The sequence below is a fragment of the Oryx dammah genome, unplaced genomic scaffold (genome assembly GCF_014754425.2).
Source record: "Oryx dammah isolate SB20612 unplaced genomic scaffold, SCBI_Odam_1.1 HiC_scaffold_11077, whole genome shotgun sequence".
Lineage (NCBI taxonomy): Eukaryota > Metazoa > Chordata > Mammalia > Artiodactyla > Bovidae > Oryx > Oryx dammah.
The window spans coordinates 3,347,138-3,419,226 of NW_024080471.1; positions in this window are offsets into that span (position 1 = coordinate 3,347,138).

Below are 72,089 nucleotides of genomic sequence, written 5' to 3' on the forward strand. Positions count from 1 at the left end.
TTTCTATTTGTTGTCTATTAATTTTTTAAAAAATATTTATTTATTTGGCTGAGTCATGTCTTAGTTGGGCTTCTCTCAGCCCAGGTGGGCTTCTCTCTAGTTGCACTGTGTGAGTTCCCCAGTGGCATTTGGCATCTTAGTTCCTTGACCAGGAATTGAACCCACATCCCCTGCATTGGAAGGCAGTTTCTTAACCACTGGACCATCAGGGAAGTCTGTGTCTAACAATTTAAGATGGACTTTTGTAAATATTAATAATAAATTTGAAACAACAGTTTATCAACAACTTTGGGTTAATATTCTTGTTTCCTGAGAAAGGAACATAGAATTGACAGACTGAAATGGTGGTATGAACTGTGTAGGTCTCCTCTGGATCAATATGATCTAAAATACAGTTACATCTCTATTAAATTGAAAAACTGTATTTCCTGTGTGATCACATAAAGGCTTTAGTCACAATTACACAAAGTACAGAAGAGAAGCCATACCTCTAGATAAAACAGACCTTAAAGAAATGTGCTGCTTGTTCTTTTCTTGCCATTTTGAATGGGAGAAAAGTGTAGTTTCTATTATATATTATACTTTGCTCTGTAACAAATATCAGCAGATAAAGCAATGAAAGAAGGAAAGCTTTAGATGAATTGCAGGGAAAGGAGACTTCTTTTAATTCAATTCTCATATAATTAAAGAGATATTATAAAAGTGTGTAAGAGAAAAAAAGATCAGGTCAGAGTTCTTACTGAAATCCATATTCAAAACACCAAGAGTTATATAAAAATTATTTACCATTTACCTTATTTTTGATATTTTCCTTAGTACCTGCACATATACATTTGGTCTAGCATATGAGATGAATCCTGTAAGTCTGGCTAGCTGTCAAATAATAAGATTATTGTCAATAATGATAACCATAGGAACATAACAGTCTTCATACTCAGGATGGTCTGACCTATTCTATTAAGAAAGGACCTTTGAATTGATATTCTAGCAATGGAAATAGATTTGAGTCTGTGTAAATGTGTTCTGTTGCCAAATATTCTTTTAAACTGATGGTAAAAGTGTCAGTTTCTCTGTTTGCTCTGAGAGATCATAGCTGCAAGGTGCGTTCACAAGTGCTCTATTGACCCAACATTTACTGATTGTGTGAACCCCCAATTTATTCAATGTTACCAAATGAATGAATACTCAATCACTCAGTCATCAAAAAGATAACACACTTAGCCTTACTCAATTGCATTTTTTTCTACTTTGTTATCTTTGCTAATTTTTTTATTACTATACAACTGAAATCATTTTTTCTTTTTATCAGCTACTTTCCTTACTAATTTTCCTAAAAATATCTTGACTCCAAGCTCAAAGTGCACTGACATCACTCCTGGAGACAATTTTTGAAACAGCTGCAGTTTTATTATAAGAGAAAATTATCCCTAAGTCCTCAAGATATAAGTTTTGTCCTCAGAAGGCAAACTTCATGGAATTGTGATTTTTTTTTTTTTATCGGTTTTGTTTCAGCTTATAGTTGAGTTTTAAGTAGCTACAGAACTGGGTTTACACTTTGGGAAGGAGACATTGACTCTTCTAATTATTTGCAAACTGTTTTACTATAGACTGAATTTCAGTGCTTTGGTGAATAATTCATGTGCTTTTATTCTATGCTGTCAATCATATCATGTCTTTTTATTGAAACGGTATTCACTACTGATAGAGGATAGAAGCAGATTGGCCTAGAAAATACACTGACTGTACAAAAAGAAAAATGCTTATCCTGAAATGAGTGCAATTGTGAATGTTCATTTGCTTCAATTGCATATGAAGTTTAGCATGTCCCATATATTACCTTTCTCATTTTCTAATTCTTTTGCTCATCAAAAGGAAAATAATTTCATTACTCTCAAACACTCATTATTTGAAATCTCCCCATACTTGTTTCATTGTTCTACAGTTATTAAGCTATAATGAATTCTTGCATGGGAGGTATGTACCATTTATTCAATAAATGTTTATTAAATACTCTCTAAGCAAAATTACTGACATGCACATCTAGAAACCTTAAATCCTTAGAGATCTTTTAGTCAAAAATCCTTCATTGTTAAGGTGAATATTCTCAAGGTCAGTGGGGTGAAGTGCATTTTCTAGAGCCATAAAAGTAGCTCTCTAGTTTGACACACAAAAGCATGACAATAAATGCAAGGAGAGTATTGGGGTTAGCCTTTGACACAGCAAGGAGAATAGCAAGGAGAGATAAGAAAGCCTTCTTCAGTGATCGGTGCAAAGAAATAGGGGAAAACAATGGAATGGGAAAGACTAAAGATAAATAAATAAATAAAATAAAATCCTGTCAATGATACAGAAAAAGAAAAGAAAGAAAAGAAAATTAGAGATACCAAGGGAACGTTTCAGGCAAAGATGGGCTTGATAAAGGACAGAAATGGTCTGGACCTAACAGAAGCAGAAGATAAGAAGAGGTGGCAAGAATACACAGAAGAACTGCACAAAAAAGATCTTCACCACCCAGATAATCATGATGCTGTGATCACTCACCTAGAGCCAGATACCCTGGAACGTGAAATCAAGTGGGCCTTAGGAAGCATCACTACGAACAAAGCTAGTGGAGGTGATGGAATTCCAGTTGATCTATTTCAAATCCTAAAAGATGATGCTGTGAAAGTGCTGCACTCAATATGTCAGCAAATTTGGAAAACTCAGCAGCAGCCACAGGACTGGAAAAGGTCAGTTTTCATTCCAATCCCAAAGAAAGGCAATGCCAAAGAATGCTCAAACTACTGCATAGTTGCATGAATCTCACATGCTAGCAAGGTAATGCTCAAAATTCTCCAAGCCAGGCTTCAGCAATACTTGAACCATGCAATTCCAGATGTTCAAGCTGGCTTTAGAAAAGGCAGAGAAACCAGAGATCAAATTGCCAACATTCGCTGGATCATCTAACAAGCAAAAGAATTCCAGAGAAACATCTATTTCTGCTTTATTGACTATGCCAAAGCCTTTGACTGTGTGGATCACAATAAACTGTGGAAAATCCTGAAAGAGCTGGGAATACCAGACCACCTGACCTGCCTCTTGAGAAACCTGTATGCAGGTCAGGAAGCAACAGTTAGAACTGGACATAGAACAACAGACTGATTCCAAATAGGAAAAGGAGTATGTCAAGGCTGTATATTGTCACTCTGCTTATTTAACTTATATGCAGAGTACATCATGAGAAATGCTGGGCTGGATGAAGCACAAGCTGGAATCAAGATTACTGGGAGAAATATCAATAACCTCAGATATACAGATGATAACAACCTTATGGCAGAAAGCGAAGAACTGAAGAGCCTCTTTATGAAAGTGAAAGTGGAGAGTGAAAAAGTTGGCTTAAACCTCAACATTCAGAAAACTAAGATCACGGCATCTGGTCCCATTACTTCATGGCAAATAGATGGAGAAACAGTGGAAACGGTGGCTGACTTTATTTTGGGGGCTCTAAAATCACTGCAGGTGGTGATGGCAGCCATGAAATAAAAAGACGCTTACTCCTTGGAAGGAAAGTTATGACCAACCTAGGCAGCATATTAAAAAGCAGAGAAATTACTTTGCCAACAAGGTCCATCTAATCAAGGCTATGGTTTTTCCAGTGGTCATGTATGGATGTGAGAGTTGAACTATAGAGAAAGCTTAGTGATGTAGAATTGATCGTTTGAACCATGGTGTTGGGGAAGACTCTTCAGAGTCCCTTGGACAGCAAGCAGATCCAACCAGTCCATCCTAATGGAGATCAGTCCTGAATGTTCATTGGAAGGACTGATGTTGAAGTGGAAACTCCAATACTTTGGCCACCTGATGTGAAAAACTGACTCATTTGAAAAGACCCTGATGCTGGGAAAGATTGAAGGCAGGAGGAGAAGGGGACGACAGAGGATGAGATGGTTGGATGGCATCCCTGACTCAATGGACATGAGTTTGTGTAAACTCCGGGAGTTGGTGATGAACAGGGAGGCCTGGTGTGCTGCAGTCCATGGGGTCGCGAAGAGTCAGACACGACTGAGCGACTGAACTGAACTAACTGAACCTGACACATTTTCCCTTTTTTTCCTTTTGTTGTTTATTCAACCACACAGACCTGTAAAGCAATTACTTCCTGATGTTCTGCTCCAGTTAGCCCATCCTTTATTACCATCTATCATATCCATGTGATGATAACTTGAATTTGGTCTGTTTTACTGGTTACTATTACAACTTTCTGCTTATTTTTGATTACCTATACTAAATTCCCCAGTTGTGTGCTGATGTACCCTATAGAGCTTCATGGGAGTGGAGGGAGGAGCTTCACATTTTTGCTCAAGTTTGGCCTATATCTATTTCCTACCTATTTGTAAGGGCTCAGTTCATGCTTAGGTAAACTACGTATCTCTCTCACTCTTATAATATCTGATGGCATTTACTGTAAATATGTCTCATGCACTAAAAAGCAGGACTGTATCCAAAATACTTTTGGCTCAATCTATAGAAACATATCCATACTACTTTGGTAAAGTACAATTGCCATTTTGAGCTTGTTTTTTCTTCTGGATTATTGGAATAAAAAGACTTATTTTAAAAAGTAAGTGGTAGCCTTGAACAATATAACATTTTAAAACCATCTGAGACTACCTACATAGTAGGCAGAATGAAAGTCTTTGCTATCATTTGTATTATTACAGTCTTCTATCATTAATTTTATCTTTCTTTATATAACAGCATTATCTCCAAAGCTGACCCTAAAATTCTTATATATATATATATGTTTCTGTATTTTTGCTATTTAAAGTTGGGGGATTGGATATAAAGGACTTTCAATTAATATTTGGAATGAGAATAAAACACTGAATTTCTAATTTTGATATTTCAATTAAAAATTTTCACTTTTACTATCACTTACCTTATGAACTGCTTTAACTGAAGCATAATTTGATTTCCCAGCTAAGAAACTAATTTTATGAATATATTTATTCAGGAAAATTTTAATTACATCATTTTTATTTTCAGATGATTACAGTGACAGAGAATTCTTAGAGCCAATAATGACTGCATTTTAGCTGCAGTTCCGACATCAAATAGAGTCTTGGCAACAACGTCTGTGGCTTTGGATAACATTATATTAGCCGCTTGCCAACCCTGTAAGATGTACGTAGGCACTGTTGTGCCTCCTGCCCCCTCAGAAGAGGATGTGAGAATAATTATTACTATGCAGTACTGTATTCATCTTGAATGCCAAGAGGTCTGAGCCAATATCAAAAGTATGTGAGTTTCAGGCTGTTGCCTGCCAGGAATGTGCATCACATAATCTATTTCTAAACTGAAGAGTAGAACTGAGTAGGTGTTTGTTTTTTTAAACTTCTCAGTTTAGGAATTGATCGATATTAGGACCTAAACTATTGTATCTTAAATGTAGACTTCAGAATAAAAGTTAGTTCCCAGTCTAGTTTTTTCTTTTTTTCATGTCCATATCTCCACATTTTTGCATAAGTTCTTTAGGTGAGATTTACACATTCTTTTTCAACTTGAGTGCTGAAAGTACTAAAGTTTATAAAATACTGGAGAAATTATTCAAAACTGTTTTACTTGCTGCTTTTGTTATTCAGAAGTAAAGACAGTCCATTTCACTAGATGCTTATCTCATGTCTTCAATTCTAAACAAATTATATTTCAAGTATTTGACAAAAATAATTAGCTAGAGTGTGACACACTACTAAATAAAAACAACTTGTCATCTCTATATCTTGCAAACCAATTAGTCTGTTTTAAAAAATAGTATCATGTTTTATGATGTAAAAAGCAATAATATTTTTAACTTTGAAAATATATGCAAAAAGGGATAAGTGTAAGATCTCCTAGAGACCAGTGGCTAAGAGTCTGCACTCTCAATGCTGGGGGCCCAGGTTTAATCCCTGGTCAGGGAACCAGATTCAACATGCCACAACTAAGACCCAGAGAAGCCAAATAAATAAATATATATTCAAAAGAAAATGTAAGATTTCCTTCTCTCTTTCCTTCCTTCAATTCTTATAATAACCTGAAATATAGGTATTAAATCATTTCAATGACAATAATATTAAATTTCAGAAAGGTGGAGTGATAAGCTCAGGGTCTCAGAGCATATTACTGACAAAGTTGATGTTTCAATTTTATCTTGTGATAGTAGATTCAGTTCCTATACTGCCTCATAATTAATCAGTCTTGAAACTTCTTTGCCATTCTCTTGCTAATTACTCATACACTGTTTTTTTTAAAAATTATGTTAATCTGTTTTTAAAGCCATAATATGCTCCACAAATATGAGATGTGATCAAATGTGCTTACTTCTATTCTGTGCTACATGTGCGATGTAAGCCTGGGAGGTCAAGGCATTTTCTACTTCTCTATATATCTCCAAAGGAGGGTTAATAACTTCAACACATTTCAATCATCTGTTGAGAAAAAACACAGAACTTGGCACCCTCATAATTGTAACTGTATCATAAACTATTCTGCAATATGTACATTTTGGCTACAAACAAGTTAGTAAACTCTCATAGGGACTTTTACTCATAATTGAGTGCTGAGTTCAAATCCCAACTGCATTTGGAAGTCAGCTTCTCATCTTTAAGGTTTGTTATATCCTTTTACAAGTTTTTTTCTTTTAATGTTTATTTTTCCCCACAGTATAGGTCACATTATAACTTATGGTTTATTTTCTCAGACTGTAGAATTCTTGAAGCCAAGATCCAGTCTAGCTCATTTTCACCAGCAATAGCACTTAATGTAATATGGGTACATAGTAGGTATTCAATAGATAGTTATTGAACTAAGTAAACACACTTTTATATTATAACTTGTCTTTCAGGAAAGTAAATTCTAAGATCATTGATCTGATCGTCACGTAAGCTCCATTTGCTTAAAAAGCGTCCCATTATTATCTGAACTGTACTCTGTAATTAAAAACAATGATGTGATTGTTCCAAGAAAGTAAATGGACAAGGCTGGGCAATACTGCCCATCTCCCAGGTGTTGTGTGCTTTTTTGTGATAACCTCTGTCTCATTCTTTGTCCCATGGTCTATATGTCCTAAACAACACTATACTCTTTGAGTTTTCTTATTTATTGATGCCTTGTTCTCAATATTGGTCTTAAATACAAAAGAAATCTCTATTTTTATTGTTGCAGTTAGTTTTTTTTTTCAAAACCAAATATATCCTTGAAACATATATCTGGAATGTAAGCAAAAGGACCCTAATATAAAAATAATCTGTTCTACATTTAAATCAAGTTCAATATGAATAAGAAAGGAACATGGAGAGAAGATAAAAAAGAATTCCTCAACAACCCCCAAAGCTTCTTCAGCTCTATATTTACATGTGTGCTTATATGCATGTAGGCATACACACACACATTTTTAATCACACAATTATTAATTCCAAATATTTCAACTCCAATATTATCAACTGATTTTTTTTCTAAATCAAAGTTTATCATAAGAATTCTTAAGGAAGCGATTTTTATTATTCTACTTATTTATTCACCATATAGAACAGGTGGTCAAGGGAAAATGCATGAATTTACCCATTTTGTGTAACAAGACTAAAGCACCACTAAACTGTTGAGGAAGTCAGGTTGACAAAGACTTGATCTGTGAAATCTTGAAAATGTTGAATAATCTTACAATATTGGGGAGCTTCCTACTACCAACTGTATTGTGCCACTGGGTTTAAGCTTGGTCTTTGAGAGCAAAGGAATTTCAAACACCTCAGTTGAATTATATATCCCCCGTACATCCCATAGATTCATAGAGCTTGTAACAATGACTAATCAGTGAATATTTTCTGAGACTGCTTGCTTTTCTTAAAACTATACTCAATAACAATCTTTAATTTTTAAATTTAATCTTTTGGCTGTGCTGCACCAGGCACATGAAATCTTATTTCCCTGACCAGGGATCAAATCTGTACCCCGTATATTGGAAGCACAGAGTTTTAACCACTGGACTGCCAAGGAAGTCCCAACAACAAGCTTTAGAATAAGGCTGATTTAGAGTTAAGTCTTGGCTTTCAACTTCATCATTATGTAAATTTAAGTTGATGACTGACTCCCTCAAAACTTCATTGCTTTCAACCATAAATTTTGAATAATAGTAACAGTTCACTACTTTGCCAACAAAGGTCCATCTAGTCAAAGCTATGGTTTTTCCAGTAGTCATGTATGGATGTGAGAGTTGGACTATAAAGAAAGGTGAGCACCAAAGAATTGATGCTTTTGAACTTTGGTGTTGGAGAAGACTCTTGAGAGTCCCTTGGACTGCAAGGAGATCCAACCAGTCCATCCTAAAGGAGATCAGTCCTGAATATTCATTGGAAAGACTGATGTTAAAGCTGAAACTCCAATACTTTGGCCACCTAATGCAAAGAACTGACTCATTTGAAAAGACCCTGATACTGGGAAAGATTGAAGGTGGGAGAAGGGGACGACAGAGGATGAGATGGTTGGATGGCATCACCAACTCAATGAACATAAGTTTGAGTAAACTCCAGGAGCTGGTGATGGACAGGGAAGCCTGGCGTGCTGCAGTCCATGGGGTCCCAAAGTGTCAGACATGACTGAACAACTGAAATGAACTGAACAGTTCACTTTGTTTTGGAAAGAGTTGCTGCTAATGTATATGACCCATTCAACAAGTGACCTACAAATGATAGAAACAGAAGGCTTGAAATTTCTCCCAGGGCATCTTTAGAAAACTGGATCATGTTCAGTCACCTACATTAAACAATTAGTAAACCATGCAAGATAAACCATGCAAGATATGGGTGGCATCATTGACTCAATGGACCTGAGTTTGAGCAAGCTCCTGGGAGCCTGGCGTGCTGCAGTTCATGGGGTCACAAGGAGTTGAACACGACTGAGTGACTGAACAATAACAATATATTATATAGATGAATTCTAATGTGCAAATTCTAAGCTCTTAACCATAACAGTTATCTGTGATATGCTGATAATTACTTGAATAGGATTTCAAAAAAGAGTGAAAGGATCCTTCTGAGATATTTGAGAAGACTTCATGGAAGAAGTGTTTTGAAAATAAACATTAAGCCTGGAAAAAAGAGGAGAAAATTTCAGCAAGAGAACTACATAAGCAAAGTTACAAATAAAAAGGACAAACATGAGATTTTTTTTTTCCTCAAGCATTTAGAGAATTGGCTTTAGAAGTACAGAGAAACAAAGGAGATAGCAGAAAATATTTTGACAGATATGCTAGGGCCATATTACAAAGGGTATTGAATGTGAAAAAAAAAAAAACAACAGGAGTTAATTTTAACATCTCAAACAAAATGAATAAAATTTTTAGATGAGTGAAATACCATGATAAAAAAATTATATTAATGAAAATTAGAAAGAGGAGAATATAGTCATCTCTTTGAGACCGCACGGACTGTAGCCCATCAGGCTCTTCTGTCTGTTGAATTCTTCAGGCAGAAATACTAGAGTGGATTTCCATCCCCTTCTCCGGGGTATCTTTCCAACCCAGTGTTCGCACCTGGGTTTCCTGCGTTACAGGCAGATCCTATACCATTTGAGCCACTGGAGGCTCAATATAGCCATGGAGGGGACTCAGGAATAGAAGAAGTAATGATGGAGCTGACTGGGGGGAGAAAAGGAGGAGGGACAGGAAGTGCTTGATTTTATTCATATTTATTTGAAAAAGCAGTAGAACTTCTAAGTGAAAACAGCCAGTAGGAAGGACAAGAGATGCAGGTTTCAGTGGCATCTTAATGTTTTAGAATTAACAGTTATCTTACAGATAACTAATCATCATTGGCAAATGAAAAATTGAGAGCCAGAGAAGTTGAGAAATTAGTTTGTGAATTGAATTTGTAGATCTGTTCCAGTCTTGATCTAGTATCATTTCCATCATAATGACATCTTAGCAGTGAGAATGAATGGAGTCCTCAAAGAAGACTTAGATTGTCTAGAGAAGAACTCAGGAAGCTTAAATATGTGGAATGCAGTTGCAGAGAAAGAGAAAAGAGGGATATCAATCAGTAAGGAAAATCACAGGAGTGGTCAGAGATAGAAGGGAAATCATTATATCCTAGTTCGTCTGAATTGAGGGAGAAAAATATAAATGGTGTTCTGTTGATTCAGTATTTAAAGAGAAGGATGGCAAATAGAAGCTATTGTATTTGGCAATAGGAAAATTGGCAGACACCTGAGTAAATGAGATTATAAGTGAAGCAGGGAGAAATAAATTAGAGAGGAATTTTCAAGACGCTTGGGAAAAGGACAGCAGAATGACACTGGTTTATTTATTTCATAATAAAGGAAGTATAGACAAATTTGAAGACAGAGACAAAGGATCTACATTAGTGAGACTGTTCACATTAGCCAGTTGTGGATAGCTATGGGAATAGATGTATTCAAGAATGAGAATAAAGAACTTTAAAACACACAAGTTAGCTTTAGCCATGAAAAGGGGTAATTTTTTTCAAGATTAAAAGGAGAGATAAAAGCATATATCAGTTACAGAAACACAAATGTTAAACTAGAAATAAAGATAAAAGTGAACACATACCAAATTTATATCTTTATTGGTTGGTCTGTTTGGAGTAAAAGTCAAACTCACTTACACATAAATAATAAGACCATGAGGGGTGAATGATTTATTTCAGAAAGAGTGGAATTTCTGCAGAAGTTGGCATATGAGGAGAATTAAGGAGATTAGTAAAGATATTATATTAGAAATGTTTTAGGGTATGAACGACAAAATAGCTAGCAGTGGCTTAAGACATTTAAATATCCCCCATTACAAGAAGTGTAGAGGTAGGTATTTTCAGAATTGTCTCAGCAACTCAGTAATATCAAAGAGCATTGGGTCAGCTTCTCTAGATTTCTCTTGGCTTTTTGGCTATGGTCGAATGATCATATCTTCATATGACAACAAGTAAGGTGAAAGGAAGAGATAGTGAAAATAGGAAATCTCCTCATGCTTCCCTGGTGGCTCAGTTGGTAAAGAATCTGCCTGCAGTGCTGGAGACCCAGGTTCAGTCCTGGGTTGGGAAGATCCCCCAGAGACAGGAATGGCAGCCCACTCCAAAATTCTTGAATGGAGAATTTCATGGACAGAGGAGCTTGGCGGGCCACAGTCCATGGGTTGCAAAGAGCTGGACACGACAGAGTGTCTAACACACACATCTGTAGATTTCTCTTGGCTTTTCAACTATGGTCCAATGATCATATCTTCATATAACAACAAGTATTGGAAAAGACTCTGATGCTGGGAGGGGTTGGGGGCAGGAGGAGAAAGGGACGACCGAGGATGAGATGGCTGGATGGCATCACGGACTCGATGGACGTGAGTCTGAGTGAACTCCGGGAGATGGTGATGAACAGGGAGGCCTGGCGTGCTGCGATTCATGGGGTCGCAAAGAGTCAGACACGACTGAGCAACTGAACTGACTGAACTGAACTGAAGGTGAAAGGAAGAGACAGTGAAAATAGAAAATCTCCTCATACATTTTTCTCTTTTAATACAAAACAAAATTATGTGAAGCTGATTTTATTTACATGTGAAAGAATCCAGGTGAAAAAAATGAGTGAACAAAGTCTGATCTCTCTTACTTCCTTAAGTGGTCTATATTAGATGTGATGATTACAGTTATTTTTTAGTGACTGTATTGTTTTTAATTACAAAAACCTATTGATAATGTCTGAAGCACAGTGCATATAACCTGGCTTGATCAGGGTTGCCTCATCATTACTTTGAGTATTATTTAGTGTCAAATACTAAGAATGAACACCATAATATCATGCCAAAAATATTTTATTTAAAAAGACTTTGCATCTTTTCAAACTGTAGGACTGTAGTATTCCATCCACTACGCACACTGAGTCACCTCAATTCTGTCTGATTCTCTGAGACCCTATGGACTGTAGCTCTCCAGGATCCTCTGTCCATTGAATTCTTCAGGCAAAAATACTGGAGTGGGTTGTCATGCCCTTCTACAGGGAATCTTCCACCCTGAGGGACCAAACTCACTAATCTAATGGCCAAATACAAAGTTTCACCTGTGACCTGTATTATGCCAAATGTTATAGCATGAATTGTTAAAAAAAAAAAACACACACACACACACAACACATATGGGAAGGACTAAAAAGTTCATAGTGCCAGTCTAATTTTGGATGGAAAAAGGATCATAGGTGTCTTCTTTCATACTGAGTAAGGCATATGAATAGCTAACTGATAAAAATGTACAGTATTTTCATATGCTAATTCACAAAACAAGTCATAGAAACTTTACAAAGATTGAAATTATACCAAGCATTTTTCTGATCCCAATGGTATGAAACTAGAATCAATTACAAGAAGAAAACTGAAAAACTCATAAATATGTGGAGATTAAGTAACATGCTACTGAAAAAAAAAAGGGCCAAAGAATAAATAAAAGTATATTGAGACAAATGAAATCAGAAGTACTACATATCAATACTTACAGGATGCAGAAAAAAATAGTTCTAAGAGGTAAGTTCATAACAGTAAATTCCTACGTTAAGAAAACAAAAGAGCTCAAATAAGCTACCTAACTTTATACCTCAAGAAACTAGAAAAAGCACAAATGAAACTCGAAATTAATAAAAGGAAGGAAGAAAATATCAAAGATTAGAGCAGAAATAAATTGGACAAGAGGCAAAAAAGACAATAAAAGGGATGCATTAAACTAAGAGCTTGGTTTCTTGAAAAGATAAACATTACAACTGATATCACAGAAATACAAAGGATCTTAAGAGACCGTCATGAACAATTATCGGTCAACAAACTGGGGCATCGGGAAGACATGAGTGAATTTCTAGAAACATATAATCTACCAAGACTGAGTCATGAAGAAACAGAAAATATGTATAGACCATTTACTAGTAAGGAGTTTGAATCAGTGATCAAAACCCCCTCAACAGCAAAAAAAAAAAAAAGCCTCACACCAGATGACTTCACTAGTGGAGTTTACAAAGGAGAATCAACACCATCCCTAAAATTCTTCTAAAAATATAGAATAGTAGGGAACACTTCAAAATTCATTTTAGAAAGCCAGCATTACCATGATATCAAAGACAGCCAAAGATTCTATTTGAAAAGAAAATTACAGGCAAATGTCCCTTTTGAACATGGATGCAAAAATCATCATTAACATATTAGCAAAATGACTTCAACAATACATTAAAAGGATCATATACCATGATAATAGGGGAATTTATTCTAGAGGTGCAAGGATGGTTTGACATTCACAAATCAGTTAATATAATAAACCACATTAACAAAATAAATGATAAAAAGTCATATCACTTCAATAGATGCAAAAAACAATTTGACAAAATTCAACATCATTTCATGAAAAAAACTCTCAACAAAATGAGAATAGAGGGAATAAAAGTTCAATAGAATAAAGGCCATTTAGGACAAGCCCGCAACTAACTTCATACTGAATGGTGAGAAACTGAAAGCTTTTCCTCTAAGATGAGGAACAAAAGGATGCTCATTCTCACCACTTTTATTCAAGATAGTACTGGAAGTCACAGCCAGAGGAATTAGGCAAGAAAAAAAGCCATCTAAATAAAAAACAAAGATGCAAAACTGTTTCTATTTGCAGATGACATGATATTATGCACACTAAACACTGAAGAGTACAAAAACAAACAAACAAACAAAAAAAACTCTGTTAGAACTATTAAACAAATTTAGTAAAGTTTCTGGATACAAAATCACTATACAAAAATTAGTTATGTTTCTATACACTAATAGCAAGCTGTTATAAAGAGGATATTCTTTAAATCCCATTTACAATTGTATCAAAAAGAATAAAATACCAAGGAATAAATTTAAACAAGGGTGAAAGACATGTACACTGAAAACTATAAAACAGTAATGAAAGGTACTGAAGAAGATACGAATAAGTGAAGAGATATTCCATGCTCATGGATTGGAAGAATGTAGTATTGTTTGGGAGAATGGCATTGAAACATGTATACTATCATGTAAGAAATGAATCACCAGTCTAGGTTCGATACAGGATACAGGATGCTTGGGGCTGGTGCACTTGGATGACCCAGAGAGATGTTATGGGGAAGAAGGTGGGAGGGGGATTCAGGATTGGGAACTCATGTACACCTGTGGTGGATTCATGTCAATGTATGGCAAAACCAATACAGTATTGTAAAGTAAAAAAAAAATAAAATTAAAAAAAATTTAAAAAAAGATATAATGCAACCCTCAAAATTATAATGGCTTGTTGTACAAAATATAACAAAAATTCATAAAATTGTATGGAACCACAAAAACTCTTGAATATCCAAAACAATCCTGACAAAAAATAAACCTTAAGACATCACACTTTTTGATTTCAAGCTATGTTACAAAATTCTAGTAATCAAAATAGTATGATACTGGCATAAAAAAACACAGGCATAGATGATGGAACAAAATGAAGAACCCGTAGATGAATTCATGCTTATATAGTCAACTAATATTTGACAAAGAATCCAAGAACTCTCAACTGAGAAAAGATAGTCTTCAATTAATGTCGAATGGAAAACTGGACAACCACAGGCAAAACAATGAAACTGGACTCTGTTTTTATAGTATACAAAAAGTCATCTCAAAATGGATTAAAGATTTAAATATTATACCTGAAATGATAAACCTCATAGAAGAAAGTAGGGGGTAACCTCCTCAGCATTCATCTTGACAGTAATCTTTTGTATTTGATACTAAAACCAAAGACACAAAAGCAAAAATAAACAAGTGATATTATATCATACTAAAAATCTTCTGCATAGCAAAGGAAACCACCAACAAATGAAAAGGCAGCCTACTGGATGGGAGAAATATTTGTAAATTGCATGTCTTATAAGGGCTTAAAATCTACATGTATAAAAATTTATTCAACTCAATAGCACATAAAACAAACCATATGATTAAAACATGGGCAGAGGAACTAAATAGACATTCATCCAACGAAGATATCCAAATTGTTGGCAGGTACATGAAAAGACAATCAACATCAATAATCCTCAGAGAAATGAAAATCAAAACAGCACTGAGATATCACCTCACACCTATAAGAATGGTAATTATCAAAAAGACAAGAGATAACAAACGCTAGTGAGGATGTGGAGAAAAGGGAACCTTTGTACATTGTTGGTGGGAATGTAAACTGGTGAATCCACTATGGAAAACAGTATGGACTTGCCTCAAAAAATTAAAAATGAATTACCATAGGATCCAGCAATTCCACAAAGATACAAAACCACTAATTCTGTACACTCTCACTGCAGCATGATTTACAATAAAGAAGACATGGAAAACCTAATCCCATCAACTGATTAATGAATAAAGAAGATGTAGTGTATATGTATATATACAGATATACATAGTCAGCTATAAACAAGAAGGAAATCTTGTATTTTGCAACACAATGGATAGACTTTGAGGTGATTATGCTAAGTGATGTAACCAGACAGAGTAAGATAAATAATGTATTGCCTCACATATATGTGAAATTAAAAAACAAAACAAGACATAGAAACAGAACAGATTGAGTTGCCAGATGCAGGGGGTGAGAATGAGGGTAAGAGAATTGGGTAAAAGTGGTCAAAAGATACAACTTTCTGGTTATAAGATAAATAAGCTCTGGGATTTATAGCCTGGTTATTATAATTCACAAGACTGTATTGTATATTTGAAATTTGCTAAGTTTATCTATAAAATACTCATCACCAGAAAAAATACAACTTATGTGAGGGGATAAATGTTAATAACTTACTGTGGTAGTCATTTTACAATATATACATATATCAAATCAGTGGGTTGTGCATCTAAATCTAATACGAAGGTATGTGTCATTATATCTCAATAAAACTGGGAATAAAAAGGAAATTCCAGGAAACAGTATCCTGTATCGGTTGGTATGTGGCTCAATAAACTTGAGCTGTTGTTTAATTTCTAAAAAAAAAAAAAATAAAACATTTAAATATACCATTCAAATAATAGTACGGTACACACCCCAAATCAGGCAACCTTCCCTTAATTTTAAAAGTGAGAAAACATTTTGTGATTGGAGTTCTTTCTATCTGTAGAATGATAATCACACGAAAACTTTAAAGGGTAGGCATGTTGCATTGATTTAAAAGTGTTTTGAAAGATACATAATCTTTTTTTTTAAATTGTTACTATTTAGATCCTCTAATAGGAAAAGAAGTTTCCAGGCATCATTTAACATGAGATTGGTGAATTTTGTCAGAAATTATAAAATCACAAGTGAACCTCAATATACCCCATAATTTATTTTAATACCCAAACAAACAGCTTTGATCAGATCTTTTCTGAGTTTTTTTACATTTCTTTTAAATGACATATAGCAAGATTCAGCATGTTATCATACCACCACAATCCATGTGAGAGATCGAGCAGTATTAACTTTGTACAAAGATAAGTAATTAGATAATTAGATACGTGGTTCTTGTTTATGCAGATTCTATCACAGAAGGGAAGCAACACTATAAAATGAACAATGTATATCCTAATATATGTTGAATAGGGGCCTCTGGGTTAATATAGATCTGGATTCCTGAAAGAGCTCTACCTCTGTGTAAACTTCCATCAGTGATTAGACTCTCTGACTTTTAGTTTCTTTATGTGTAATATATGGATGTGAGAGTTGGACAATAAAGAAGTCTGAGCACCAAAGAATTGATGCTTTCAAACTATGATGCTGGAGAAGAATCTTGGGAGTCCCTTGGGCAGCAAGGAGATCCAACCAGTGAATCCTAAAGGAAATAAACCCTAAATATTCATTGGAAGGACTGATGCTGAAGCTGAAACTCCAATACTTTGGCCATCTGATGCGAAGAGTCAACTCATTGGGAAAGACCTTGATACTGGGAAAGATTGAGGGCCAGAGGAGAAGGGGCTGACAGAGGATGAGCTGGTTGGATGGCATCACTGACTCAATGGATATGAGTTTGAGCAGACTCTGGGAAGTAGTGAAAGACAGGGAAGCCTGGCGTGCTGCACTCCATGGTGTTCCAAAGGTAGGACACGACTGAGCTATGGAAAAACAACAACAACATGTATAATATGGGAATAATCACATTAAGTGAGACGGTACATAATTTTCATGGTGCTGGCCATGTTCTAAGTAATCAGTAATTGTGAACTACGAATGATATAGCTTTTACACATACTAAAGGTCTTTTTTTTTTTTCTTAATATTTACTCGAGTTGGAAATAGCTTCCATAAGAGTCCAGATTTCTCCTATATGGCAAATTAATGTAAGATGTCAGAAAGAAAAGAACATAAAAATTCCCTGTGTCATGTAACTGATACGGTGTTTCTGGAAGAAAGCTGTCCTACCTAATCAGCTATTACAAAACAGTTGACCTGTTAAGGTAGGGCCAGATAGGAGCTTGATTCAATACTCCCTACTTTACTGCAAAATCAAATCTGATATGTCCTCAGTTCATGTTTTTTATTTTTTCCTTAGTTTTCCAGGGCCCCTTTTTGTTCAATCCCCATTGCCCATAGAGGGGGAGTAGGTGGGAATGTTCTGATCTCTACCACCATAGATTGGTTTTGCTTGTTCTGAGCTTTATATAAGTACATGTTACATGCCCTTTAATGTTTGATTGGCTTCTTTCACTCAGCATACTAATTTTGAATTTCATCCCTGTTACTGTGTTTATCAGATTAAAACAAACAAACTACTTTGACTGTACATAAAAGTTTTAAGGACAGTTCAAATAATTTCTGTAAAACCATTCACCCAAATTGCCAATTGTCAGTGTTACACCTCTTTACCCCTAAATATTTCCATTATATTTCCTCAAGATATCAGAACATCAGTCCACTTAGCAAAGTCAGAAACTCCACATGAAGATGATACTAACATTTAATCTAGACACCTATTGAAATGCTACCATATTTGCCAACATTTTCCTTTATAGGGAAAACATGATTTTTGGTTCAAGATCCAATCTAAGATCATGTGTTACATTTACTTTTCAGATCTCTGTGGGATTATTTAGTTAGGAACAGTTTCTTGGTCTGAGTTTGTCTTTCATAGTCTTGATACTTTTGAAGAGCATTTTGTCCTTGAATTTGGGTTGTCTGATATTTCCTCATTATTAAATTCAGGCTATGCTTTATTTGGCAGAAATGTCATGGGGATGATGCTGTATCCTCAGTACCTCCTATCAAGAGGCTCATGATGTCATTTTGCTTCATTAGTTGTGACGCTCACATCAGATACCTGGTTAAGTTGGCGTCTGTCTGTTTTTTCTTCTACAAAAGTATTAGCTTTCACTTTGTTGTTAAGAAATATTTTGAAGAGGGTTAATTTACTTCATTAAAATAAAAATGCTGAGTAATCTTTCCTTCAATGGCTACACCACAATTTGTTAATTTGTGTTGTTTCCAGGTTTGTGCTACTATGAATAAAACTGCTATGAACAGTCTACAGCAGCTGTTTTTGTAGACCTGCGTTTCTGTTTCTGTTGTGAAGATGCTAGGAGTGAAACTGCATGGGTATCCAGTAGAGATAAGGGTAATTAAAAAACAAAACAAAAGAGAAACACAAAAAAACCCAGAAAGCTTTCCAAGATGGTAAAATTGTTCCCACTGTTCCAAATCTTGCCAATATTTGGCACTGACCTTGTTTTCAATCTTAGCCATTTGAGTGGGAGGCAAATGGCATCTCATTTTGATTTTTATTTTGATTTTTATTTCCCTGATGACTAATATTGGACATAATTTAATGTGCTTATTGGCCATGCATATATCTTTTGTGAAGTATCTTTTGAAAGTATATTTTGCCCACTTAATATAGTGAGTGAAAGTCGCTCAGTCATGTCTGACTCTTTGTGACCCCATGGACTATACAGTCCACAGAATCCTCCAAGCCAGAATACTGGAGTGGGTAGCCTTTCCCTTCTCCAGGGGATCTTCCCAACCCAGGGATAGAACCCAGGTCTCCCATGTTGCAGGCAGAGGCAGACTCTTTATCAGCTGAACCAGAAGGGAAGCCCCACTTAATATAGGGCTTTATTTATTTATTATTGTTTTGTAGTAAATTTCTTTGCATATTCTAGATATGGTTTTTCTCTTTTATTATTCTTTTTTATGGATTATTTATTTATTCTGGACACCTGTCCTTTGCTATATGTATTGATTGCAAATTTTTTCTTCCAGCTTCTTGCTTGCCATTTCATTTCTTAAAATGGTATCTTCATATCTGTAAAAGTAGTCCTGATTTTAATGAAATCCAATTTTCGTTAAAAATTATGGCTAATAGTTTATTCATACTAAGAATTTCTTTCCAAAACTCAAATTTGTGAAGATGTTTTTCAATGTCTTCTCAAAGCTTTGTAGCTTTGGCATTAGCTTATCTTGTACCACAACTGACATCAAATATGCTGCAGTCACACCGGACCGCCAGTGGTCTTTAAGTGGCTCAGGTGTTTAATTCATTTGTTAGATAGGCACATGCTGCAACTTCCATTGTCTTGTAAACTCTTACTCATCTTTAAATCTGCTGTCTGTTCATGTTATTTCAACTTTCTTAACATAGATTCACCTCTCTTTCTCTCCCTAGAACTTTGTAGTCCATATGACCCATATCAGATTGATATAAATAGTCGTGCCTTTGCCACTAGACAAGAAGGCTACTCACTGGTTAGCCTCCTTGTTACATTTACTAAATGGTTAGTTACATTTTAGATTTAAGTAGTTTATATATACCACATGACAATCTTTAATGTGGCATTTCGTTAATAATAATGAATTATTATCTTAATGCAATTAGTATATTGGTAAAATAATTATCAAAAACTCCAAGGAGCCTCTACCAAGTTTGAACTGTTGTGGTAGGCACTGATGATACGAAAATGATGAAAAAAAGACAAACTAAAACATACTGCTATATTTTTATGGCATTTACAATTTAATGGGTGATTTGGCAGATAATTACAAGATAATGTATTGATTATCTTAAGAGAGAGATGGAGGAGGCAATTCGGAGGGTCCACAGAGGATATACCTAGAACAAGCTCAGGGAAGATGTGTTGTAGAGAACCGTGTACATAGAGCCGGGAATGTAACTTAGGGCTTAGATTAGTAAAGTCTAACAGGATATCAATTTTTAAGAGTTCTCTTAAAAACCTGTTGGAGAAGACTCTTGAGAGTCCCTTGGACTGCAAGGAGATCAAACCAGTCCATGCTAAAGGAAATCAGTCCTGAATATTAATTGGAAGGACTGATGCTGAAGCTGAAACTCCAATACTTTGGGCACCTGATGTGAAGAACTGACTCATTGGAAAAGACCCTGATGCTGGGAAAGATTTCCAGAGTGCTTATGTTGGTTTAATCAACATAATATATTTTAATTGTTTGCTGCGTCCCATTAAATTGTATATGCTTTTAAACACAAGCTGTGTATTGTTTTATCATTTATTACTTTTGTTGTTGTTTTTAAGAAATAAGTATTCTCTTTATCCCATCTGGTGACCAAACTAAAAATGCATGGATTCCCTGGAGGTTGTACATGGTTAAGAATAAAAGAGACTGGATTTCAAAAGGCCAAATGTAAGGAACACGCCACATGAGGTGTCACTGATGTTGAAAGCCTGTGATTCAAACCAAGTGGATGAGGCAAAATTGGTTCTTTTTATTTGATTACAGCAAGAAGTAAAAAGGCAACTTAGCTAGGGAAAAAGAGAGAATGAGCAGAAAGAGATGGAAGTTGCAGAATGGAATTGTCTTGGTCCTGGTTTGGGGGTATATCCACAAAGTCTTCCCTTAACATGGGGGCCTCTAAGGACATAGCTGGACACTAAGGAGGCTATTCTGGTGTAAGGAAATGAAGTTTGGTGATGCTGGCTTAGCAGGGAAAACTGCCTACAGAAAAATGTAGCAATTTGGGAGGGTAGATAGTGCAGAATTTGGGGAGAGATGTAACATGGTGAGAGAGAGTGAAAACAATCCCCAGTTTCCGTGAGAACTGAGTTTGTCTGGCAGAGATTCACAGGTTTCCAATAGGCTTAAGGTAGTCTGTGAAAGAATCTGGAAGGGTGAGTCATTTCTCTGCCACCAAATGGGGTTACTCCCATTAGAGAGCCTAGAACTCCATCTGGATATTTTTTTTCAACTGGAAAATTTCTTTAAAATTGGAGTATAATTGCTTTATAATGTTGTGTTAGTTTCTGCTGTACAGCTAAGTAAATCAACCACCCATATTTATATTCTCTCCTCCTTGGATTTCCTTCCCATTTAGGTCACCATAGAACACTCAGTAGAGTTTCCTGTGCTATGCAGTTCATTTTTATTAGTTATCTATTTTATACATAGTACTGTATATATGCCAACCCCAATCTCCCAACCCATCCTACAAACAATAAATGCTGGAGAGGGTATGAAGAAAAGGAAACTCTCTTTTGAGTGTGGGTTGCAGTGGTGAAAACATCAGATCCTAGCCACCAGACGAGTGGTTAGTGACAAAGGCTCTGGCCTTTGACTTTGCAGAAAATAGTTTCCACAAAGACAGAAAGCAGTGAAGCAAATAAAGTGTCTACTAAGGAAAAAAGTATAGTACATGTGGATATATACACATCGATGGGAATGAAATTGGTAGAGCCACTATGGAGAACAGTGTGGGGCTTTCTTAAAAAACTAAAAATAGAAATACCATATGACCCAGCAATCCCACCCCTGGGCATATATCCAGAGAAAATGATATTCAAAAAGATACATGCACCTCAATGTTCATTGCAGCACTGTTTACAATAACCAGGACATGACTGTGTACTCAGTAGCTAAGTAGTGTCTGACTCTTTGTGGCCCCATGGACTGTAGCCTGATAAGCTCCTCTGTCCATGGGATTTCCCAGACAAGAATACTGCAGTGGCTAACCAGTACATGAACACAACCTAAATGCCCATCAACAGAAAAATGGATAGAGAAGATTTGGTACATTTATACAAACAAATATTACTCAGCCATTAAAATGAATGAAACATGACATTTGCAGAGTTGTGGACGGACCTAAAGACTGTCTTAGAGATTGAAGTAAAAAGAGAAAAACAAATATTTTATATTAATGCGTATGTGTGAATCTATGTAAATGGCACAGATGAACTTAATTCCATCTGGATTTTGAGGGAGGCAGTCATCCTTCCCTGAACTGGGGTTCAGCTAGGGACCTGCAGAAGGAGAAGGCTTCAGATGCTGAGATCAGTTTTGGATGCTGTCCAGGCTGAAAGCTAGCTGGGATACCACTTATCCTGAGGCAGGAAGCAGATGGGCACCCCAGGGTAAAGCAATTGAAGATTCATTCCCTATTGACCAAACCTCTAAGACAAGAACAGCAGGTCGATTAAGGGAGAAGGCTGGGCCCTGTCCAGATCACATATCTCTCACTCCTGATGTCAGGAGACCTTCTCGACCACATGTGCATAGGAAAGCTCCTTGTAGGCCAATGAGGGGAGCAATGTCAAGGGCAAGGAATGTCCTACCTAGATGCCTTTTTGGTAAAATCCATCTTGGATAAGAGATGCATGCACATACATGTGAGGATCCTGAGATATACTAAATGTGGACTGTGAACCAGGAAACTCAAAATGATTGGCCAAAGGAAACCCAGAAGAAATAACCCATAAAAGTAATTTGAACTGCCATGAGGGTGCGACTCAGTGACTCCCTCTCCCAGAGTCTGCCCATATGCCTATCCACACGTACTGTACTTTTTCCCTCTTAATAAGTTCTTTACTTGATCCACTGCTTTGTCTTTGTGGAAATTCTTTTCTGCAAAGCCAAACGCCAGAGTCTTTGTCACTGATGACTGGTTTAGTGGCTAGGATCTGGTACTTTCACTCCCGCGGCCCAGCCTCAATCTCTGGTTGGGATTCCAAGCCCTGCTCCAAGCGGGTGCAGGCTGAGGCCACCTGAGATGAATCCCAGACACTGACTAAAGTTCAACAGCAAGCTGCTGCTGCTAAGTCACTTCAGTCGTGTCTGACTCTGTGCGACCTCATAGATGGCAGCCCACCAGCCTCCTCCGTCCATGGAATTTTCCGGGCAAGAGTGCTGGGGTGGGGTGCCATTGCCTTCTTCATCAACAGCAAGAGCAGAAGACAAAAGAATTTCACAGACTGGAGATGCAATGCCACTCCTTGAGGGAGGATAGTTATCTAAGATGACTTCCCCTCTTCTACCAGCAGCTGTGGTGGAAAGGGGCACACAGACATATAAAAAGAGAAGTGAGAAGCAGGGTTGAAGACCTTAAGACAGGGGGAAGTAAGGCACTGAGGATAGTGATGGAAATAATAATGCTTGAATTTGACTGAATAATTACCCAAACAAAGCATAACTTTAAAAGAGAAAAGAATAACTGGAAATATCATGATTTTGTTAACCTTTAGCCACTGAAAAAGAATGGGGTCTTGAGAAAGGAAACTCAGTTTATATCAAAACAAAGATAGTTTTTTTTTAATCATCCTGCAAACATTTGGTTTTGCTGTCCAATTTGTACCTGTGAACAATTGCAGTGAAGGAGTATTTTGATATTTAGGGCACTTTCCCATGGAATAAAAATGTTTTCATTCTGGGTATTTGCAATATAAATGGTGCTCAACTAATATTGTATTCATATTTTATTACATTATTTTAACCTGACAATAACTGAAATGGGTAAGGATAGAATCAGTATTTCTTAGTCTGAAGAAACAGCCTCAGAAAAGTTGTGACTTCGGATATACAGGCTAGTGATCAGTCTGCTGCCCCAAACTGCCTAGTTAAGATCAGTGACAATTACTCCTGGATTGAGAATTCTTAAGGCTTGATACAGAGACAGAATCAATTGCATCAGAATCAACTGGAACATTTGTTAAAAATGTTTATTTGTTGGGGGTGGGAGGGAGGTTGAAGAAGGAAGGGGTATATGTATATATATATATATATGTATGTATGTATGTATGTATGTATTATAGAGCAGAAAGTATCACAACATTGTAAAGCAATTATACTTCAATTAAAAATAATTTTTTTTTAAATGTAGATTTTTGCCCTCGGATCTGATCTACTGCATCAAGATACACATGAGTTAATGGCATCTTCATCAGGTTGCCCTGATTCTTTATTGCTCCCCCAAATGTGGGAATGGCCATAGACCAATAGCATTGCTTCTTTTACTGAGGTATCATCTTGAAATGGCCTTGGGGTTTAGTTTTGAATAGGGCTAAAAAGGTACCAAATTCTGTTTTTGAAATTTGTAACTGAAGGCAAAAGAGAAGGGGACGGCAGAGAATGAGATGGTTAGATAGCATCACAGACTCAACAGACATGAATAATTTGAGCAAACTCTGGGAGACAGTGAAGGACAGGGAGCCTGGAATGCTATAGTCCATCTGTGGGGTAACAGAGTCAGACAGGGCTCAGTGATTGAACAACAGCAATTAAGGGTGCATTTAGAAATCCTTTCCTCTTACCTCAAAAGAAAAGCATATTAAAAAAAAATCATAGATCTCCACTGTGAGAGGTTGTGATTAAATCATTCATATTCTAAAATGCTATAGCTGACAACTTTGATCCCTGCAGACCGAAGTCATTGTAAAGCAGAATGTGCAAATGACTTTTCCTCTTACTAGTGAGATGACTAGCTTTCTTCTTTGTTATTCTTAGCTTCCTTTCCTATTTAGCTTCAGACCTTGAAGTCATCATCTGGCAAGAAATTTTACTGTACTTTCTTCATTTACTGCTTCTAGAAACCCTTGCAGTTTATTCAGGTATATGGATGCATGGCTGACACAAGCCCTATTTTGTTTCTGGTTTTGTGCATGTCTTTCATTTGAAAACTAAAACTATAAGCATCTTAAGAAACTAAAAGAAAGGGGAGGATTATGATATGTGAGCCCATGTGTATTTATTAAAAAGCACACAAGGATGTCCCAGACCTGTGCAGCTGCAGGCTATGCAGCTGGGCTTTTAGAATGAACTGGAACTAGGCTCTGGATGCTCTGAGAGACTGACTTTCTCAGGCTGTTCATTTATTTTTGCTTTTTGGAGGTGCATTGTCTCCCTTTTTTTTCTCTTTGCACATTAATTTCACTCTATTTTATGGACTTTGTCTCTTCTAAAAGCTTGTGAATTTCCTTTGCTATATATTCTATAAATTCTTACTTTTAAGTAAATGCAGAGGCATTCTGAGTCCAAATTCCCAGAGAGAGATTCTGACCAGCCCAGTTTGAGTCAGAAGAATATCTCTATCTGCTCAGCGATGGCCATGGGGTAGGAACCTATTGCCAGCAGCATACCAGGTACTCATCCCCATGAAGTCCAACAGGCTGCTGAGAAATGGGGTCATTCTGGCTGTCAGATCCAAAGCAGTTTGGTTATCTCTTTGCTTGTTTGGGTTTAGTTAAATTATTCTGAAATGTGCATTAACTGAGGCCAATGTGAGTCAGGGCCTGACACCCTCCTCAGGTGTTGGGGAAGAGATGTTCCTTTACACTAGTGTCTGGCATGGGAAGATATGGGCCTGGAGGTACCAGCAGCTATGCTGGGACGACAATGTGCTTGAGAATAAAACTGACACATAGACAAGAATGAAACTGAAAATCAGACCAGGGCCTGATAATACTTGCTTTGTTCCTAAATTTTCAGTTATGCGATCTGATATACTTTTCTCTAAGTTAATTTGGATTGGGTTTTTTCTCACCTAGCACAGCTTCTTTACAATTTTAAAATTCAACATCTTATGTTTAAAATTCAACCATTCTGCCATTGGTTCAATCCTATTCTGAATTAAGTTTACTTTGCTTTTCTTCTACACTTTGTTCTTTCTTCCCAGAGAAAGGAAGTATATAACAATGTTCTCCTTTAATGATAACATTTATAGCAACAGTAATACATTATTACACATCATTATTTTTACATTTTGATTTATCCTATTCTCAGCATTAGATTTTTCTTTAACAAAGATATTTGTTTATGTTATTATTATTTTTTAAAATTTAAATCTCATTATCTACTGAATAACAAACTGCCTCTTTTGTTTGACAGTTGAATCTTTGTTCACCTTTGAGCCTTCTATTATTACAATTTTTTTCTATGGTTTCAGCAAAGTAGGTAGCTTCCTAGTGAGTGACTGCATCCTGGATTTTCTTCACTTTGGGTCACATTTTTTGTTTTAGATTCCCAAACTTTAATCTCATATATGGAATTCCTAAACATCTTCTCCCTCAAATATAATCTCCTCTGGAAGTGTTCTTCAGATTCCTTATTTAGAACTTATATTTCCTACCTGCACCCCGATGTTCACAGCAGTACTATAGCATATAGATATGGAAGCAAACTAAGCGTCCGTCAACAGATGAATGGATCAAAGAAGTGCTGTACACATAACGGAACATTACTCAGCCATAAACAAGAATAAAATAATGTCCTTTACAGCAACACAGATGGATTTAGAGACTATCTAAGTGAAGTAAATCAAAGATAAATATTAATGATATCACTTAGATCTCTTATATGTGGATATAAGTGGATATTAATGTTATCATTTATATATGGAATCTGAAATAATACACATGAATTTATTTGCAAAACAGAAACCAACTCACAGATATAGAAAACAAATCTACAGTTAACAAAGGGAAAAGGGGGAGTGATAAATTAAGAGTATGGGATTAATAGATACCTACTACTATATATAAAACAGATAAGCAACAAGGTCTTACTGTATAGCACAAGGAGCTATATTTAATATCTTGCAATGATCTATAATGGAAAGTAATCTGAAAAAAATGCATGCATATATGATTGAATCACTTTGCTGTACACCTGAAACTAACACAGTGTTGTAAATCAACTAAATTACAATAAAAAAAGAAGTTATCTTTCCTCTTCTGTGCTCAGATTGTATATTATTTTGGGGTTTGGAAGCAAAGAGGTTATATCTAAAATTTATATTTTGATACCTTGTTACATTGTTAGTAGTTGAATTTGGGATATGTTATGTCCTTTGTATGACTTCCTAGGTGACTCAGTGGTAGGAGACGTGGGTTTGACCCCTGGGTCAGAAAGATCTACTGGAGAAGGAGCTGGCAACCCACCCCAGGGTCTTGCTTGGGAAATTCCATTGACAGAGGAGTCAGAGGGCTACAGTGCATGGGGTCACAAAGAACTGGACATGTATTGTAAAGTAAAATAAAGTAAAAAAAAAAAAAAAAAAAGAACTGGACGTGACTTAGTGACTAAACCACCCGCACCTTGTCTTTTGCATAGCTCAGTGTACTAAGTCAGTGCCTTGCACAGAATAGATACTAAGTAAATGTTTAAAGATGAACAACAAAGAAAAGATCACACATAAAACACAACACAAATGTACCATCCATGGAAGTTCTAAGATATAAAATTCAGCTTCAAGTTTACTTTTGTCAGACTATTTCATAATATTTTTCAATGAAAAACTTAAGAAAGGAAAAGGTAATTTTCATATAGTTGCAGAAATTCAGTAGGTAATCAATGCACTTTGAGAATCATTTTATATGATAGTCTGTAGCCCTGGGGACACCCTACCAAGTAGAAAATTGCTGTGTTGAGTAGTCCATAAGTGTGTATACCAGCTGTATTTCAAAGTTAAGTAGTCTGTTTTATAAAAGGAATTATTCAAATATGTGGAAAAGCTTTTCCTTGTAGAAATCAGTAACTAAAAAAAGACTATCCTCAAAAACATCCTTCTTTTTTGCTTCTCTAGGGGAAACAAAAGGACAACTTAAAATAAATAAAATGTCATCCAACTTCCCATCTGACATACATAGCAGTTAAAATAAAAAAAAACAAAAACGAAGAATAAACATATATTTCAGTTCAGTTCAGTCACTCAGTCGTGTCCGACTCTGCGACCCCATGAATTGCAGCATGCCAGGCCTCCCTGTCCATCACCATCTCCTGGAGTTCACTCAGACTCACGTCCATCGAGTCAGTGATGCCATCCAGCCATCTCATCCTCGGTCGCCCCCTTCTCCTCCTGCCCCCAATCCCTCCCAGCATCAGAGTCTTTTCCAATGAGTCAACTCTTCGTGTGAGATGGCCAATTTAACCAGAGCCAAACTGAACCAAATGCAAAAGCGAAGGCCTTCTAATAAGAATGTTTATTAGAATGGTCTCCTAAGAAAAATGTTAACAAGCCACTTGGTATATCAAAAATTCTAGGGACCATCAAAGCACCAACTGCAGAGTGTGACTACAGAAGAAACGAGAGAGGAAATATAGAAATACATATGCGTGTGCATGCACACACATACATACACAGATTTTTAAAGAGAGCCACTAAAAACTGCCAATTTGTTGGCATCTAACTGAGTGTAATTGCTCTCGTGGTATTGGTAACTTAACCACCAAGTACTTCCTTTAGCCCATTCGACTTCTTTCCTGGGATCAGTCATCCTGAAGGTTTTCCACTCCTTGAACAGAAAGGAGGAAAATGATCAAGGCAGACATCTAAGCAAACACAGGCTATTTATACACAACGTGTGTTTTCTAGAACTGATCCTGTACCTAATTTGGTATAACAATTATTTGTACCCTTCTGCCTCCTCTTACGCAAACTCAAAGCTGTGCCATGCCTTGCTGACTTACTCTGATAAGCTCTCAATGCCTGCCTCAAAGAGCAGCTTGCATGCCCTTGAGTAATTCACTCACATAGTATCCATATCTGACCTGGAGTGCATTAACTGAGAATAGTAAATTACAAAAGTGAGTCTTCAAATATGAATATGTGTTCTAAAATAAAATTAACTAACATTAGTAATTTAGACCAATCAATTAAAGAGGAAGAAGCAGGTCTACATTATATGGAGTAATTTGGCATAATTCCATGTATTCTATAATTTATAATATACCTAAAAATTGTCAGAAATGATTCTTCCCAATCAAAACAGAAACTCAAGTAATTCCAAACCACTCTCTTAACCATATTTTAAGATTTTCTTTCATAGAATCATTCTTTCACAAAAGCAGACCTGTTGCCAAGAGGGAGATTCACTTGATACATGAAAAGTAAGAAAAAAGATTGTGGCAACATTATAAATATTGGTTACCACTGTTGATAATACACAAAGTATATTATTGATTTAATGATAATAATGAGACCACCTAATGCAAAGAGCCAACTCAATGGAAAAGACCCTGATGCCAGGAAAGATTGAAAGCAGGAGGAAAAGGGGGTGACAGAGGATGAGATGGTCGAATGGCATCTTTGACTCAATAGACATGAGTTTGAATAAACTCCAGGAGATAGTGAAGGACAGGGAAGCCTGGCATGCTGCAGTCCATGGGGTTGCAAAGAGTCGGACTCGACTGAGCGGCTGAACTACAACAACAAAAATGAGTTGGAATTTTTTTTAAATTTATTTTTAATTGAAGAATAATTGTTTTACATAATTTTGTTGTTTTCTGTCAAACCTCAACATGAATCAGCCGTGGGTATACATAATATCCCCTTCCTTTTGAGCTTCCCTCCCATCTGCCTCCCCACCCCACCCCTTTAGGTTAATACAGAGCCACTGTTTGAGTTTCTTAGCTATATAGCAAATTCCCATTGGCTATCTATTTTACATATGGCAATGTAAGTTTCCAGGTTACTCTTTCCATACATCTCACCCTCTCCTCCCATTTTCCCAGGTCCACAAGTCTATTCTCTACATCTGTTTCTCCATTGCTGCCCTATAAGTGAATTCTTCAGTACTATTTTTCTAGATTCTGTATATATGCATTAGAATACTATATTTATTTTACTCTTTCTGACTTACTTCACTCTGTATAATAGTTTCTAGGTTCATACACCTCATTAGAACTGACTCAAATGTGTTCCTTTTTATGGCTGAGTAATATTCTGTTGTGTATACGTACCACAACTTCATTATCCTTTCACCTGTTGATGGACATCTAGCTTGCTTTCATATTCTGGCTATTGTAAATAGTGCTGCAGGGAACAATGGGATACATGTGTCTCTTTCAATTTTGGCTTCCTTAGGCTATATGCCTAGGAGTGGAATTGCTGGGTCATATGGTGGTTTTATTCCTAGTTTTTTTAGGGAATCTCCATACCATCTTGGCTGTATCAATTTACATTCCCACCAACAGTGCAAAAGTGTTCCCTTTTCTCCACACCCTCTCCAGCATTTATTGTTTGTAGAATTTTTGATGATGGCCATTCTGACTGGTGTGAGGTGATATCTCATTGTGGTTTAGATTTGCATTTTGCTGATAATGAGTGATGTTGAGCATCTTTTCATGTGTTTGCTAGCCATCTGAATGTCTTCTTTGGAGACATGTCTTTTTAGGTATTTTCCCCACTTTTTGATTGGATTGTTTGTTTTTCTGGTATTGAGTGGTATGAGCTGTTTGTATATTTTGGAAATTAATTCTTTGTCAGTTGTTTCCTTTGCTATTATTTTTTCCCATTCTGAGGGTTGTCTTTTTACCTTGCCTATAATTTCCTTTGCTGTGTAAAAATTTTTAAGTTTAATCCGGTCCCACTTGTTTCCTTTTGTTTTTATATCCATTACTCTAGGAGGTGGAACATAGAGGATCTTGCTTTGATTTATATCATCGAGTGCTCTGCCTATGTTTTCCTATAATAGTTTTATAGTTTCTGGCCTTACATTTAGGTCTTTAATCCATTTTGAGTTTATCTTTAGGTATGATGTTAGGAAGTGTTCTAATTTCATTCTTTTACATGTAGCTGTCCAGTTTTCCCAGCACCATTTGTTGAAGAGGCTGTCTTTGCCCCATTGTATATTCTTGCCTCCTTTGTCAAAAAATAAGGTACCCATAGGTGCATGGGTTTATTTCTGGGCTTTCTATCTTGTTCCATTGGTCTATGTTTCTGTTTTTGTGCCAGTACCATACTGTCTTGATGACTGTAGCTTTGTAGTATAATAAAGTCAGGAATGTTGATTCCTCCAGCTCCATTCTTCTTTCTGAAGATTGCCTTGGCTCTTAAGGATCTTTTGTGTTTTCATATGAATTGTGAATTTTTTGTTCTAGTTCTGTGAAAATGTCATTGGTAATTTGATAGGGATCACATTTAATCTTTAGATTGCATTTGGTAGTATAATAATTTTCACAATATTGATTCTTCCTACCCAGGAAGAAATCTAAGTAGGAAGAACATGGAATATCTCTGCATCTGTTTATGTTGTCTATGATTTCTTTCATTACTATCTTATAATTTTCTGTGTAGAGTTCTTTTGTTTCCTTAGGTAAGTTTATTCCTAGATATTTTATTCTTTTTGTTGCAATGGTGGATGGGATCGATTACTTAATTTCTTTTTCTGATTTATCATTGTTAGTATACAGAAATGCAAATGATTTCTGTGTATTGATTTTGTATCCTGCAACCTTGCTAAATTCACTGATTAGCTCTAGTAATTTTCTGATATTTTCTACAGGGCTTTCTATGAAGAATATCATGTCATCTGCAAACAGTGAGAACTTTACTCCTTTTTTTTTCTGATCTGGATTCCTTTTATGTCTTTTTTCTTCTCTGATTGCTGTAGCTCAGACTTACAGAATTATGTTGAATAATAGTGGGGAAAGTGGGCATTCCTTGTCTTGTTCCTGATCTTAGGGGGAATGCTTTTAGTTTTTCACCATTGAGAATAATGTTTGCTGTAGGCTTATCATATATGGGCTTTACCATGTTGAGGTAGGTTTCTTCTATGCCCATTTTTTAAAGAGTTTTAGTCATAAATGGGTGTTGAATTTTGTCAAAGGCTTTTTCTGCATCTATTGAGATGATCATATGGCTATTATCTTTCAGTTTGTTAACATGGTGTATCACATTGATTGTTTTCCACATATTGAAGAATCCTTTTATCCCTGGAATAAAACCAACTTGATCATGGTGTATGAGCTTTTTGATGTGTTCCTGAACTCTGTTTGCTAAAATTTTGTTGAGGATTTTTGCATCTATGTTCATCAGTGATATTGGCCTGTAGGTTTCTTTTTTTGTGTTGTCTTTGTCTGGTTTTGGTATCAGGGTGATGGTGGCCTCATAAAATGAGTTTGGAAATGTTCCTTCCTCTGTAATTTTTTGAAAGAGTTTTAGAAGGATAGACATTAGCTCTTCTCTAAATGTTTGATAGAATTCTCCCATGTAGCCATCTGGTCCTGGGCTTTTGTTTTTAGGTAGATTTTTTTTTTAATCACAGCTTCAATTTAAGTAATTGTAATTGAGTTGTTCATAACTTCTATTTCTTCCTGGTTCAGTCTTGGAAGACTGAACTTTTCTAAGAATCTGTCCATTTCTTCCAGGATATCCACTTTATTGCCATATAGTTATTCATAATAGTCTCTTGTAATCCTTTGTATTTCTACATTGTCTGTTGTAACCTCTCCTTTTTCATTTTTAATTTTGTTGATTTGATTCTTCTCTCTTTTCTTCTTGATGAGTCTGACCAAAGTTTTGTCAATTTTGTTTATCTCCTCAAAGAATCAGCTTTTAGTTTTATTAATCTTTACTATTGTTTCTTTAATTTCTTTTCATTTATTTCTGCTCCAATATTTATGATTTCTTTCCTTCTACTAATTCTGGGTTTCTTTTGTTCTTCTTTTTCCAGTTGGTTTAGGCGTAAAGTTAGGTTGCCTATTCGATGTTTTTCTTTTTTCTTGAGGTAAGATTGTATTTCTGTAAACTTCCCTCCTAGAACTGCTTTTGCTGCAACCCATAGGTTTTGAGTTGTCATGTTTTCATTGTCATTTGTTTCTAGAAATTTTTTTATTTCCCTTTTGATTTCTTCAGTAACCAGTTTCTTATTTAGAAAGGTATTGTTTAATCTCTAAGTGTTTGTGTTTCTTACAGTTTTTTTCTTGTAATTGATATCTAGTCTCATAGCATTGTGATTGAAGAAGATGCTTGATACTATTTCAACTTTCTTAAATTTACTGAGGTTTGATTTGTGACCCAAGATGTGATCTATCCTGGAGAATGTTCCATGTGCACTTGTGAAGAAGGTGTGTTCTTCTGCATTTGGATGGAATGTCCTGAAGATATCAATGAGATCCATCTCATCTAGTGTATCATTTAAGACTTGTGTTTCCTTGTTAATTTTCTGTTTTGATGATCTGTCCGTTGGTGTGAGTGAGGTGTTAAAGTATCCTACTATTATTGTGTTACTGTCAATTTCTTCTTTATGTCTGTTGGTGTTTTTCTTATTGAGATCTTGGATTGATTCCTTGATCATTATGTAGTGTCCTTCCTTAACTCTTGTAATCTTCTTTATTTTAAGGTCTATTTTGTCTGAAATGAGGATCGCTACTCCAGCTTCCTTTTGCTTCCCATTTGCAGGGAATATATTTTTACATCCTCTTACTTTCAGTCTATATGTGTCTTTAGGTCTGAAGTGGGTTTCTTCTAGACAGCATATATATGGGTCTTGTTTTATATCCATTCAGCTAGTCTGTGTCTTTTGATTGGAGCATTTAATCCATTTACATTCAAAATAATTATTGATATATATGTTCCTATTGTCACTTTCTTAATTGTTTTGGGTTGATTTTGTAGATCTTTTTCTTTCTCATGTATTTCTTGACTATATAAGTCTCTTTAACATTTATTGTAAAGCTGAATTGGTGGTACTGAATTCTCCTAACTTTTGCTTATCTGAAAAGCTTTTTATTTCTCCATCAATTTTGAATGAGATCCTTGCCAGGTACAGTAATCTTGGTTGTAGATTTTTCCCTTCCAGTACTTTAAATATATTCTACCATTCCCTTTTGGCCTGAAGAGTTTCTGCTTGAAAGATCAGCTGTTAAACGTATGGGGTTTCCCTTGTATGTTACTTACTGCTTTTCCCTTGCTGCTTTTAATATTCTTGATTTGTGTTTAGTCTTTGCTAGTTTGATTAGTATGTGTCTTGGTGTGTTTCTCCTTGGGTTTATCCTGTATGGGACTCCTTGAGGCTCTTAGACTTGATTGACTATTTCCTTTTTCATGTTGGGGAAATTTTCAACTATAATCTCTTCAAAAATTTTCTCATACCCTTTCTTTTTCTCTCTTTCTTCTGGGGTCCCTATAATTCGAATGTTGGCGTGTTTGATATTGTCCCAGAGGTCACTGAGAGTGTCTTCAGTTATTTTCATTCTTTTTACTTTATTCTGCTCTTCAGAAGTTATTTCCATCATTTTATCTTCCAGCTCACTGATTCGTTCTTCTGCTATTGATTCTTTCCAGACTATTTTTAATTTCAGTAATTGTGTTGTTTGTCTCTACATTCTTATTCTTTAATTCTTCTAGACCTTTGTTAATTGCTTCTTGAATTTTCTCTATTTTGTTTTCAAGGTTTTTGATCATCTTTACTATCCCTATTCTGAATTCTTTTTCAGGTAGTTTGCCTATTTTTTCTTCATTTATTGGACTTCTGTGTTTCTAATTTGTCCCTTCACAGCTGAGTGAGGTGGTAATCCTATCTGCTGATGATTGGGTTTATATTTTTGTTATGTTTGTTCTTTAGATGAGGTGTCCTTCACAGGGTGCTACTGGTCGTTGGGTGATTCCAGGTCTTGTATTCAAGTGGTTTCCTTAGTGAGAGGTCTCCCTATTTGATACTCCCTAGGGTTAATTCTCTGGTAGTCTAGGGTCTTGGAGTCAGTGCTCTGACTCCAAAGGCTCAGGAATTGATCTTGAGTTTTGTGTGGTTCTGTATATTCTTTTCCACTGGTCAGGTACTTCTGTCCACTGTCAGCTGGTGTTCTGCATGCACTTCTGTGTCTGAAACTGTATTCCTGATGTATCCGTGGAGAGAGATGTACTCCGTGTCCACCTACTCCTTTGCCATCTTGTTCTCCTGTTCTTTTCCCTTTGTGCTTTCTAGTTTTACTGGCTCATAAGGTGGCCGGGCCCAGAGGCCTTTGAGTTGGTACTTCAGACCCGAGTCTGTACTGCAAAATAGCTGCTGACAGCCCAGCGGGCAGTCCATGTGCCATGAGTTGGAATTTTTAGTAGAAGGGACAGTTTTATGGTTTACACCAACATACTAATAGTATAGAAAACACAGTTATTTGACATTATTTGACAGCATCTGGACAATATCTGAATACTAGTTCCCTTTATATCACTATCTTGTTTTGATTTCTTTTTTATTTTAAAATAAAAGGTACAGAGTTGAGAATGGAAAGTAAAGTAGCCTGTGGTGAAAGACAATGATACTATATCATTTGCTCTGTGGTGCAACTAAAAGTATGATATAATATATGTGAAAGCATACTACCTCTCATATTGTAGGTATATAATAAAAGTCTGTTGAATAAATATGATGAGCCAATAAATCTTAAGCTATTGTTTGGTTATAACTTTTGTAACATAAATGTCTGACAGCTCATAAGACAGCCTTTCAGCAGAAATTATTTTACTGGCAGTTGGATTTAAAGCAATAGAGATATACAGTCATTATTTCATGATTTCCCTTAGTCCTGGAAATGGAGTTTGTTGATTTAGCATGGCACAGATTATTTATATTTAAAAGGTCACCTCTTTCCTGCGATTAGCTAGCATTATAAAGAGTTTAATTGAGAAACTCACATTTTAAGCCCATAAAAATGATAACAATGAAGAGTATTCCTTTGTGCTTCTAGCTTCTTCTTTGTAATTTTGGAGAGATGGAAATACTGCACCATCTGACCTGTCTCCTGCTAATTCTGTATGCAGGTTAGAAGCCTGCATGGAACTAGTTGGTTCAAGATGGAGAAAGGAATACAAAAGGGCAGTCTGCTGTTCTGCTGTTTGTTTAATCAGTATGCTCAGTATATCATGAGAAATGCCAGGCTGGGTGAGATACAAACTGGAATCAAGATAGGTGGGAGAAACATCAACAACCTCAGATATGTGGATGATACCACTCTAATGGCAGAAAGCAAAGAGGAACTAAAGAGCCTCTTGATGAAAGTGAAGGAGGAGAATGAAAGAGCTGGCTTAAACTAAACATTAAGAAACTAAGATCATGGCATCCGGCCCCATTACTGCCTGGCAAGAAGAGGAAGGGGTAGAAATAGTGGCACATTTCTTCTTCTTAGGCTCCAAAATCACTGCAGATGGTGACTACAGCCATGAAATTGGAAGACGATTGCCTCTTAGCAGGAAAGCGATGACAAACCTAAACAATGTGTTGAAAAGCAGACATTACTCTGCCAAGGTAATGTCCATATAGTCAAGGCTATGATCTTCCCAGTGGTCACATACGATTGCGAGAGCTGGACCGTAAAGAAGGCAGAATGCCAGAGAATTGATACCTTTGAACTGTGGTGCTGGAGAAAACTCCTGAAAGTCCCTTGGCCAGCAAGGAGATTAAACCAGTCAATCTTAAGAGAGATCAAACTTGCATATTCACTGGAAGGACTCAAGCTGAAGCTGAAGCTTCATTATTCTGATCATCTGATGCAAACAGATGACTCATTGGAAAACTCTCTGATGCTGGAAAAGATTGAGGGCAGGAGAAGAGGGTGTCAGAAGATGAGATGGATGGGGTATCACCGATGCAATGAACATGAACTTGGGCAAACTCTGGGAGATGGTGAGGGACAGGGAGGCCTGGTGTGCTGCAGTCCATGAGGTCACAAAGAGTTGGACACGACTGGGCAACTGAACAACAACAACAACATCTGAAATCACCTCATGCATAAGGCACTGGAATGACACTATGTTGGACTTAGAGTTTCTAAAAATTTAAAAATTCTTCTTTTTAATCAACAGATAGACGTGTTATATTGTAATTGCCTGGGCATTTGGAAGGCCATTTTATTCCCCAAGCCTCTCCCATTTATGAGAATTTGTCACATTGGGCTTTGTCATGCCACACCTCCAATCACCTTACTCATCAAGTGGCCTTGTAGGGAGGCAGGTCTGCCTACGCTGGCAGTCCCTGCTGCCCCACATCCCTTGTATTCCCTAATATAAGACTTCTTGGTTTCTGTTTGGTGACTGTTTCACCCCCTATTGATAAATCTGGCCTTAGCTATCAATATATGTCATTTCTCCACTGAGGTTCTTTACATCATAGCCAGGTCTTGTTGACAAGGTGGAGTAAAGCAAGCATGCTATTATCTGGGTAATTTAAGCCACCACCATGCTTTGTCTCTATTACCTGGACAATTCACTAGAGAGGAAATCAATAGTGAAGAGATTATTAACTTGTGATTACTTAGGCAATTTAAGTCGAAGCAATGTTTTCGCTTGAATTATCCAGATAATTCCTTCAAATCTTTATTTTGCTTAGCTAATTGAAAGCTAACCTTGATTTAAAAAAATGGCTTAAGACAGCAAGTAGCTTGAGAGATCCCAGTTCAAACCTTCATCCCTGGAACTTTTATTGGCAGTTGATTTCATTATATTTTTATAAGGTGAATAAAACATCTAACTTCAGGGACTTCCCTGGGGTCCAGTGGTTAAGAATCCACCTTGCAATGCAGGGAATGAACAAGTAATTCCTAGTTGGGGAAGTAAGATCCCACTTGCCGTAAAGCAACTAAGCCCATGCACCCACAGGCAACTACTAAGCCCATTCCCTCTGTAGCCTGTGTGCCACAACTATCGAGTCTGTGTACTCAGCTAGATTGTCAGCGCACCGCAATGAAAGATCCCACATGACGCAAGGAAGATTTGTGTGCCACTAAGAAGGTCTTGTGTGCTGCAACTAAGATCTGACACAGTCAAAAAACAAACAAGCAATTGCAAAAACTAACAAACAAGAAATCTAACTTCACACACAAGGCCCAGGTAAGTTAAGTGCTAGGTAACGTGTCTATGTGACTGTGGAGAAAGATGAAGCCATGTGGTCTTCACAGACCATCATCAAAACACTGCCACTTCCTTTGTTCAATAAGAATGGTCCAAAGGAAACTGTGTCAACTAATACAGAATCACACAAAGGCATTGTTCCTGCCCTATACATCAATGGGAATTAACATATGTGTATTTATATATTTACATATGTGTATGCTCACATAGCCAATGACAAAAATCTAGATATAGGGCAATTCAAGCACTCCAACTGGCTCCCTTGTGGCCCCTCGTAACCAATTCCTTACCAGAAGTAACACCTACATTGCTTGTTTTTGACTTCATATATATGGTTTCATACAGTACATATTCTTTTGTGTCTGGGTTTTTTCCCAGTCAATATTTATCTGTGAGATTCATCCATGGTGTATATCTTTCTCATTGCTGTGTACTATTTTTTTTTGTATGAATGTGTCACAATTTACTTATTCATCCTGTTGTAGATGAATGTGTGTGTTATTTCCAGTTTGGAGTTCTTAAGAATAAAGCAGCTGTAAGTATTCTTAAATTGGAGAAGGCAATGGCACCCCACTCCATTACTCTTGCCTGGAAAATCCCATGGGTGGAGGAGCCTGGTAGGCTGCAGTTCAGGGGGTCTCTAAGAGTTGGATACGACTTCACTATCAATTTTCACTTTCATGTATGGGAGAAGGAAATGGCAACCCACTCCAGTGTTCTTGCCTGGAGAATCCCAGGGACAGGGAGCGTGGTGGGCTACCGTCTATGAGGTCGCACAGAATCGAACACGACTGAAGTGACTTAGCAGCAGTAGCAGCAGCAGCAAGTGTTCTTAAATAAGCAAATAAACAAACAAAAAACTATTGCCATTCACCTGTAATTGCCCCTGATTGAGAGCAAAAGAATGTTATGTATGATATTGTATCTTCTGCAGTCCTTAGTCTGTAATTATGCAGATTATGTCATGGTTTTCTTGGGTTCAGAGAAAAGTGATACCTAAAGAAAGATACCCTGATACCTAAAGAAAGAGGGGACTCATTTATTTTCAAGATACTCACAGGCTAGGAGCTGAATTGGGAAGATGCCCCCTTCTGTTTCCCTCTTAGGACTCCCCTGGAGTTCACGCAGGAAACCTTGCCTTCTCTCCACACATTTGCTCATTATTATGCTCTTTTACCAGGGAAAGACCTAGAAGCACTGCTTCTGCACTTCGCCTCTTAATATTGTGCAGCTCAGCTAATTAATTCAGGCTGACAGCTTCCTATTTCTAAACTCTCAAGATATAAATATGATTGATTCTGCTCATTTTTTTCAAGCTGTGTGGTGTGTGTAGGATGAACACGAACCTGTTGACCACAGCAAGCCCAACAGCGGGGCAGGCCCTTAGGTTCACATGGAGCAGAACCTTGTTCTAAACATCTTTCTGCACTGGTGTAGACACTGGCTTCTCTTTGAAGTGTGTATGCTTGGGGCAGGTAATAAGTCACTTCGATAAAGTGAGAAGCCCTCCTGAGAAGCTAAAAGTATGCCTTCAGAGTATTGTTGAAAAGTTGCACAATTCAGCCTTTTCATTCTTCAAGTGATGATAGCATATAAAAATCAAAAATATCAAACAAAGATTACCTTCAATAAAAAATAGAGAGTTCTAGGGACTAATAAATGTTATATGCAGACATGTATGGAGCATTCATTTTATTCCAGGCACTGGTGTTTGGAACTCAGAAGCAAGACAGATGACATGTCTCATGTACTTAATTTATAGTGGAGGAGACAAGACATATGAAAATGCACAATGTCTACATAGGGTGAAGTCTGTAGGGATGAAGGGAATGAAGGGACAGAGAATGCTTACAGGTAATATTTAGGTGAGATGTTAGAGATTTTTATGGAGTGATATTTGAGCAGAGATTGGAAAGAAGCATGTGAAAGATGTGCCAGACAGGAGTGTTTGCAAAAATTCCCACATCAGTCATTTCTTTTGTTTTATTCACTAGTTTGTAGTATTTTTTAGATTCCACATGTAAGTGATATAATGCAGTATTTGCCTTTCTCTGTCTGATGTCATTTCACTTAGCATAATACTCTCCAAGTACATCCATGTTGTTGCTAATGGCAAAATTTGGTTGCCAGTGCAGAGACAGAAGCAGAGAGGGAAAATATAGGGGTATGGGACTAAAAGGTACTAACTATTAATTATAAAATAAGCTACATGGATATATTGTACAACATGGGAAATACAGTGAACATTTTATAACTATGAATGGAGTATGGGCTTTAAAATTTTGAATCACTATATTGTATACTTGTAGCTTATAAAATATTGTATAATACATACACTTCAACAAAAAACAAACAAAAATAACTGCTGCTAATTAGATTAGAGACTGTCATAGGGCAAAGCAGAAAACATGGATGCCATCTAAGAGTCTGTTGCAATTTGTGGGTTTGACTAGCACTGAAGTATATGAATGGTGAGAAATGGTGAATTCACATTTGTATGATATAGTTTGATCTAAAAGCTGATAGAATTTGCTGATGGTTTGGATTTGAGGTGTGAGTGAAACAAAGGAGTTAAAAATGATGCAAGCATGTTCGCTTAAATGAAAGGTATGCTATTGGCTGACATGGAAAAGACCCAGGGGGCCAATGTCTGGGGTGCAGAGAATGAAGAGTTCACTTCCAGACAAGTTAATTTTGAGGCTTATATTAGTCATGCAAGCTTGGGTGCTAAATAACAAGATGTCTAATTCTGGAGTTGAAGGGAGAGAGTAGACTGGAGAATAGATGAAAAGATATCTTTAAAGTGAAGCCAAGATGACTTCATTAGACAGCTGTGCTAAACAGAACTGTCTCTTCCTTAAATCCTGGATTGTCTCACCTCTTTTTTTCTTCTATCGATAAACGTTAGTTTCCAACTTCATCATCATCACAAACAAATATCCCTCATTATGATACTTAAGGCAGAAGCATGGCCTAGAGGAGCTACTGCTTGCCCAAGGTCAGGTGCGGCGACCAAGAGGAGCTACCCCATGCCCCATGTCAGGGGCGGCAGCTGAGATAATCACAATGGTGTGATCGCTCACCAAGAGCCAGACATCCTGGAATGTGAAGTCAAGTGGGCCTTAGAAAGCATCACTACGAACAAAGCTAGTGGAGGTGATGAAATTCCAGTTGAGCTGTTTCAAATCCTGAAAGATGATGCTGTGAAAGTGCTGCACTCAATATGCCAGCAAATTTGGAAAACTCAGCAGTGGCCACAGGACTGGAAAAGGTCAGTTTTCATTCCAATCCCAAAGAAAGGCAATGCAAAAGAATGCTCAGACTACTGCACAATTGCACTCATCTCACACACTAGTAAAGCAATGCTCAAAATTCTCCAAACCAGGCTTCAGCAATACATGAACTGTGAACTTCCAGATGTTCAAGCTGGTTTTAGAAAAGGCAGAGAAACCAGAGATCAAATTGCCAACATCTGCTGAATCATGGAAAAAGCAAGAGAGTTCCAGAAAAACATCTATTTCTGCTTTATCGACTATGCCAAAGCCTTTGACTGTGTGGATCACAATAAACTGTGGAAAATTCTGAAAGAGATGGTAATACCAGACCACCTAACCTGCCTCTTGAGAAACCTGTATGCAGGTCAGGAAGCAACAGTTAGAACTGGACATGGAACAACAGGCTGGTTCCATATAGGAAAAGGAATTCATCAAGGCTGTATATTGTCACCCTGCTTATTTAACTTCGATGGAGAGTACATCATGAGAAGTGCTGGTCTGGAAGAAGTGCAAGCTGGAATCAAGATTGCCGGAAGAAATCTCAATAACCTCAGATATGCAGATGATACCACCCTTATGGCAGAAAGTGAAGAGTAACTAAAAAGCCTCTTGATGAAAGTGAAAGAGGAGAGTGAAAAACCTGGCTTAAAACTCAACATTCAGAAAACTAAGATCATGGCATCCAGTCCCATCACTTCATGGGAAATAGATGGGAAAACAGTGGAAACAGTGGAAGACTTTATTTTGGGGGCTCTAAAATCACTGCAGATGGTGATTGCAGCCATGAAATTAAAAGACACTTACTCCTTGGAAGGAAAGTTATGACCAACCTAGACAGCATATTCAAAAGCAGAGACATTACTTTGCCAACAAAGGTCCATCTAGTCAAGGCTATGGTTTTTCCAGTGGTTGTGTATGGATGTGAGAGCTGGACTGTGAAGAAAGCTGAGCGCTGAAGAATTGATGCTTTTGAACTGTGATGTTGTAGAAGGCTCTTAAGAGTCCCTTGGATTGCAAGGAGATCCAATTAGTCCATCCTAAAGGAGATCAGCCCTGAGTGTTCTTTGGAAGGACTGATGCTAAAGCTGAAACTCCAATACTTTGGCCACCTGATGCCAAAGAGTGACTCATTGGAAAAGACTCTGATGCTGGGAGGGATTGGGGGCAGGAGGAGAAGGGGACGACTGAGGATGAGATGGCTGGATGGCATCACCCACTCAATGGACATGAGTTTGAGTGAACTCCAGGAGTTGGTGATGGACAGGGATGCCTGGCGTGCTGCGATTCATGGGGTTGCGAAGAGTTGGACACGACTGAGCGACTGAACTGAACTGATGCTACTTAAATTATTGTAATTAAATTCTGATTCCTTGATTACATTTTAATAATAGTTCCCTGCTCATAACTACTCCTGTTATTTTTTATTTCACCAAGGCTATTTTTCTTTTCTTTTCTTAAAAAAATATTTTACTCATTTATTCATTTTTTTAATTTGGCCTGGTCTTAGCTGCGGTACACAGGTTCTTCAATCTTTGTTTTGGCATAACCTTTTAAAAATTATCTTACTTCTCACTTTCTACATTAATTTCATGATGTTCTTGTTTCTGTTCAGTCACAAAATCATTTCTGACTCTTTGCAACCCCATGGACTGCAGCATGCCAGTCTTTCCTGTCCTTTACTACCTCCCGGAGTTTACTCAAGTTCATGTCCATTAAATTGGTGATGCTATCTAAACATCTCATCCTCTCCTTTTGCCTTCAGTCTTTCCCAGCATGAGGCTCTTATTCATCTTCTATTCTGTACCCACATTCCATTGTGATCCATATAGACTATATTGATTTTATATTTAATTCAACAAATGTTTTTGGAGGATTGTTGTGCCCTGAGTTGTTAACTTAGTTTTACAAATATCCTGATTTTTTTTATTTTTATTTTTATTTCTTTTTTCTTTTTTATTTTACTTTATAATTCTGTATTGGTTTTGCCATACATTGACATGAATCCACCACGAGTGTACATGCGTTCCCAAACATGAACCCCCCTCCCACCCCACAACATCTCTCTGGGTCATCCCCGTGTACCAGCCCCAAGCATGCCGTATCCTGCATCGGACATAGACTGGCAATTTGATTCTTACATGATATTATACATGTTTCAATGCCATTCTCCCAAATCATCTCACCCTCTCCCTCTCCCTCTGAGTCCAAAAGTCCGCTATACACATCTGTGTCTTTTTTGCTGTCCTGCATACAGGGTCATCATTGCCATCTTTCTAAATTCCATATATATGTGTTAGCATACTGTATTGGTGTTTTTCTTTCTGGCCTACTTCACTCTGTATAATCGGCTCCAGTTTCATCCATCTCATCAGAACTGATTCCTAATTAAAATTAAAAGCTTCTGCACAACAAAGGAAAATATAAGCAAAGTGAAAAGACAGCCTTCCGAATGGGAGCAACTAATAGAAAATGAAGCAACTGACAAACAACTAATCTCAAATATATACAAGCAACTCCTGCAGCTCAATTCCTGATTCTTTTTAATATCCCCTATTTTATGTTTGGAGCATTGTCTTGTAAATATTGTTGCTAACACTAGTAATAATCATCATCATCATCCTTAATATACATCCAGGGCGGTACTCTTTACAAATAATGTTCATATACATTGTCTCAATAAAGCCTGTCAATAAGATTATGAGGGACATATTATTATCTCCATTTTATAGGCATTTATGTTGAATCTATATATTATGGCACCTGCTCTAGTAAATAAGGAAGATACAGAGAAGGGTAGAAAAATGACACCTTGTTTCATTGGCTTATAATGTGAAATAATATTTACATTTAATTAGATAGAAAATGAGAACAGATCAAAGTACAGTTGTTTAGCAATTAGAGGTGCGGTGGCCTCTTTTGTAGGAGCAAACACTGTGAAGCATGAGGACAAAAAACTAGATTTTCAGCAGCTCCAAAAATTAGTCATTTTAAGAGTGTGTTAAAAAAGTTGCCAGTCATTTTTTGTTGTTGTTTTTAGTATAAAAATGAATCTGAATTGCTGCCAGAAGTTGTATTATATCATTTTGAATTATTCTAGGCCAACATACACAAGGTCCTTTGCATTAGGGTATAAACATTCCTCCTATATTATTAGATAACTTAAGTTGTTGAGGAGTCAACAGGAATAAAAAGAAATTTTTTCTTTTTTCTGTATTCAACACTCTCATTAACAACAAAAGGCCACATAAAGCTGCAAACCACAGGAATTTTCTTTTTCTTTCTTTTCTTATCATTATCATGAGAAATATCCCTGTGTGGCTGCTTCCAACCAGTGTTGGTCTACCTAGTCCACTCAAAACATTCCTTCCTCATTATGAAAAATTATGTGAAGGAAGGAGTCCAGTAGATTCCTTCATCTTCTATATTAAGAAATTATTTTTAACATATTTTAATAATTTGTGACCAGAAGTTGCTGCTTTTGTTTAGGGCAAGTTTCCTTTACATTTTCTTTCTTGATTTCAACTAGCAATCAGGAAACAAGCTGTGTGATTTTAAATAAGTCACCTAATTCCTCAGTCCTTAATTGCCCTGGCTCTGTAGTGAGGAAGTTGAATGAAATGATCTCTATTCTTACTTCTAATTTAACAATTTTATGAATCTGTGGCATGCACAATAAGCTCAATATAATACTCTGCTTGTCCTAGAACTTGTGGCCTTTTTCTTCAAAGTTCTTGGTCTTGTCTGGTTTTTGTGTCAGCAATCTCATGTAGTCTTAAGGATTTAACTACCACATGGATATTTCTTCCTTACCCCTGGACAGGGATCTACAGCCTAGCATTCCCCAACTGTATCTGTGGGGCAGTAGGGCTTCCAGGTGGCAGTGGTTGTAAAGCACCCCACCTGCCAATGCAGGAGACGTAAGAGATGCAGGTGCGATCCTTGAGTTGGGAAGATGCCCTGGAAGTGGGCATGGCACCTTACTCCAGTGTTCTTGCCTGGACAATCGCATGGACAGAGATGCCTGGCGGGCTAGGGTCCACGGGATCGCAGAGTCAGACACGACTGACTACACATGCAGGCAGAGTTCCTTCAGTCAGTAATAGAAATTCAACAGAAAAATAGTTCCATTGGAAATAATGTTTAGGATTCTGCTTACTCGATCCCCTACTTGGAGGTAAACAGACAACACAAAGCAAATTAAGTGCTTTGAAAAATCTTGTACAGAAAGCTGCTGAAGTCAATGTTTTAAGACTGTGTAGGATACCAGCAGATGTCTTTATTTACCTATCTTCTCTTGAAACCTGCAAACCCTCAGTCAGCACAGAATGTGAAGTTCCTGGTGCTTGGTTAAGTCATCTGAGGTGAGGGCCCTTGAATATTTGTTCATGTGAGTCACTGGAAGTCTAAATTCTCACACTTTGATTTCTAAAACTGCAAATAATATTTTCACTTATAGTCTCTGCAGTGAAAAATCATTACCATAGTTTAAAATATCTAATTGTTCAAGGCAGACCAATAAAAAAAGAAAGGAAAAATAAAAGGAAACATTGGGTTAGGCAAATTTATTTGCTCATTGAATAAATGCTGCAATATTTATGTTTTTTCCTTTTTACTTCAGTGATAGTAAGAACAATTGCTTAGATGGTTTGAAATGCTTACTTAATACTTAATGTGGAATTCAAGATACAACTGGTTTGAGGGATATAAAATCTTTCAAAAACCAAATATTTCAGATGTGATATGCAATTTAAAAGAGTGTTCCTGAAATCATTTTACAATGACTTATTTTAATTCCTATAAGGAAGTTGGATGGTATTATTTTATGAAATCTAAGCATGCAAAATAAACTTCCCTATGACTGATCCCGTCAGATAATAATAAACTTTTTAATAAATATTAGAATAAATTGGTGAACACCATTGTTTTTGTATACAAGTATATATTAGGTCTCTTTTAGAACGTATCCTAAGCTTGGAGCTACATAAACTTTGCTGCTCACCTGTGAACTGTGTTATTAAACAAGGTCATTCTTATCAGACGTCACAACTGCAGCTTACCTTAGTTAATTGTTAATAGCCCAGACTGGTGGCTTTTGGTAAACAAGTTATCAGGTCAGTGCTGTGTGGGACGGTTATTCAAAGTGAAAGTAATTCCTCACTATCTTTATGTAAGCATTAAACAAAAATCTTTTATAGGAAAAAATCAAATGTGTAACTCTTAAGTGTCGAGAGAATATCTTATGCCTTATGCAAATAATACTAGTGGTCTTCAAATATTATTTACAGTAGAAACTCTCCATTAAATTCTATGGCTAAAATTTTGGTTTTAATTCTACAATATTATTTTAAAGAGGAGAATTTGTTCTTCCATTACAGTTTCATTGCTTATTTAATTTTTCCAAACAGTGAGTTTTCAAGAGGGAGAAAGATTTAGAAAAGCAAGTGTAAGATGTCTATACTGTTTAATAAGCAAAGCGAAACATTTAAATAAGTTGAGCACTGCCAGTCTTAACAAATCCCAAAACAAGTTTACCATTAAAAGTTAACTTGGCCAAAGGTAAAAATTAAAAGTAAAAGGGAAAGAAATCAAATATATTGAAACTGTGAGGTAAAAATTCAGTGACAATTTTGTATTATAGTTTCTTTTCCCCTTCCCAAATATATACCAAAAGAATGAATCTTATTTAGGAAATACGCTAGGTTCTTATACATTTTAAAGTGCTCAAAGGAATATGTTTTTTTTTCCTGTTATAAAATCATGAATAAACAAAAGTAGAATTTTCCATATAATTTTCATTAAATGGCCAGATGTTTCTTTGGAGTTTAGAATATTTCAACAAATAATGATGAGAGGTTTCAGGTATTTCTTATTCACTCTCCTTAAATTCTCAGTGTATTTTTTCACAGTCATAACCCAGGACTAAGTGTCTATCTCATTATGCTCTATTCTCAAAGTAAAGGTGACCTTTCCTGTTCAGAAAGTATCTGGGTCTCAGTCAACCAGAGATGGTGAGAGTGGGGGGCCCAGGGAAGTTTGTCTTGGTGTCAAGGTAAAGCAGACCTTTTCTGCTAGGGTATAAACTATGTACATTTCATCAGTTTAAGAAAGGTCTCTGACATTTAGCTAATAAACCCAGAAATACACAGGTAACATTGCTCAGGCTGGAAGACAGTTGGATCTCTCAATTAAACTAAGCAAAACATTCAAGAAAATGGAGGATTAGACACCTCAAGATGGATATTCGAGTCAATTCTCTTTATTTTACAGTTGAAAAATCTAGGGCCCTGAAAGTTTGTGTGACATAGTGAAGATCTCACAGCACATTAAAGTGTCAGCTAGGCTTTTAATCACATTCAAGTCCAAGTACACTCCCTCATATGTTTCTTCTTTTGAGATATTCAATCAATAAGTGATTAGTGAATTTTTACAGTGAACAGAACACTGAACACTGACTAAGGAAATATACCTAAGAAATTAAAACCAATGTAGGTATTTTTCAACAAGAAATAATAACTATACTACAGAAAGTCAAGGAAAATTGAGGGCTTATCCTAATAGTATTAACATTATCAAAAGTTTATCTATGTAATTCATAGCTAATTGACACAAATAATAGAGTTCGGACAAATGAAGGAAATGATAAATTGTCATGGAAATTATTTACATTTCTTCTGTACTTGCTTACTTTTTGGGTAATTTGTGAATAAGAATTTCTTAGAATCTATTTATAAACTTAGAAAAGAGCAGTAGGAATTATTACAAACTTTAACTCTGCTTTGGCTTGGATCCCATAACTCTAATAATTTTATACATATCCCTATTGGTATTTAGGAGATGCTGTAATACAGCATTCTGAAAATTACCTTTTATTCACTGTAGTTAGGCATAGGGCTAGACAGATGGTTATTCATGTTAATGTTACTGGCATTGGTCTATGAAGAATAATATAAGATACATCCACAAACTTACTAGGACCACCATCTGGAAGACTTCTTTAAATTTTATGGGAGAATCTCTTGCAGTTACCTTCACTTGGCTTGAGAGAATAGGAAGGGCTCTTCATTCTTTCCTCTCCCATTTGGAGGGTAAAACTTTGCGCCTTGTCTGGGAAGATCTGAGAAGCTCTCCCTTTCAATGTCTCAAACTTTTAGAAAATTTCTTGGTTGGGATGAGTCAAATTTAACCTGATTCATTCTTTCATCTTGAAGTAAGCTTTTTATGTATCAAATTCCAATGTGAAGAGATCTCTTATTTGAGTACTTAACACTTTTTCAGACTTAGTTGGGGAATCATTAAGAATTCTTGAACATCAGGAGAGGTTTCATTTAGCATCCTACCACACAGTCTGTTGCTATTAATCCTACTAAGAGTTGTGGCTCTATACTTTCTAGAAAAGAAAGTCTTAATAGTTACAATCTAGTTTAAACTGAGAAATGCTTGGGACATGGGTTGAGGTTACTTGCAATCCTTAGCACTCTGGTCTATTCATTTATTTGGGAGGCTGGTGGTAGTGGAGGTTGTGATAGAGATCAAGCAAAGAGTTAAAACATTCTTTCATTTTCCTTAAGTTCTTGCTCTTTATATCCCCTTCCTTAACCTAAGCCACACCTCAGTTGCTGGTATTGTAGTTGGCATCTATGATAAAATGAATGTCTTTGGAATGACCACAAACCTGCTGGTTCTTGCTTGCTGAGATCAGCTCTACTTGGGACAGACACTAAGGTATGGTTGTGCTGGCATTGCCAAGGCCAGATAAGCTGCCAAACCCCAGTTTGTGGCAAGGGCTCTGTTCAGTATGTGGGAACTTGTGTGTGTGTGTATGTGTGTGGGGTGGGGGTGGAGGGCTTTTGTATTTGCAAGCAAAATTTAAGGGCCCATATGAGGTATAATGATGAACAGGTTTAGAGTTAGAATAATGGGTAGAGAAGAGCTACTTATTTTTGTTTATTGTCCAATCGATGCATGAGGATTTTCTGCAGCGTTCAGGTACTATCATCTCCTGTTAAGATCTAGTAACTACCTTTTCATGGACTTTTACATAATGCACACTTCTTGGCTAATTTCATGTCTGCCACAATAATAAGGTAGAAACACTGTTATACAGATATTCCTACCTTTTCAGTTTCCTGATATCCTTTATTTAATGTTGATTACATTGATACTCATGATGTCATAACCTCCACTGAACCATCCACATTCTATTGCATTCTAATGACTATCAAAGTTTGTTACTATGCTTTATGAAATATGACTTCAGATCAAATAAGTAAGATGCAAATCTTAGAATAGTCAGAATAATGTGAATATTCATGCCATTCATGGGTGTGTGCATGCTCAGTCCCTTCAGTCATGTCTGACTCTTTGTGACCCCATGGACTGTACCCCACCAGGCTCCTCTGTCCATGGGATTTTCCAGGCAATAATACTGGAGTGCGTTGCCATGCTCTCCTCCAGAGGATCTTTCTGACCGAGGGATTAAACCTGTGTCTCCTGCTTCTCCTGCATTGCAGGCAGATTCTTTACTCACTGAGCCTTTACCTGGAAAGCCCACCATTCATCGGTATTACCACTCTAAGATCTGGCTAGGCAGGGTCCTTATTTTCTTCTTGGGAATGCCTTCCTGAAAATATCTTAAGACTCCTTTACTGTGAGGGCCTGCAGTGTCATCAGGGAAGGTGCCTAAGGGTTGGCTGATAAGTGCCTTTTCATCAGTGAATATCCCACAACTGTTACCTGGAAAAAACTGTCATTTAGGGCTCAGATCACCTATTTTCACACTGATAAAAATGACCATTAGCAATCTCTTCCTGTTTTTGCTTAGATGAAATCAGATTGAATCTCAGCTCTCTTTGTGCTGTGTGAAGCCCTCTCCATGTCAGACCCTGGATGGAACTGATATTCAGGATTTACCTTCCCTTCACCTGGGGGTATCTAGACTAGGCTGGAGGTCTTTACATTTCTCTAAACCTCAGAGGCCCTTGCTCTATTTGCTCTAGTTCCTACATATAAATGACCCAAATTTTGGTCTTAATCTTTTTCTTATGTCACGCGAGTGTATGTTCCTCGGTTCTTTGTCTTGTCACAACAAAGATTTGGAGCAATGGACATTAAAGCCCTTGGCACGTCACAGCTCTCGGGTCTTGGACAAACCGTGTTATAGCTCTTAGGCAGATCAGTGTTACAGCTCTATTTTATTTAGAAGATAGCAGGAGAATCCATCCTCGAAGCGTGAGGGCATGCCAACCCAAAGACTTGAAGAGAAGAGAGTGGAGGAGCGCGTGGGGGAGGGGGAGAGAGAGAAAGAGCGCATGCACGTGGGAGAGAAAGAGAGAGAGAAAGCGCTTTGGCTTCTCCTTTTATATGTTTTTTCCCCCACCTGGGCCTGCCCTATGCAAATTGGGCTTAGCCAGGAGTGCTGTTTGTTCTACCTGAAGTCTTCACTCTGGTCCTTGGACCTTCTTTTGTTCTATTTTTGCGGGCTTTTCCCTTCCTTGTCTTTTAGCCACTGCCATTTTGGACTCCTTTTCTCTATTCTGCCTACCTAACACTTATAAGGGGTCTCTAAAGAGAATTGGCTATGATTCTGAGTGTCTAGTCCAAGTCAGTTGTCTGATTTCTCTCAAGTTTTTGAGTGAGTTGGGCAGGGGAGAAACTTTCAGATGAAAAAATAACCTTCCATGATGATCTGAAGCTCTGGCCTCCAATGTTCATGAAGTCTCCTTTATGGGGATGGAAAAGACTGAGTCTGAGGAATTTCTACTGCCTGGACTAGAGACAAATCTATGCTTTCTGCCCCATCTTTCCTTCCTTAGCCCTCACCGCAGTTCCCACTTGGTGCTCCATGGAGATGTCTGTGATTTATCATGTCAAGCAAGAAAAGGTACTATCAGACCCAATAGGAGAATAAACAGAAGCAACCCTAAAGAATCAATGCAACATAGGAAAGAAGGATTTCAAAAGCAATTGAGCTGAAAGAGATTGAGCCCCAAAATGGTGATCCTAAAAGGAACATCCTAAAAGAGGTTTTCCAACTGGGAGTAATAGACTCTTTGCATGTGTATGTGCTAACTCACTTCAGTTGTGTCCGACTCTTTGCAACCCTATGGACTATAGCCTGCCAGGCTCCTCTGTCCATGGGATTTCCCAGGCAAGAATACTGGAGAGGGTTGCCATACCCTTCTCCAGGGGATCTTCCCAACTCAGGGATAGAACCCACATCTCTTATGTATCCTGCATTGGCAGGCAGGTTCTTTACTACTAGTGCCGCCTGGGAAGCCCCAATAGAGTCTTTATTGTACCCCCAAACCACCCAAAAACTATATGCTTTGGAAGAAAAATACCAATGGTGTCTTTGGCATTGGTCCAAGCCAATAGCCAGTGTCCTGATCAGAAAAGCTAAAAAGATGAAACATTAAAATGGATAATCTTGATCACCTTCTTAGAGCTGGGAGCATGCTTCTAAGCTACAAAGGCTTTCCCTCACCAGGGACAGGTAGAACAATTCAAAAGCCTTAATTCCTGGGCTACAGTGAAAATATGTGACCTATTCTTTGTTTTATCTTTTCTCAAGATAAAGTTACTTTTCTTGCTATATGTCAAGAGATAACAAAGGGAAAGCAGTCACAGATTCCTATGTTTTTCTTCCATAAGGACTCTGAGCCTGCTTCTGTTGTTGGGAAAACAAAATGTGAAAATAAATCATGCAGGCTTTTTGGAACAGATTAGTTTATAGGAAAAAAAAATTAGGGCACCTGAAATATCAAAATAAAACTGTGACTCATAAACCAGAACTCTGATTAACAGTGTATTATGTAATTTATTATCAGGACCTGGCAAAAAGCAAGAGTACATTATATGAAACGACATTTATGGGAATAATATGATCATCTCATCCCTTTTTCTAAAAAATCTACACCACTAAACTACTTTTTCAGACAAAATTTACTTTTTGACTGAAAACTGTTTGGCACAAAAAATGATAAATTAAGATATTGCCAAGGTGTTTAGTCTCTGGGGTTGCAAAGAGTCAGACACGACTGAGCGACTTCACTTTCACTTTCACTTTGAATTTTCTATGATATACTCAAGTGATGTAAATATTTCCCCTGTTCTCTGAATATTCATGGTATTTATTTGATTGAAAAAGATACTTTCAGATATCTATTGAAAGTGATAAGGGAAATTAGAGCTCTCTACATTTCTATGAAATAAAAAATTAAACTAGCTGCTCAGGTATTTGGGTTTTGGCATTACATTGTGATATACAAAGTTTTGTTGCTTGAAGCAAAATAACTATGCAATTGTGTATATTCAGGTTTGCTTTTACTGAAACCATTTATACAAGGAAAAAAGCAACTCCACAATGATTTAAGTAAACTATTTTAAATGCAAAATTCATGGCTTTAAAGTTTAAATACAGAGATAGGTTATCTTGGTGAATATGTCCCTCCTTATGAATTTATTACAGATTTTTGGAAGCAAATGTTCTTCTTCACAGCACTCTCCCTTTCAGACAGTTTGTTGTAGAGCCCAGTTTTCCAAACCAATAACAGTATCTTTCTGCTTCAAGAACCACAAGTACATTGCCCTGTGTTGATGGGCAGTTGTATGTTTTTTGAACACCACCTATTGAACACCTCATATGGGCACTGTGGATGGCATGAAGTAATCCTGCCCATACAAAACTTAAGATTTTGGTCAGAAAATACATCTTGACATAAATATTCACAATGAAAGTAATGACCCATAAGAGACTAAGAAGAGTATTTAAAATGAACTTCTACAGAATTACAAAGCACTGAATTGAAGCATTTTGTGTAAACTCTTTTCTTGATAAAAAGTATAAAACATTTTAGCCAGAGAGAACAGAATGGACAAAAGGGTCAAAGAAATGAATAAACTGTGTTTAGGAAATGGCCAATAATTCATTTCGTCTGAAGCATGGAAGACAATAGAGACCATGTGGTGTCAGGAATTTGCACACGATGGGGAAGAAATCAGAGTCTAAGCTGTTGATGAGACCACCAGGAAGACACAACTGCTGGCAGCTGGGAGTGTGGACCCAGACAGTGAAGGAATGACAAGGCTGGGCCTGTAGATTCCAACGTCATCTTCATAGAGGAGATAGCTGGAGCTAACAGGAGGGCATGACTTCAGAGAGCTAGAAATCAAGAAAACAAAGGTGGTGGAAAGAACTCAGGACACTGCTTGCTGCTCAGGGGTTGTAAGGAGGAACAAGAATGATTGGCAAGACATAAAAGCAGGTTATTTAGCCCTGGTGAGAACATGTCAAGAAAAGGATAATCAAGGAGCAAATGGTACAAAAAGCTAATGAAGATGTAGACCAGAAAGACCTTGGGATTTGGAGATTAAGAAGCTACTGATGCTAACTTGCAGTCCACGGGGTCACAAAGAGTCAGACACGAATGAGCAACACACACACACACTAAGTGGTAGCTCAGATGGAAAAGAATCTGCCAGCAATTCAGGAAATCTGGGTTTAGTCCCTGGGTTGGGAAATCCTCCTGGAGAAGGGAATGGCAACCTATTCTAGTATTCTTGCCTGGAGAATTCCATGGACAGAGGAGCCTGGCAGGCTATAGTCCATGGAGTTGCAGAGTCCAACATGACTGAGTGACTAACACTTGACTTGACCTGGAGGCATTTTGGGGGGCTTCCCAGGTGGTGCTAGTGGTAAAGAACCTGCTGGCCAATGAAGGAGATATAAGAGACATGGATTCAATCTCTGGGTTGGGAAGATATCCTGGAGGAAGGGATAGCTACTCACTCCAGTATTCTTGCCTGGAGAATTCCATGGATAGCGGAGCCTGGCAGGCTAGGGTCCATAGGGTCGCAAAGAGTCAGGACACAACTGAAGCAACTTAGCATGCACATAAGGTATTTTTTAAGACATGCATAATTTGCCACTGTAGAATAATTTACCAATGCATAACCTGGTCACTGTGAAAACTCCTCTTCTTCATGTCTGGAATTAACTACCCCCCAAAAATCTGCACAACCAAATGCAATATATTAACTGTGACTATAAACTTAAATTCTTCAGATTTTGTAAGGAAATCAAGTTTTATATTACTGGGATAAACCATCCATCACTATGTGGAAAGACATAATCCACAAAGATACATGTTCAATCAACTTAAAACAACTGAACCTTTAAGCTCTTTCTAAATTTTGTTGTAAAAATGCAGTATGTGTCTAGAAAACAAATACACTGTACTCTAGATAAAAATAAAAACCTAAGCAAGGATGAAGCCCAAAGATTTAAATATGAGGAAAGTTGAGTAGCTTTTTCTTTTTTTCAAAATCAGAAACCTAATGCAAACAAAGGTGCACATTCTCAGAAACATCTTATCTTAGATGGGCATTCTTTAAAAGCCACCGTGCAAACTGAAAGCATCTAGCTTCCCTACTCATGTTGGTTCTTTGTTCTTTACTGTAAATACACTAATTGTTCATCTGTTTAACTAAGATCTGCCTGGCTAAAAGCACATTAAAGGTACTTGCCGCTATTGATTTTGTTATGAGCTATAGATTTGTACACAATTAAGAGGCTGCTTCGGAGAAGGCAATGGCAGCCCACTCCAGTACTCTTGCCTGGAAAATCCCATGGACGGAGGAGCCTGGTAGGCTGCAGTCCATGGGGTCACTAAGGGTCGGACACGACTGAGCGACTTCACTTTCACTTTTCACTTTCATGCATTGGAGAAGGAAATGGCAACCCACTCCAGGATTCTTTCCTGGAGAATCCCAGGGACGGGGGAGCCTAGTGGGCTGCCGTCTATGGGGTCACACAGAGTGGGACACGACTGAAGTGACTTAGCAGCAGCAGCAGGAGGCTGCTTAGACTTACACAAGAATATATGTAACGCTATCTTTTTTTTCCATAAGTGGTGGTTTTTCAAGATGAATTTTCATAAAATGAGGCGTACCCTTGTAAGATTTATGACTTTCCAAGGAAGAGGTATACCTCCCTAAACAGCCATGGAATTTGGTAAAAAAAAAAAAAAAACCCTGCATTATTAAAGTGACACTTTTCTGATCTTGGTGTTGAAATATTTCTAAAGAAACTTTATAGGAATTTATTGGGATAGGTCTTTTCAAGCCTATAACAGAAATAAATAAAGATGTCCAATTTGAAGAATAGATTATTTTTTAAATCTAAAATAATAGTTATATCTTATACTTTTGAATGCTACAAACAAATGTATTTATATAAAAGATTATTAGGTTTAATGGCCAGAAGATGATTAAATGATCTTTTACTATCTACTTAAAAATCTTTCCAGGTTTAAACTATAATTTCTATGTGGTAAATAAAAATTCTTCATATTTTTTCTGTGTACATACACAAGTTTTCTTACATGAAGAGAACATGAAGGTAAAGGAAATGACATGTGATAAGAAAAGGCTGAGGGAAGGATAATTAGTTTAAAAGTTAATGTTTACAGTCATAATCATACAATCAAGAACCAAAAACTGAGTACCCTATAATACTTAACATTTTCCATTTAAAAACTGGCATTTATCCATTGTTTAAAATCCCTGAGGTGGGTTCCATTAAATCTGTTATTTAGCAGCTATATACATTTAGTAAATATCTTATTATCCAGGATCTAAGTAAAAGTATTCCAGTTCAATGAAAATCATAATTCATTAGTAACAAATATTAATAGCAAAATGATATCCTTTACAAATTGTTTATTTTTAATTGAAGAATAATTGCTTTAAATATTGCATTGGCTTCTGCCATACATCAACATGAATCAGCCACAGGTACACATATGTTCCCTCCCTTGTGAACCTCCCTCCCACATCCCACAATTTCCCACTTCTCTTGGTGGCTACAGGGCCCCAGTTTGAGTTCCCTGAGCCATACAGCAAATTCCCACTGGTTATCTATTTTATATGTGGTAGTATATATGTTTCCATGCCACTCTCTCCATTCATTGCACCCTTTTATTCCATCCCCTTCCAGTGTCCATAAGTCTGTTTTCTATATCTGTGTCTCCATGTAAAATGTGGTCTATTTTCTAGTTGATTAAAGCAAAACTGAAAATCAATATTGTTTGCTTGAGGGATTTATATGTTTTCTATGTATCTCTTGTTTCCAATTTAATCATTCTCAATGCTGTTACAGTATCATAGTTGTCATCTAAGGAAGGAAATTCAGTATTTGCCTTTAGGGGTTTTGGAATTGAGAAGATTTTGTTCAAATGTGAACTCTACTAGGTGATCTTGGCCATGTTGCTTCCTTATCTGAGTCTTTCCTCTTCTATAAGACAGGGATAATTATACTGAATTCAGAGTTCAGAGGTAACAAAGAGATCACCTGGTCCAATAGCTTGACACTATTTTTGTAACTTAAAATTGATCAGTATACTTGCAGTCTCCCATCTTTTGATGTAAGACCAAGCCTTTTGCTTGATTAGGTGCCCGAGATGGATATCACTTAGCTTTTCTCATGTAAATTGTATTCACAATGCATCATGTAAAGTTTCAATTTTTTATTTTTATTGTCAAATGGTAGCTTATAAACACAAAGCAAATTAAGGACCGGCCAACATTTTTACATTTTTTACCCATATTTTACAGCTATTTGTCTCACACCTACTTTCACAGATGTTTTGGGAGGCAGAGGAGAGCTTTATAAGTTTCTAAGCTATTTGATTAATTTTCTTTATACACCTATGTTTTATTTGATTTTCTGATGTCTAATTAAAATGCACAATGAATCTAACAAATGAAAGTTATAAAAAACTTAGATCAAAAGGATTATAAAGTTATAAAAAACTTAGATCAGAGATCAGAAGGATTCCTGCATCAGGTGAATAGATCCATATTAATATTTTTACAAGGAAAATGGGGAATTCCAGGTAATTCAAGAGTCAATCAACAGCAAATAAGTTAAGACGCTTAAACAGTATTAGTAAACTAAGCCATCATCAAACACATTTATCAAAGTAAAGTCATAGTCTCACACTCTACACAATCTAAAAAATGAAGCAGGCCTGACTCTTGCATGTTTACAAACTCGGAATTTTCCATTCTAAATTTTCTTTGGCAGACATTTTGTACTCAGTGCTCAAGGTGGGAACAGTTATCAGCCCCTTTCTGCTCTTCTGAGGAGAGTCAATGGAAGCTGTGGTGACTCTCCTTCTATCTGTGACCATTTATTCTGAGTTGAATTGATTATAGAGTTTGAGGGTGCTTGGTGGGAAGGTAGGAATTGGAGAACGATGCTGGGATATTTCTCTGAGAGTCATGAGGGCCACATAAAGAATTTGTACCATGATGACTGGGGCTTCCCAGATGGTGATAGTGGTAAAGAACCCGCCTGCCAACGCAGAAGACTAAGAGACAGACGTGGGTTTGATCCCTGGATCTGGAAGAACCCCTGGGGGAGGGCAAGGAAACCCACTCCAGTATTGTTGCCTGGAGAATTCCATGGACAGAGTAGCCTGGCAGGCTCTGGTCCATAGGATTCCAAAGAGTCAGATACAACTGAAGCAACTTAACTCACAAGCACCATGATGACTGCCATATTCTATCACCTATGTATGTATGTATGTATGTATGTATGTATGTATGTATGTATGTGTCATTTATCTATCTACCCATCTATCCAACCACCCATCATCTGTCTATCCATCCACTCATCAGGTATTGACCATTTCTCTCTGTCTCATTGATGCATCTATTTACTGTAATAGGAGTAGATAGTATTGACATTTGGGTTTCATAGATTTTATACAAGCACTTTGTTTTTACACACTGCACTTCTCTTCAATAAAATAGTTGTTCTTTTTGTCCTTAAATTTTACATTCAAATGGTGTCTAGTCAAGTACTAGGTTTCTGGTGGTTTTAAGTTATAACATTTTTAAATTTAAATTTAAACTGTTATTTAATTCTGCTATATTTAATAGCTCAAATGTCATACATTTCACTATTGTAGAGTTATCCATTTTAATTAATGTACTAATGTACAATTTATTAACCATTAAATTTAAAGTTCTAAACAACATCCAGTAAAAACTCAATTTTATTTGGTCTTATTTCTGACTTCTAATGGCTATGGTAGTTGTTTAGACATTAAGTCATCTCTGACTCTTGTGACCCCATGGACTATAGCCCACCAGGCTCCTCTGTCCATGGGATTTTCTAGGCAAGAATACTGGCGTGGCTTGCTATTTCCTTCTCCAGGGTATCTTCCAGACCCAGGGATCGAAACCAGGTCTCTTGCATTGCAGGCAGATTCCTTACCATCTGAGCCACCAGGAAAGCCCCTTCTAATGGCTATAGTGTTGACGATTTTGCTCCTTATAAGTTTATCCATAAAACAAGGATTTAAATATGGACAAAGTCTAATATTTTCATTCTATTATAGAAAAAGTTATGCTTTTCTGCTTAAATACTATGGACACTTGTCAGCATTACAAAAATTAAATAGAGCAAACTATTCTTATTGTAGTATCTAGGATTGTGTTCAGCTACATGTAATAGAAAACAAATGAAAAATCATGTGCACACAAGAAGGATTTGGTTTGTGTGTTTGTTCAACATATCGAGTAGTTCAGAGACAGGCTGCCCAAGACTGGAACGGTAGGCTGAAGACTTTGTGTAGGATTCAGCCTTTCATTCAGTCATCCTTCACATATTATACTTGGCACCTCTGGCTTGCCTCCAGTGTTGTACTGAGTTTCAAGCCAGAAGAAGGAAAAAAAAAAAAAGGCAATGGGCACATGTCAGCTAAATCTTCTTCCTTTAACAGCAACTTCCTCAAAGCCCCACGCATTGATATGTTCAGATAGTTCTAATCACAAAGGATCTATTAGTTGTAAATTTTTATCTGAGTATGTTGTAATCCTGAACAGCTAGGAGCCTTTCGGATCGGAGGAAAGGAAGAATGAATAGGGCATAGATTGACATCAGTGTTTTACACAATCCACTGAGCCTGAGACACTTCCTCATCATAGAGTCCTCCAAACAACTGCATTGTTCTGTTTATTTCCTTGCTGCCTCTCTGTCTGTGCTGAAGATGGAAAATGAGGAAGGGTTAGCAAAGAAGTGCTACAGTCTCAAAGATGTTCTTCTAAAGTTTAGAATAAAGCCTTGGAAACCACAAGTTCTGTGCATTTGAGAAGGAATAGTTTGCTAAGTGATAGAAAATATGTTATACTTTAACATAAGCTGTGACACTGAGGAGTGAAGCTAGGAACAAGGACAGATGCTGGCTAGATAGATGCTCCCAGAGGGACTAAATAGAGACTATTTGCAGTTTGGTAATAGTACCATCAAATATTGAGAGGATAGCAAATTCTTGTCCATAAATATTTTTTAATTAAAATATCCCATTAAAAATATTCTTGAAATATAGTTGATTTGTAATGCTGTGCTACTTTCTGCTATACAGCAAAGTGACTCAGCTATACATATATTCTTTTTCAAATTCTTCTCCATTACAGTGTATCACATCATATTGATTATAGTTCCCTGTGCTATACAATAGAGCCTTGTTGTTTATCCATGCTATATATAAAAACTTGCATCTGCTAAGCCCAAACTCCCGATCCTTCCTTCCCCCACCCTCTGTCCTTGTATTTCTTATAATAAAATAGCATTGCTGATATTTTCCATGTGACTATTACAGGGAGCCTGTGAAGAAGGAACACTGATCTTCGAACCAAATGATACTCAAATCCTGACTTTTCTCCCCCAAACTATGTGACTTGTTACACCATTATTTAGCTCCTTTGACCCTTAGTTTTCTTACTTGCATAACATATACTCATAAGATTATAATAAGGAATAGATGAGATTGTATAGATAAAAGATTTAGCATAGTATCTGCCACATAGTAATTGCTTGATGAATAATAGCTATAGCTTATATTTTTTTATTGTTGGGATTTTTGTTTCAACTATCAATAGTAATCAATAAAAACCTAACTGTACTTCAAAGTTTAGACTGCTCTATCAGGTGAAGAGCCATTTATTAAAATGTTCAGTATTTAGTGCTCTGTTCTTTTGAGCTTTGCTGGCTGGGTGAATATTGTTTCTTTAGATTACAGTGTAACCTACACTTTCAATATATGCATTTAAAATGCTGTAAAACTTATATGTGGCCAAGTATGTAATTTTGAATACCATAATCAGTGGTTAATATTAAAAAAAATCATATGTGTAAACAATAAGAAATAAATTCCATGTAATATGGTATAGTCTGGAAATATCTGTGATATGCTTTTTTTCATGAGAAGAGATGCATCATGTAATATTGTATTATATTTTAATAGCATAATTTGAAATGAGTAATTTCCTATTTACAGATATATTCTAATTTTTGTGTCTATCAGTAGTGTAGATATTAAAGTGTATTATTTAAAAGTATTATATTTTTTGTCAGTATAAATGAAACCAATTGAAAGTCTTGATATAATTGTTCCAGTTTTGAAAAGGGACAATTAAAACTTAATTGAAAAAGATTCTACCTCTGCCTTAGTTTTTGCTATGATGCTGTGGATATCATTCTAAAACAGCTTTCTATGACTTTGAAAACTTCACTGTAGCTTGAAGCTAACAACATACACCATGTTTGTAACTAAACTTTTCATATGTGCCTTAGGTAAAATTCAATTTTGTTGCTTCATTTTCCTATTCCTAATCATATCTACAAGGAAAGCAAAGACTAGTTCTATGGATATAATAACACAAATTCAATTATCTTCTAAAACTAGGTCCCTCTCTTTGTAAATTGGGTTAGTTATAGCCTTATTCTTTGTGAAAGGAAATAAAATTGTTTATAAGGAAAAGGGGATTTTTTAAAGTTTTTCAAAGGTTTTATCTGAGTATTATGTTTTGATGAAATTGTGGGGAGAAGTTATATATATTTTGAAGAGTTTCTTTCATTACTCTATACAACTTAAAACTATATTTTTACTTTCACTGGCATAGAACAATAGTCTTGTTCAAATGTTTCATTCCTTTGGTATGTCTACTGCCTCACTGCAGAAATTTCCGGAAGTTCTGAGAACGTCTAGGCTAGCCAGTGTCATGCTTTCTCATGTTCCTGCTTTGCCTTGGGCCTGTTTCTTCTTTTTAACCAAAGCTTGCATATCTTACATTGTAATATGACAGACACTGTGTTATTCTTACCCACACTAGACAGTTTATTAGAGTTCTAATAAATTAATGTATCTTAGTGAAAATTTATATGAGATCCTTTTGGGACAGTGTTATCATTTAATATTTTATAAACTAGCTTCTGCCAAAAGATGTTATATAGGCCTTATTTTTTTAAAAAATTAAACATTTTAGACATGGTTCCTTGCAGTTACTCAATCTTATCTGACTAGAGAAAACATTCTTTTATAGCATTTCTACTGATATCTGTGAATATTTGATTATATCTACATATATATTTTTTTGCAATACCAATTAGGGAAATGGGCTGGCTTAACCCAATAGTGTAACTTGGAGTGGCACCATTTTGACCAATAAAGTAGATGAGTGGATCTTTGAGAATGACAATGGAAGAATCCCAGGAACTGCAATATTTGAAAGGCAAATGAAAAGAAGAGACAAGGGAGACAAGGAAGACAAGTGAGAAGGAGCCGCTTGAGAATCAAGAGAGGATGGTGTCACATCAATTAAAGGATGAGAGAGGAGTTTAAAGTGATAAAAACTGCATTGGCCAAATCAGTTCTCATGGAAATAAGGGGCATAAGCCAGATGATAACTAAGAAAGAGAAGATAAAATAGGAGTGTTACTATAAGTATTAATCTTTCATGAGGTTCGTGTATGAAAGATAAGTGAGAAAGAGAAGAAACACAGAAAGGTAAATATTTTGTTTAAAGATGAAAAGACTTGAATTACTTGCAAATGATGAGACCAACTTGGCTTAATTTTCAAAAATATACAGATGACTCCTACAACTCAACAACAACAAAAACTCAAACAATTCCAATGAAAAATGGGCAGAAGCTCCAAATAGACATTTTTCCAAAAGAAGACATACAGATGGCCAACAGGCACACAAAAAGATGCTCGACATCACTAATTATTAGATAAACACAAAACAAAACTACAATGAGGTACCACCTAACTCTAGTCAGAATGGCCATCATTAAAGTCTACAGATAACAAGTACTGGAGATGGGTGTATACAAAAGGGAACCCTCCAATGCCGTTGGTAGGCATGTAAACTGGTGCAACCACTATGACCAAGGTAATAGTATGGAAGGTTCTCAAAAAACGAAAAGAGAATTGTCATATGGTCCAGCAATCCCACTCCTGGGCTTCAGTTCAGTTCAGTTCAGTTCAGTCACTCAGTTGTGTCCGACTCTTTGCAACCCCATGAACTGCAGCATGCCAGGCCTCCCTGTTCATCACCAACTCCCAGAATCCACCCAAACCCATGTCCATTGAGTTGGTGATGCCATCCAACCATCTCATCCTCTGTCGTCCCCTTCTCCTCCTGCTCTCAATCTTTCCCATCATCAGGTCTTTTCAAATGAGTCAGCTCTTTGCATGAGGTGGCCAAAGTACTGGAGTTTCAGCTTTAGCATCAGTCCTTCCAATGAACACCCAGGACTGATTTCCTTTAGGATGGACTGGTGGATCTCCTTGCAGTCCAAGGGGCTCTCAAGAGTCTTCTCCAACATCACAGTTCAAAACACTGACAGTAGTTGAATAAAATAATTTCTTAAAAAAAGGTGAAAATACCTGGACTTTTCTTAAGAGAAGGAGAAGGAAAAAAAAAGTAGAGAATCTAAGGAAGAGAGCTAGGTTGAGGGTGCAGCAGTTTGAAGTGAGTGTGATCCAGAGCCCAGGGGAAGGCATTAGCTTCCAGGAGGAGTGAAGCCACTTTCTCTAAGGTTGCAGAAACATAATACTGTGTGTAGGGAAAAGGTAACCAAATAAATTTGCATATAGTGGATTCGATTCTCTTTGTGAAACAGGAGAGAAAGAAATGTGAACCAGGACTGTCATTCTTCTAGGGCAGAAGACCTAATAACACAGATTAAAATTAAATATGACCATAAAGGAAATATGACATATTGGGCTTCCCTAGTAGCTCAGATGGTAAAGCACCTGCCTGCAATGCAGGAGACCTGGGTTTGGTCCCTGGGTTGGGAAGATCCCCTGGAGAAGGAAATGGCAACCCACTCAGGGATCCTTGCCTGGAAAATTCCATGGACAGAGGAGCCTGGCAGGCTATGGTCCATGGGGTTGCAAAGAGTCGGATAGAACTGAGTGACTAACACAGAACATTAGTTCTGTGGTGGCTTAAGGCTGACCAGTGGCATGCAAACACTATGTACTATTCAGATAAACGTAGCTTCAGGTAAGCATTGCCTTTCATCTCATCTCCTGACCGACTACCTTATTAGAATACAAATACTTAAGATGGTATTTAGGGCTTCCCTGGTGGCTCAGTGGTAAAGAATCCACCTGCCATTGCAGGAGACACAGGTTTGATCCCTGGGTTTAGAAGATCTCCTGAAGGAGGAAGTGGCAACCCACTCCAGTATTAGAATCCCACAGACAGAGGAGCTTGGTGGGCTACAGTCCTTGGGGTCACAAAACAGTTGGACATGACTTAGTGATTAAACAACTCCAAGATGATATTTAAGATTAAAAAACTAGAGGAAAAAGAAAGCTACAGAAACCAAATACTATCTCTCATTGTTTTAAAATGTACCAGGATTTGTTTTAAACCTATATGGTAAGACAAATAGAATTAGAACTAACTGTCATAAAGGAAGAAAATTTTATGCTCACAGATCCCTAGAAAAGGACACATAACCCATAATGCAGGGCCCCATATGGGAGCACTATGGTTAGTAAGGGGGCAGAAGGAGTAAGAGGAAAATATGGGCAAGAGCCCTTACTGTGGTTTCAGTGGGGAGACTGGGTGAGGCAGGAGGGTACCCAGACTTAGGGTTGGTGAGTTTGAATAGTTTAAGTGGGCTCTGGAGTACAGGCACAGGCCAGGGTCCTTAGGGCAGGTGGATAACAGCAAGAGTATGAGATTCAGATGAAGGATGTGACCGAACTCTATGGTCTTTGGGTTGGCCGGTTTGCATACAAGAGTCATGTTCACAGAGGAGTTGTTCACCATCACTAAGAATTGGCTAGCCCTGTAAGGGGCAGTTTCTTACCAGTCAGTGAGGCCCCAGATGCCAGAGTGTCAAGAATATACAACATAAGGGACTTGCCTGGTGATCCAGTGGCTAAGACTCCATGCTCCCAATGCAAGGGGCCCGGGTTCCATCCCTGGTCGGGAACTAGATCCCACATGCAACAGCTAGAGTTCCTGAATGTTGAAATGAATATCAAAGATCCTATAGGTTGCAATGAAGACCAAGCACAGCCAAATAAGTAAAAAAAAAAAATTTAAAAAGAGAATATGCAACATAAAACATTTACAGTTAATATGCATGTCAGGGCTATCATTTACGATTGAGAAAAAAAGTTGGCGGTCTAGTGAATATTGCCTTTTTCTATGCTTTAATAACTCCAGTCAAGAAGGAGGCCTAAAGGTCCAGCTTGATTGACGACCTGTGAATCGGTGTTCAGCAGCAAAGCAGAAATGGTGCTGGCTCTTTCAAAATAAAATAATTTAGTGCATGACGTTGGTAATGCAGGTGAAGAGTGGCTGCCAAGACAAAGAGAAAGAGGAAGTCAGCCAAAAGCGTAGCTGTACCAGGAAGTCACTATTTGCCCAGGACAGGGAAACAAGAAGCAGAGTTAACAGAGCTCAGAAGCTGAGAGGTTGACGGCAGTCGTGACATAAAGGCTGATCCTATGTACTGTGAGCTGAAGCTGCTGAGAAGATGTCAGGAGACTGAGGGGGAGTGATACCCAATACAAGGGCTTCTCCCTCCTTTCAGCCTCACTTCCCATGGACTCACAGTACTCAAGCCAGAGGACAAGGGAGCTTGGAAAATAGTTTCCTGAGATGCAGAGCAGGCAGGAGATTGTCAGGAAATGATTTGAGAGCAAACAGGGCATATCCTGCAGTTGAGAGATGCAGGGTTTAGAGTGACTAGAAAGACGGGAAGTCACATGGGTGTTTCTGCCAGGTGCTCATTTCTGAGGCAGTTGCATCGAGGTCATCTGGCTGCTCTCCTCAAATCCATTAAGAAAAAAGGGAGCCAGAAGAAAAATATAGGCAGAGTTCCATGCCCTGCAGAATCCTCTAACTCTTGACTCTTCCAAGCCACAGAGACGATACCTAGGGACTGTTGCTGCTGCTAAGTCACTTCAGTCGTGTTCCACTCTGTGTGACCCAATAGATGGCAGCCCACTAGGCTCCCCCGTCCGTGGGATTCTCCAGGCAAGAACACTGGAGTGGGTTGCCGTTTCCTTCTCCAGTGCATGAAAGTGAAAAGTGAAAGTGAGGGACTGTTAGGAGGCAGAATTCCTCAGCGTGATCTCTAAGGTGGATCCCTGTTCTCGATTTCAACAGCAGGATTCTCTCTGCAGCCTGGTTATTTTGACAGTATAGACTGTCTTCATCTTCCCTTTATTAAGAACTCAGCCTCTTTTAACCTTTCTTTGGCCCCACTAAACCATGTTTAAAGTATACATTTTAGGCTGCATTGCTTGTGAGTAACTTTAGGCATGGGTGGGAGTAAAGGGTCGTTTACATACTCCTCTCTGGCTTTCAGTTCAGTTCAGTTCAGTTGCTCAGTTGTGTCTGATTCTTTGAGATCCCATGAATCTCAGCACTCCAGGCCACCCTGTCCATCACCAGCTCCTGGAGTTCACCCAAACTCATGTCCATTGAGTCGGTGATGCCATCCAGCCATCTCATCCTCTGTCATCCCCTTCTCCTCCTGCCCCCAATCCCTCCTAGCATCAGAGTCTTTTCCAATAAGTCAACTCTTCACATAAGGTGGCCAAAGTACTGGAGTTTCAGCTTCAGCATCATTCCTTCCATGAACACCCAGGACTGATCTCCTTTAGGATGGACTGGTTGGATCTCCTTGCAGTCCATGGGACTCTCAAGAGTCTTCTCCAACACCACAGTTCAAAAGCATCAATTCTTTGGTGCTCAGCTTTCTTCACAGTCCAACTCTCACATCCGTACATGACCACTGGAAAAACCATAGCCTTGACTAGAAGGAACTTTGTTGGCAAAGTTCTGCTTTTGAATATGCTATCTAGTTTGGTCATAACTTTCCTTCCAAGGAGTAAGTGACTTTTAATTTAGATGAGCATAAATTGTCTCTTAATCCTTGTGTTTACAGAAAACACAGTCAGTTAGTTGTTTCCCTTTTGATTGTTTTCTAACTTGCTTAGTTTTGTCTCAGACTCCAGGCTCTGGGAAGAAAGAAGCAGCATGCTGTCTTACTGAAAGTTCAAAAGCAACCTCTGGTTCACGGACTTCATGTCTACTTTAATAGCAGTGTGCTATGAATCTATGGATGTGTGAGCTGGACCATGAAGAAGGCTGAGTGCTGAAGAATTGATGCTTTTGAGTTGTGGTACTGTAGAAGACTCTAGAGTCCCTTGGACTTCAAGGAGATCAAACCAGTCAAGCCTAAAGAAAATCAACCTGGAATATTCATTGGAAGGACTGATGCTGAGGCTCCAATACTTTAGCCACCTGATGCCAAGAACTTACTTATTGAAAAAGACCCTATGTTGGCAAAGATGGAAAGCAAATAGAGAAGTGAGCAGCAGAGGATGAGATGGTTAGATAGTATTACTGACTCAATGGACATAAATTTGAGCAAACTCCAGGAGATAGTGGAGGACAGAGGAGCCTCATGTGCTGAAGTCTATGGGGTTACAAAGAGTTGGCATGACTTAGTGTCTGAACAACAACAGCAACGTGAGCCTGAATACTGTAACCCTGGTTTTAAGTCTGATAATACTGCTGGATCCTTAGCTCCTTGAAGGCATAGGCTATGCTCAATAAGTGATTCTTCATTGATAAGGAATTTTCATAAGTGCTTAACCAGTCTCCCCAGTATGAAAGAAAGTGGGGAACAGCTAACTACAGAAATTACAATGTTCACCTAGTTACAGAAAAAGCATACCTCTCAAAATGTAGTGACAATTGGGCTGATAGAATGAGTGTTTTTATCAACCACCATGAAAAGACACATATGACTTCCTCTTCAGTTTTATTAGAACCCTGATAAACTGACTGATGTGAAGTGAGGAAAATACTGGGAAATGTTCCTGATATAACTTGGAGAAAGTGGGATATATATATATATATATATATATATCTCATGTATAGACAACAGTTAAGTCTCCACTAACATCTAAACTATTTTTCATGTTTATTCCAAAGTACTGCTACTGCTGCTAAGTCGCTTCAGTCGTGTACGACTCTGTGCGACCCCATAGACGGCAGCCCACCAGGCTCCCCCGTCCCTGGGATTCTCCAGGCAAGAACACTGGAGTGGGTTGCCATTTCCTTCTCCAGTGCATGAAAGTAAAAAGTGAAAGTGAAGTCGCTCAGTCATGTCCGACTCTTAGCGATCCCATGGACTGCAGCCTACCAGGCTCCTCCATCCCTGGAATTTTCCAGGCAAGAGTATTGGAGTGGGTTGCCATTGCCTTCTCCAATTCCAAGGTACAGGCTCTTCTAAAAGGAACTGACATTTCCCTTTTGATTTATTTAGCGGTTTTAGAGCTAAATGTCTTTACAGCTTGGTAGGGTAGGTCAAACAGCAAAATAAGATTGGAACAAATGTCAGGATAGCTGACAAAAGGTAACTGAGTAGGTGGGTCATCATTATTTATAAACATAAAGAAAGTAGGTGACAGAGAACTTAAAAAACGAAAAGAAAAATTCAGTGCTTGTGCTAAAATAAGGAGTAGTATAAGCTGTCCAAAATGATTCTCCTTTTCCCACATCATCTGTGAAGACCAGAAAAGAGAATAATATTGTTATTACTTTTGTCTTTCTCCATTCACCTTTAACCTTTTTTTTTTCATTTTAACTTTGTCCTATTTGCCCAAGCTCTCCTTTAAATTTCAATAAATATTTATTATTTATCTGTCATAGAAATGACATTAGGTCATGGGAAATATTAGTTCACTCACTCCTTCATTCACATGTTTCATACTTTTGCAATTTCTATGAATGCTTTTAGAAGGATTGCTGTGTATCAGACAGTGTTCTAAGTGTTTGGAAAATGATGTGAGAAAAGCAGAATCCTTGCCCTCTGAGATTTATGTTCTAATAAGGGGAGAGACAATAAATTAACTAAATCACTAAAGTGTATAATAGACTATACCATGGTACATTTTATGAAAAGAAACAAAGCAGGAAGTTGGTCAAAAATTTTTCATTTTTCTAGAGAGGATCAAGGAAAGCCTCCCTAGAAAGATAACATTTGAGTCAAAACCTGGGAGAAGCAGGAGAATGAGCCACGTGGACATTTGGAGTGAGCGTGTTCTAGGTTAGAGGAACAGTACGTAAAGAACATTTTCCTTGGGATGTTTGAACAACAGTAAAGAAGCCAGGGTGGATCAGAATGAGCAGGGAAAGGAGGAGTAGATATAATGGGCCAAAGGTGAGGTGATACATCCTGAAAGACCCCTGTAGGTCATGTGATAAGCTTGTCTTACTCTAAGTGGGATGTGAAGCCTTGGGTAGGTTTGGGCAGCACAATTTCTTTAGCTGTTGCATTGAGGATAGGCTGAAGAGAGTTAGGCTATCAATTATGAGACAATTTGGAAGCTGTGGCAATAATCCAGGTAGAGGATGATGGTGGTTTGGGTCAGGGTGCTAGCAGATAAGGAGGTAGGAAGTGTGTGGTTTTTAAATATATTTATTAAATATATATTTAATATATATTAAATGTGTATAATATGTAGATATAATATGATTTCAGTATTAATAAAATACTGAAAAGAGATATGAGAGGATTTGTTAATGGATCATCTATTTTATAGGAGACAAATGAGCCTAGTCAGAAGTGAGTCCAAGGGTTTTACCCTGAGTAACAGAAGGGATGCAACTGTCCTTACCAAAGTGTGAAAAGCCCATATTAGGAGATTTGGGAGCAAGGAAGACTCAGGGCTCAATTTAGGACAAGTTAGGACTTGGGTAGCTATGAGATGTGGAAATGTCAAATAGGCAGATAGATGTAAGAGGATGGGGTTCATGGAGAGGTCTGTGCTGGAAATATTAATTTGAGGTTTGTCAGCTTTGAGACGGTTTTTAAAGCCACAGAAATGGATGAGATAGAGGGAAAAAAAACAAAACAAAACAAAAACAAAAACAAGAACTGAAGTAGATAGAACATAAATGCTCAAACAGCTGGCTCTGGGGACAGGGCTGCTGCATCCAATGGCACAACCAGCTCTACATGACCCCCTAGGGGATCATTCACCTTAGCCAGAAAGAGACAGAGAAGCAGGGACCAGCACAGGCCTAGGAATGCTAAGTGAGGGTGGTGACCTGGCTGTCACACGAAGGAAGGGATTCAAAGAATAAGGAGAGTCAATTGTGTCAAATGCTGCTAAGTCTTCTAGTAAGGTGAGGACTGAGAAGTCCCTGATGACTTTTTCATATGAAAGAAGCAGGACATGGTCATACCGTGGGAGTGATTCAGAGTCTAGCAGACTCTGACAGGCAAAGTTTTATAACACTGCTATAGGCAAAGTGCCAGGGAAATGCAGAGGGGGTAGATGGCAATTCTAACCAAGTGTGATCAGAAATAGTGCAGGGAAAATGTGATATAACTATGTAAGCCCTGATATGAAAACCTGTTAAGAGCTAAGGCAAATATTTGAAAATATTATGCAGTAAGTGACCAAGAATAAATTATTTCTCTCCAACAGAGGAGACTTAATCTAGTGAAACAATCTGGAAGATGTTTCTTTTCTGTAATAGTTAGGGCTGACCATACAATGCCTCCCACCCCTATTAGTATCACTGAAGACAGTACAGATAAACTGAGACAAACACCGTCTTGGAAGCAACTGACACAAGGCATATGGCAGAAGAAGCATTATATAGACTCAGTTATATAGTTGAGTTTATATAGACTCAGCATTATATAGACTCATTGTAGAGTTGCAGTAACAACTAGAGTCAGGGATATTTGAAACAATGTAAATGCAGTTGATGAAAGATGAGTTTTAGGATCTGGATTTTGAGCAGACATAGATATAAAGTTCTGTGAAATTAGTTTAGCAGCCCAAGCACTAAAACTAGTTCATTCTGTCAGTTATTTATAAGGGAGAAGAAAAATGTTTAGGATGTTATGAATGGGAAATTAACAGGATGTATGGGGGAAAAAAGACATTTTACTTAACTACACCTAGATAAATTCATCAGTGAAGTGGTTTTAGAAATTCCTATAAGAACCACTGTGTGCTAGTTATAATCCATTGTATAGATGAATGGCAGGGTGATGAGAATAAGAAAGATCTCTGAATTTGGACTGCTGCTGCTGCTGCTGCTAAGTCGCTTTAGTCGTGTCCGGCTCCATGCGACCCCACAGATTGCAGCCCACCAGGCCCCCTGTCCCTGGGATTCTCCAGGCAAGAACACTGGAGTGGGTTGCCATTTCCTTCTCCAATGCATGAAAGTGAAAAGTGAAAGTGAAGTCGCTCAATCGTGTCCGACCCTTAGCGACCCCATGGACTGCAGCCTTCCAGGCTCCTCCATCCATGGGATTTTCCAGGCAAGAGTACTGGAGTGGGGTGCCATCGCCTTCTACTGAGGTTCATATCTCTGCTTTCCAGTTCATGACCTTTGAGACTCTGGGAAAATGAAAGTGGTAGTCAGGATCCCACGGACTTCAGCCTGCCAGGCTCCTCTGTTCATGGCATTCTCCAGACAAAATTACTGGAGTGCGTTGCTATTTCCTTTTCCAGAGGATCTTTTTGATCCACGGATTGAACCTGGGGTCTCCTGCATTGCAGATAGATTCTTTACCATCTGAGCCACCAGGGAAGCCTTAATTTAATTACTAAGTCTCAGTTTATTTGTATAATGCATATAATAAAACTGTGTCACTGCAGTGACACATTCCTTCAGTGTCTCAATGCAGTGTCTCATTCCTGAATTGAGAAAATGAATTCATAGTGTCCATAGTATAATAATAACTCAAAAAACTTTAGCTACTATTATTAGTATATTCAGTAAATTCTTCAGTATCCTATTATAATCATTCATTCCTAGTGCTGAATTAATCATTCTCAACCAATATCTTTCTTGCCTTTATTAATTCCAGAGTAAAGAATCACTGAAACTTGGTTATTGACTTGATTGACTTCTATTGGTTTCTACATTAAGATTTTTCACTCACTATATGTCAACTGAATAACACATAAACAACACATAGCGTTGCCTTATTTTTGTTGTTTTGGTTTTATTTCAAAGTCAAGGGCTTTTGAATTGTACCTTGAAGGAAAATTAGGTATTCTCTAGCTAAAGAATAAAGTCAGCTCTAGGAAGAAGGTCTGGATAGTGGTATGAGATTGTTCTTAGGGCATAGTAGATAGTGAAACCGAGTGACTGAAGGATAGAATGCATGCAGATGGAAAGTAGGAATTAAGGCTATTCATGTAAGACAGTGTCTTCTGTAATATGCTGAAGAACATGGATATTGAAGTTTTAAAATATTGACAGGTTTTTTGGAGGTATAATTAATATATGATAAACTATTATATCAATATATATTTAGAATGTACAATTTGATACATTTTGACATGGGTAGACATTGATGAGACAGACAAAGCAATAAAGATAAAAACATATCAGTCACCTCTAAAAATTTCCTCATTCCCTTTTTACAGTTTTTCATTTGTGCAATATCCATGTCCCCTTCCAGGAAACTACTGGTTTATTTCTGTCACTAGAGATTTACATGTAAGTTTTCAAATGTTTTACAAGTAGGATCATAAAATTGAACTTTTCTTAATGTCTCTTCTTTCACTAAATGTAAATAGGTGGGAATTCATCTGTATTT